The 72,089-nt window shown below is 36.6% G+C and overlaps 4 protein-coding genes across 5 annotated transcripts in view; 3 read left to right on the top strand and 1 right to left on the bottom strand.

The window, feature by feature from the left end:
- The first annotated feature begins 17,496 nt into the window (after window positions 1-17,496).
- On the top strand, window positions 17,497-51,818 carry LOC127162007 (myelin-oligodendrocyte glycoprotein). 2 transcript variants are annotated; one of them, XM_051104780.1, is made up of 14 exons: window positions 17,497-17,602; window positions 17,717-17,792; window positions 26,056-26,406; window positions 37,972-38,244; window positions 38,801-38,908; window positions 41,496-41,537; window positions 41,663-41,704; window positions 42,499-42,540; window positions 42,724-42,768; window positions 42,999-43,031; window positions 43,238-43,279; window positions 43,483-43,524; window positions 43,765-43,794; window positions 50,818-51,818. In XM_051104780.1, exons 1-14 carry the CDS (start codon window positions 17,519-17,521, stop codon window positions 50,853-50,855), a joined length of 1,248 nt encoding a protein of 415 aa, XP_050960737.1. In that variant the 5' UTR covers window positions 17,497-17,518; the 3' UTR covers window positions 50,856-51,818. The 2 variants fall into 2 exon arrangements, with proteins under 2 accessions (XP_050960737.1, XP_050960738.1); XM_051104781.1 differs by lacking the exon at window positions 37,972-38,244.
- A 7,033-nt stretch (window positions 51,819-58,851) lies between these two features.
- LOC127162010 (butyrophilin-like protein 3) lies at window positions 58,852-64,204 on the top strand. The gene is made up of 9 exons (XM_051104785.1): window positions 58,852-59,042; window positions 60,721-60,725; window positions 60,826-61,179; window positions 61,332-61,601; window positions 61,828-61,935; window positions 62,350-62,391; window positions 63,143-63,181; window positions 63,396-63,422; window positions 63,558-64,204. The coding sequence occupies exons 1-9, from the start codon at window positions 58,852-58,854 to the stop codon at window positions 63,650-63,652; spliced, it is 1,131 nt and encodes a 376-aa protein (XP_050960742.1). The 3' UTR covers window positions 63,653-64,204.
- Window positions 64,205-65,643: 1,439 nt separating this feature from the next.
- pde6ga (phosphodiesterase 6G, cGMP-specific, rod, gamma, paralog a) lies at window positions 65,644-68,447 on the top strand. Its single transcript, XM_051104788.1, has 4 exons — window positions 65,644-65,696; window positions 67,345-67,539; window positions 67,625-67,665; window positions 67,770-68,447. The coding sequence occupies exons 2-4, from the start codon at window positions 67,397-67,399 to the stop codon at window positions 67,844-67,846; spliced, it is 261 nt and encodes an 86-aa protein (XP_050960745.1). The 5' UTR covers window positions 65,644-65,696; window positions 67,345-67,396; the 3' UTR covers window positions 67,847-68,447.
- A 220-nt stretch (window positions 68,448-68,667) lies between these two features.
- Window positions 68,668-72,089, bottom strand: part of LOC127162011 (tetraspanin-10) — a gene marked incomplete at its 5' end in the record, with an annotated part of 5,854 nt that continues 2,432 nt past the window's right edge. The window contains 2 exon segments of the mRNA XM_051104786.1: window positions 68,668-71,215; window positions 71,218-71,240. Of these exon segments, the coding sequence (XP_050960743.1) occupies window positions 70,911-71,215; window positions 71,218-71,240 (328 nt within the window).

Genomic DNA, 72,089 nt, shown 5'->3' on the forward strand with positions numbered 1-72,089 from the left:
GTTAGAGACTCCAAACTTGCTATGGTTAATGTTGGGACTGTCCTCTATCAGTGTGCAAAATTATACAACTTTCCCGCAAGCGGTTCTATAGGCTGCCATAGACTTGCGGCGGAAGAGGAAGAAGAAGAAGAAGAAGAAGAAGAAGCAGAATAATAATAACGCCAACGGATACAATAGGTGCCACCGCACCTCTGGTGCTTGGCCCCTAAATATAGCCCACATATTAATAACAGCCTAGATATTTTATGTAGCCTAATTTGCAAGCATTGGGGAATTGCTCTGTAAACACGGGGTATTTAAATTGTATTTGAATGCGCGTGCATGTTTTATTTTTGGTTTCGTTTTAACGATCGTGTGAAACTCTCAGCAGCGCTGTGTGTGCATTCTACAATACAAGAGATTACTTTAACAAAACCATTTGAAAGTGGGAGGACACAAACAGGATTTTGAAAAGTGCGTCTCGAGTGGAAATTATGCCCCTGCGTGAGTGCAACTCTGCCGCTGAGTTATCATTTGATGTAAATGTATGCCGCGTTGTACATATATGATAGATGTGAGATATGGCTGTATATTAGCACAGCTGTGATTAATATATTTAAAATAAAGTATCAGACAATAATAAATACATCGTAATACTATTACACGGCAAAATAAAAAATATATATACAGTACAGTAGAAATTACAGTAAAACTGTAAAATTGCAATACTAATATTTACATCTTGATTTTTACCATCAAGCTTTAATTTTAACAGTTTCCAGAGTGAAGTGTAGCACTGTTTATTGTGTTGTTTCATTAAAAGCAGCCAGCTCATAATCCTGTTTCTCTGTGTGACTTTTATTGTAAGCATTTTTTTAAAACCTCTAAACTGTGCATGACTTATTACTTTACATGCACTTATTAACATTGTATAAAGCAAATTGTAAAAGTTAATGACAGCAGTTCACAGTACTTTGCTTTGTTGTTTTTAGTGACTGGAAAAGCTGGACATCCTGACACCACTAGGAAGAGAAGAATCCAGTGGTCAAAAGCAGAAGTTGCTGCTGTGCTAAAACATTTCAAGCACCATATCGCCAAAGGACATTTGGCTTCTAAATCTGAGTGCCTTCAGTGCAAAAATGCTGAAGAGCCTGTCCTGAAAAACCGGTCTGTACAAAACATCAGGGATTTCGTGAGAAACCGAGGTGTTACACTCAAAAGGAGAAGTCTGACAGTTAGTTCGTCTGACAGTTAGTTAATCTGAAAGTTAGTTCATACTTGTAGTGCTGTTTGCAGCCTAGTTGTCAGAGATTGTTGCACCAGTTAAAACAGCTATACAGAAATAATTTACAAAAGAGTCGTAAAATCTTCATTATTAAAGGATTAGTTCACTTTCAGAACAAAAATTACAGATAATGTACTTATCCCCTTGTCATCCAAGATGTTCATGTCTTTCTTTCAACAGTCTTAAAGAAATCATGTTTTTTGAGGAAAACATTTCAGGATTTCTCTCCATATAGTGGACTTCTATGGTGCCCCTGAGTTTGAACTTCCAAAATGCAGTTTAAATGCTCTAAATGATCCCAGCTGAGGAAGAAGGGTCTTATCTAGCGAAATAAAATAGTTATTTTCTAAAAACGTTCTACAATTTATATTCTTTTTAATCTCTACACAGACTACACACAGAACTAGACAAGACGAGCATTTGAGGTTAAAAAGTATATATATTGTTTTTTTTTTTTTTTTTTTTAATAACCGATCATTTTGTTAGATAAGACCCTTCTTTCCTCGGCTGTGATTGTTTAGAGTCCTTTGAAGCTGCATTTTGGAAGTTCAAATTTGGGGGCACCATAGAAGTCCATTATATGGAGAGAAATCCTGAAATGTTTTCCTCAAAAAACATAATTTCTTTAAGACTGTATGAACTGATTTTTTATTAGGATATGGTACTGTACATTTTGTACAATTTTTAATGTTTTTTTTTTTTTTTTTTTTTTTTTTGTATTTGTAGTTATTTCTCCCCATAAAAGATGCATGTTTAAAAAATATGCATTTGAATTAAATTTAGTTACAATATATTCCTGTGTTGTTATCTGTTTAATGATTTATCGTGCCTTTATTTGGAATTTTCTTCAGAATGTGATTAACTACAGAAGGAAATTAACAGAATACAGGAAACAGAATTTTATTTTATTTTTTTATGTTATTTATTTATTTTTGCTTTTATACTGATTATTCTTGACTCCTATAAATAATAATTGTCACTTGCATATTATTTACACTGCAATTAGGTTTATTTTATGTTTTTCTTAATCCTAAATGTGACCCTGGACCACAAAACCAGTGTTAAGTCGCTGGGGTATTTTTGTAGCACAAAAATACATTGTTAGAAAATTATAATTATAATTATAATTATAGATTTTTCTTTTATGCTAAAAATCATTAAGAAATTAAGTAAAGATCATGTTCTGTGAAGATATTTTGTGAAATTCCTACTATAAATATATCAAAACTTAATTTTTGATTAGTAATATGCATTATTAAGAATTTCATTTGGACAACTTTAAAGGTTGATTTTCTAACTATTTTCTTAAGTTTTTTTGCACCTTCAGATTCCATATATTCAAATACTCGTATCTCGGTCAAATATAGTCATATCCTTACGAACCATACATTAATGGAAAGCTTATTTATTCAGCTTTCAGATGATCTCAATCTGATCTCATTTTAAAAAACTGACCATTATGACTGGTTTTGTGGTCCAGGGTCACAAATGTTTTTGTTGTGATCAGTGTATGACAGGGTGTTTTGACTAGTGCAAGTGGCATTAAACCAGGCTTGATACATCCAAGTTATGGACTATTAATAAAACTTTTGTTCCTTTTTTTAGAGGTTGATAAACACTCATAACTGTCCAGTGATTTATGAATATTATACTGATTTATGAATATTATATCTCCTTTTGTACAATTATATAGGTTTAATTATGATACCTTGGTTCACACTTTGAGGTGAAGGGTCTCACAGGTCCTTACAGTCACAGTAAAGACACAGATTACCCCGAATTTAAAATTCTTTCGTCATTCATTTTCAAGTTGTTCTGATTTTTTTTTTCTTCTGTTGAAAACAAACAAACAAATAAATAAACAAAAAAATAAACATTCTTCCAAATATTTTCTTTTGTTTTCAGCCAGGGCCATTTCTGACCATTTTGGTGCTCTAGGCCACTGGTTCTTAATTCCATTCCTGAGGTACCACTGATCTGTGCATTTTGTATGTCTCCCTTATTTAACAGCTCGTTAGGAGGGTGCTCCATGAACTGAACTGACAGTGTCAGAAAAGAGAGACAGTCAAAATGTGCCCCAAGACTGGAATTGAGAACAACTGAGGCAAGATAGTTATCATACTCCACTCCACTGTAAAATATTAGTGTGTATCTTTCTTTCTTTTGTTATATTATTTCAGATTGTTTTATATATTATATTATATTATATTATATTGTCTAACTATATAGCATTTAATTAAATGTAAACTCTTGGAGATTCTTTTTGGGCCACTTATTTGTTGCAGGATCAAACATATTTATGACTCTTGATCAGGCTGCCTCTGACATGATACTTGCAATAGCCAGTAAGAGTGAGTGAGCTACCGGATGTTGCGTGTTTCTATAGCTGAAACGTTCTTTCTATGTTGTTTTCACTGTACAATAGAACATGCACAACAAAAACAAGCTTACAACATAGATTGTCCTCCATGTGTTTTTCTTATCTAGTCACATTTGAACTTGTGAGTCTCTGTGAGATGTCGTTTCACTGTGAAATCGTGTAGCACCCTCACCACCTGATGAGGGGAGATGTAAATAGTTAAGAAAACGCAAGACACAGAGCTGCTGCTTCACGATCTGAGTCTCTGTATTTTCTTGTGTGCATGAACATTAAAAGCATGGCAACACATTTTATCAAGTTTTTTTCCATTTCAGCATAACCAGAACATGAGTGACATGAGAATATTATAACTGCATGAAATACATTTTTAACAGGCATGTGCATTGTACCTTCCCTTAAAATGTCCTTTCAAACATATCAACTGTACAGCTGTTCCAACACTTAATGCACCTTTTAACACATTTTAAATATGTTTTTAGTGTTTTTAAAGATTTCAGAAAACTTATAACAATAATATTTATAACAATATACACTTTTTACATTCGTTTTAGTGTACTCACATAATGTAAACACAACTTAATGGACTGTTACAATCGATTTTATGCACACATTCTAGTTTATTTACTCTTCAGGATGTCATCTGCATTTTTTAAATACAAGAAGGTATATGAAACTCTATTTAATTAACTCTTTAACTTTTAGAACACACATCTGTAACTGATATACTGTGTCTGTCACACCACAAATATATATTATATTGGTATTTCACTCGAATACATTAGATCGTAGTCACAAAGGATGAGAACACGCTGTCTCCATCATTAGCATGGAATGTGTGATCAGCACACGCAGTGCAGAGGCTGAACTCGATACAAACGGTTAAACATCCAAAAACAATGACACTTTCACCCTTTAAAGGACAACATTTGCATCTCTGGTAACTTTAACAGATTACGAATGCATTCTTTTTACATTTACTCGGATTTCATACCTGATGAGGGGAGATGTAAATAGTTAAGAAAACGCAAGATACGGAGCTGCTGCTTCACGATCAGAGTCTCTATATTTTCTGAGCAGCGCGCCCCCTCCCCAAACAGGTGAACACCTCCCAAGGGAAACCAATCAAGAAATCAGTGTATCACTCAAGGCTGAGCAGGGAACATTAATCGTCACAGATAAGACGCTATACTTTGCATTTGAAAAAAAAAATACATTTCACTTGTTTCCAGTTCACTGTTCCTCTGATATAATTTACTGACATTTTTCCCTTAATTTCCCACATTTATTTATTTATTTATGGAACCACCACAATCGCTCCTACAATCAACAAGTGTGTGGTCTCGCGGTCCAGTTGAATAGTGTTCAGAGAATTATAAGGTTAAAAATAGGTTGAAACTGTCTTCATGTCTGTGGTCTCCCATGGTTTTAAAATGGGTTAAGATTTGAGGATTGAGTGTCCCATGCTAAAGTCTATGGGAGTGTCGCAACTCTGTTTTTCAGAATCAGCAAAATCCAATAATGAATTAATGAATGAATGAATGATCGCATTTATATAGCGCTTTCATTGTGTATTGCTATATAGCCAAAGCACTTTACAATCATGTGGGGGGGATCTCTCCTCAACCACCACCAGTGCGCTCACCACACACCAGCTACAGGTGGAGAGGAGAGAGAGTGATAGAGCCAGTTCAGTGAATGGGGATTGTTAGGAGGCCATGAATGACAAAGGCCAGAGGTGGGAATCTGGCCAGGACACCGAGGATACACCCCTACTCTTTAGGAGATGTGCCATGGGATTTTTAATGACCACAAAGAGTCAGGACCTTGGTTTAACGTCTCATCCGAATAACGGTGCTCAACCTCTTATTCATATGTATTGATTTTGTTTGATATTAGTACACAAACCAATTTTATTACATTATATGCAAAATATGATGAGACCATTGCAACTGACCCACCTTTACAAGTACTCAGTCATGCACCATCTGTGAGCCAGTGGCTTCGCTTCTCCTCTCCTTCTCTCCTCCTTTCAAGCACCAGGTCAAGGCTTGGCTACATCTTTCAACTATACAGGGGTTGGTGGCTACAGTCGGTCATCAGATGGGCACCTTCCTTGGTGTTTCACAGATTTAAGGCCATGACATCTCTGGAGGGTTCGACAGCAGATCCAGCATCCTGAATCTACCCCTGCTGACCACCACCCAGCTCTATGTTGTTGTTCATCCTTCAACAGGTTGGCTCTGCCACCGCACCTTCTTCCTTGCCTGTTTTACCCCATCCACCAACTGAGACAAGATCTTATCATGACGCCACCGAAATTTCCCGTCTGCCAAACTTGACTGGCATGCTGAGATGACATGGTCAAGGTTGGCTTGCTTTCCACATAATGTGCAGCTGATGCTATCCGCCATCCCCCAAATATGGAGGTTTGATGGAGTAGGCAGGACACTGTAGACAGAACACATCAAGAATTTTATCCGACGTCCTTCCATGGTCCAAATATCCTGCCATATCAGAGCCCTTTCTTGTACGCCCTCCCACCTTGTCCAGCTGCCCTGTTTTTTTCAAGGCTACAGCCTTGACATGCTGTGTTTCCTCCTCTGACTTGCGGACCTCCCTCTGTACCATGCTGCGGTGTTCCTTTGGGTCGGCTTTGCTCCACCTCATTCTGGTGAAGCAACCCAGTCCAAGCCTGCCCTGAGCTACTGTCCCAAAGATGTCAGCATGCTGCAGTCGATCCCCAGCCTACATCAGTGCTCTGCCGGCTGACCATTTACAACCTGTCCTGACCACAATGCCTGCCTGGCATACTCTTTCGCCATTACTATCTTGCAGCATCATGGCCTGGTGTGTCTTTGTCACTTTATACTCTTCGAGCATAGATGTCACTGGCAGCTGCAGCTTACTGCCTGTGCTGTACAGGCCGATGGAGCAGAAGCTTCTTGGGACCACCAGCCACCTCCTTAAATAGGTGTTAATCTTCCTCTCCAATCCCTCAACAGTCGATACAGGTACCTCATACACAAGCAGAGGCCAGAGCAGTCTAGGAACTTCCCCATGTTGGTAACCCCAGGCCTTATATTTTCCAAGTAGGCCACTCTTCTCTAAGGATCCAGGTGTCTGCTCCCTCACACTCTGCTTATCATTAAAATCTGCCCTACACCACTTCCCCAAGCTCTTCACTGGTCTCTCTTAAACCACTGGGATGATGGTATCTTTGCTTCTAAAGCAGCACTGGTCCTGAATACGCCCATACGCTTTTGTTAAATCCAGCCACAGAACTGCCAAGTCGCCACTGTTCTTCTTCGCATCTTCGATGGACTTAGTGATTATGCTGGTATGCTTAAGACAGCCCGCTACCCCTAGAACTCCCCCCCCTTTTGGACGGACATGTCTATGTTCCCGTTGTCCATCATAAAGGAGGTCAGCCTCTTCACCAGAATCCCAAGAAAAAATCTTGCCTTTGACATTGAGGACTGATATGGTACGGAATTGCTTGATCCCTGTAGAATTTTCTTCCTTAGGGATAAAGCATCCCTCAGCAACCAGCCAACTGTCCGCAAGGAAGTCCTTCTTCCATGCCACTCTCAGTAGTTTCCATAGTCACCTCCTGATCCATTAAATATATTTTGAATAAAACATGTCTTGGGTTTTTTTAAACTTTGCAGTTACTATATTTTGCATTTGAATGTGTGCACCAGTCTTCTATCTGAGTAAAAGAATCTGGGGTCAGTGATTTATTTTGAAATTGTATAGGTTTGTAGTATATGGACATATGGTATTAGTTTTACTTTTGCAGCTCTTGAAAGAGTCTTAAAATTGACTTTATAACTATGCAGATCCCCTGTATGCAACAGACATGCTTCTTTTCATTTTACTGCGCAGTATGAAGTAGTGGGATTTTTGCTGTAGCTTGTGAAGATGTGATTCTGCTCTGTCCAGACAAACTCCACATTATCGCTGTGGACATGAGAGTGAAGTGGTCTAGACTAGATCAGAAAGACTCACTAGTGCATCTCTGTGAGAATCATGAAGAAAGATCAGATTCAGTCCTACAGAATCATCAAGAACCACAGAAAGGAAATGCATCACTCAAACTTTCAACAGCCCAAATATTTGATGAAGGACTTTATAAGTGTTTTATTCAGTCCAAATCCTGGAATGATAACACCACTGTTAATGACAAAGTTGAAGGTGAGTAAACCAGTGAAAGCTAACATTTAAGTTTAGTCATGATGCATTTGATTAAGATGTGGAAAGAAGCCCTATAGAGTAAGATGACCTCTTACCTTTAATTTTATCTCGACCACAGATGGTGGCAAAAATCAATTCAGCATATATTTTTTTTCACCGTCTTGCCTCGTTTGTTTTTTATTATATTGTTTCATTCACTCACTGAATTTTGTTGATGTTGGTCTGTAGGACATCCTCCACTGATCACTGCAGATGAGTTTGATCATTCAGGAGGGCTTCATTTACAGTGTGAATCTGAAGTTTGGTATCCTGAACCTGATCTTGAGTGGCTGGACAGTGAAAGAGTCTGACTGAGTTCAGAAACTACAGAGACACACAGAAACACAAATGGATTCAGTGTGAAACACACCATCACTGTACATCACAGTGACAAGATTCACTGCAGAGTCAAACTGAGACATCACGTGCTGGAGACACTGATTTTCACCACAAGTAAGAACTGACACTTGTTGTTTGTTTGTCGTTATTATGTTTTCATTGTGTTGCAGTAAGAAGATTTAATGATCATTAGCTTAATTAATTACATTATGGGTAACACTTTACAATATATGGGTGCACTAATATGCATTAAATAATGCTTAATTAATTCACAGATAATCATGAGTTTATGTTGAAGAACTAAACCATTTATTAATTATTACTGCATCAACAACAAATGAACATTCTATACCAGTGGTTCTCAACCGGTGGGGCGCGCGGACACTCTTGCGGGGGGGGCGCGAGTAGGCTACAGGATGGGAGCAAAAAAAACAGAAAAAAAAAAAAAAATGCAAATTCGTGATCTTTGTTTGGATTCATCGGATCTATTTTCGCTGCTAAAATAGACCAAAACAGTCATTATTTCATCAAAAATATAAGTGACTTAATATTATTAACTTGTTTGTTGAACTGTCATATGAAATCAGTGTCACATTTTCAATCGTGAGGTGAAATTAAGTGATGGTCAATTGTCAGCTCTCTTGGTCGTCAGGTCGTGTGATGTATGTTGCTGAACTGTATTCAAATGTTATAAATATAAAAACACCACATTTTGAAATTTAACTGCAGTATGTCAATTTAGTTTATTTGTGTGTGCTGCGCTCATAGACTTTAGAAAACGGCGCTCATTTGTTTGATCAGTGATGCGCGGGTTGATCCAAAATGAGCGGGTGCTTGCGGTCACCCGCGGTTACCCGCAGTTACGAGTCATCCAAAAATATTTTTAATGATATTCGGGTCGCGGCGGTCGGGTCGTTTGAAATAAAGATTCCAATTAAACCTTTGTAATTTATAGGAAATATTCAAGCAATAATATATAAATTATCTCATGTATATCCTTGTTTAAAACCAGGGATTAAAAACGAATTCCAAGTAAAAACGGTATTTTTCTTTACATTTCCAGAGAGCGAAACGAACGAAATTAAACATTACTTAATAAATTCAAGGCATAATTTCCTTATTCATTTGATACAACTATTATAGCTATACAACTAATATATAAAAAATAATATTATTTTGTCATATTCGTGATTCCTGAATTTATATATGAAAACTTCGTTTTGAAGTGTATTCGTTAAGTTTGTATAAGAAAATTCTTTAGCCTATTGAGTTGATTTAATATTCTTGATAATTTTTAGAAGAAGTTAAAAGTTAAGAAAAAAGGAATTAGCTTGTAATCTATATATTTAGGGCTATAGGCTAATATTTTTCTTAACTTTTATTACACTGTAGATCGAAATAAAATAATTCTTGATCATATTTAACATCGGAGAATCACTGATATAATTTAGAGTACTTCGAAAACGAAACTATTTAAATCTGTATAAAGGAAAGACAAAATAAATCACAAGAACAATCTGTATTTTTTATTTTTCTTGTAATCAAGAACATTTCTTTTGACAAAATATCCTAATTAATACCGAATGATTTTTGACAGTGAACGCATCTCCACCGCGGGGTTGGGGGGGGCAACTGCAATGAACCAGCTTTGGGGGGCCCAGCTTGCAAAAGGTTGAGAACCCCTGTTCTATACGATTCATACATTAAGTAATCAATAAATTGTTATTAATTAAATGTGTCACAATATATTAATTCCCTAATAACATATTATATTGACTAAAGGTGTAAATTCATATGTTAATTATCAAAATGGTCAAAGCTATGTACTTTCACTTTCAGTTGTCTGCTTTAATTAATCATTAGCTAACGATTTGCAAAGGTGTCATTATGTTATGACTTTACTTGTTGAGGCACAGGACTATTAACTAATTGTTAAGCAATATGTCATTGTGGTTAAGGATTTTGAATTAGTTAGTCTTTCATAGGGAGGCTTGAGGGCCTGATAGCCTAATACTGCTGCAGAACAGTACTCCAGGGAACCGAGTACTCAGCATGATGGACCCCTAAAGTGGGGGTAGTACTGAACATGCTTAATACAGCGCCATCTGTTTAAAATAAAGTTCAACATAAACATTTACTATTTAAATACCAATAAAGTGGGGGTATATGGGTCATTCCTGAGATTCAGTACTTTTTATTATTTAATTGTGTAATGGACAAAGTGGGATTGGGTTAAAAAGGATTTTACACAGAACGTGCTCCATTTTCTTTATAATTGCTTTCCTTTCCCACTGAACTATAGAGTCGACAGTCCAACAAAGATATCTATACCACAATTAGTTCTAACAATACGCAACCACTTTATATCGACATACAAAAAGGAGTTCAAAACCGCCGAGGTGTATTGTTGCTGCAAATTTAAACTGGACAAAGCGTTGATGCGCTATCGCACCCAAGGGACCATCTGACAGTTCCACCAACTAGGTTAAAACCTCCAATGTATTTTAATTAAAACAACTTTTAACGTTTAAAATAAGACACTGTCAAAATTGTAAAGCTTGTATTGCTCATAGTGATGTACTACCAGTGATATTTTGCCAATACCTCCCCCTTCATATATGTGACCCTGGACCACAAAACCAGTCTTAAGTCGCTGGGGTATATTTGTAGCAATAGCCAAAAATACATTGTATGGGTCAAAATTATTGATTTTTCTTTTATGCCAAAAATCATTAGGAAATTAAGTAAAGATCATGTTCAATGAAGATATTTTGTAAAATTCTGTAAATATATGAAAACTTAATTTTTGATTAGTAATATACCTTGTTAAGAACTTTATTTGGACAAATTTAAAGACAATTTTCTCAACATTTAGATTTTTTTGTATACTCAGATTCCGGATTTTCAAATAGTTGTATCTCGACCAAATATTGTCCTATCCTAACCCTTATTTTTTCAGCTTTCAGATGATGTATAAATCTCAATTTTGAAAAACTGACTGGTTTTGTGATCCTGGGTCACATACGTACAGAACATAATTATTTACATATAAAACATCCCTGGTAAGTTTTTTTTTTTTTTTTTTTTTTTTTTTTTTTTTTTTTATCTAGTATGTTGCTAGAGACAACGCTCATTTACTACAGGTTAGATTTTGCCAATATCTCTCTTACGGTATGTATAGAACACAAATATCTTTTTTAAAAACTACACTAATTCACCAAAAGTGTTTTTTTTTTTTTTTTCCTTTTTGTAGTACATTGGTAGTTACACAACTGACTTCATGTGACATTTTGAAAATTTTGACAAAAAAAAAAAAAAAAAAAAAAAAAATCTGTAATACCCCAAAAGGGGTTGTTCCAGTTCCAAAGTTTGTCTTATAAAATATTGATGTACTTCACCTATAGTAAATCAGTCTAGTCACTAGCAATGTATTTCAACCTACAGTTGGCCTACATTTATTAATAACCTACAGTTATTCCTTAAGAATAATTATTTTAATTATTTACTACAGTTTAAACTGTAGTAAGTCCGTTTTGCCACTAGTAACATACAACATTTGGAACACGAAAAAACCCATTTTGGTGAATTACTGTATTTTGTAGGGAAAGTATTGTCTAAGACAAGTTATTGGCAGTATACATTTGTCACGGGCGTCGTGTGCGGGAATGAGGAGGAGGAACGAGGAGATCCGGAACATACACTTTTATTTAAATAATCCACAAATGGAACAGGAACGAACAGGAACAGCAGGGAATCCACACGCACGAAAAGACATTAAGACAATACAAGAACTGACCAAGACACGGTGTACACAACCAAACTTATATACACAGACTTAGGGATGGGAATTGTTAAGGTTTTAACGGTATTACTACTTCTATTCTATTGATACCACTTATCGATTCGGTACTTTAATGGTACTCTTATCGGTACTTTTTGTTGTGTTTTTTAATTAAAAAAACGAAACAAATTGAGAACAGAAATAACACTGCATTTTTTTTTAAATGTAAAATAATTATCTATAGCTTAGCAAACACCAATGTTTCAGCAAATATCTATTACACAAACAAAACCAATGATTGTAAAACAAATAAATAAACATAATTTTCTTGTAAATTAATATACAATGATTTAAAGGAACATAGTTGGAGCATGCAGGAAGGCTGCAAAAGAACTAGCAGCTTTTAACCATTCTTCTGGAGAAAAATCAACATACTGGCCTTTTCTGGCAGAAGTCGGGACCTCTCTTGGCTTATTGTGCTCCCTACAGTTAAAAATACCCTCTCACTAGGGGTGGAGAAGGCTTGAGCTCACAGGTAACTTGTTGCAATGTTTGTGAGGAGTGGCAGTTCATCTCTCTTCTCCCACCACCACATCACTGGATCTTCAGCCATTGGAATGGGAGGCAAGCTTTTGTAGCGTTCAACCTCTAAGTCAACCTGATCACTGAGGGTGAGGGACAGGTTTTTCTTTTTTTCTCTTTCCTCAACTCCCTGTCCTCCTCTGAGAATAGCTCCTCTAAGGCACTCCTTTTTATGTGCAATGGAACAATGGTCTCCTCCATTTTCTCATCTTCTCCTTCTGATTCCTCCTTTTCCTGGTGCTCTGTGTCTGTCATCTCAACTGAGAGCCCTGTTGTTGGTCTCACATTGGACTCAATGGCTTTCCTCCTCAGCCTGTCCCAAGTTTCATCACTTACTGACCTCCCTTTGAATCTGGGGTCCATTGCTGTAGCCTCATGCAGGAAGGCTTGGATGTCATCATTTTGATAGCGCTGGGAGAGGTTCTCCCACACCTTCTCTTTGATCGATGCTACAAACATTGTATCTTCATCCTTCATAGTAAAATGCTCTTCTAGTTTTTGAAGGATGGGTATGATCTGTCCACAGGTGGCATTTTTCTCACATGACACACACAGTGTGGATGTATAGAGGACTCTGATGAGCTGGACAAACTCCTCAAACATGCTTTTTTGTTTCAAAGACTTATCTATTTTTTCATCCACAGGAGAACTTCCACTTAAGATTACCCAAATGTAACAGATCATTTCAAATAATAAGGCTGTGACCACTACAGGTGCTGGTCATATAGTTAGAATATCTTCAAAAAGTTGATTTATTTCACTAATTCCATTCAAGAAGTGAAACTTGTATAAATGTATACATTCATTCCACACAGACTGATATATTTCAAGTGTTTATTTCTTTTCATTTTGATGATTATAACTGACAACTAATGAAAACCCCAAATTCAGTATCTCAGAAAATTAGAATATTACTTAAGACCAATACAAAGAAAGGATTTTTAGAAATCTTGGCCAACTGAAAAGTATGAACATGAAAAGTATGAGTATGTACAGCACTCAATACTTAGTTGGGGCTCCATATGCCTGAATTACTGCAGCAATGCGGCGTGGCATGGAGTCGATCAGTCTGTGGCACTGCTCAGGTGTTATGAGAGCCCAGGTTGCTCTGATAGTGGCCTTCAGCTCTTCTGCATTGTTGGGTCTGGCATATCGCATCTTCCTCTTCACAATACCCCATAGATTTTCTATGCGGTTAAGGTCAGGCGAGTTTGCTGGCCAATTAAGAACAGGAATACCATGGTCCTTAAACCAGGTACTGGTAGCTTTGGCACTGTGTCCTGTTGGAAAATGAAATCTGCATCTCCATAAAGTTGGTCAGCAGCAGGACTCATGAAGTGCTCTAAAATGTCCAGGTATACAGCTGCGTTGACCTTGGACCTCAGAAAACACAGTGGACCAACACCAGCAGATGACATGGCACCCCAAACCATCACTGACTGTGGAAACTTTACACACTGAAAAAAGTTTTTCAAGCAGTTCCTCATCCAATTAATAATTTGTCTTTCAATTCAGTTTACAATTTTTTGTTTTATTTTTCAAATAATATATTTTTAGTTCAAAACATTGTTAAATATAAATATTTTTAATTGAGAGCTTAACTAAAACATTTTTGTTTTGACGAATGTAAAATATCAAGGTTAAGTTAATTAACTTAAATTAAAATTATTAATTCATCTCGTGACCACGCCTCACACACACTGGTGCTATGAATCGGTTACCGACGCCATTTCTGCCACTGTGAGAGTTCAAGGAGCTTTGGATGAGAAGGTGGAAATTTTGTTTTAGATAGTTCTGTGGACGTTCTTTTCCGCTATTTACATTGTATCGTTCTTTCTTTCCCACGAAAAAAACTGTTTGTGTTCGGCAAAAAATTGTTGTTTGTTTAAATGATGGGACATTCTCCGTTAGCTAGTTGGTTTTCTCACTGGCCTGCAGCGGACAGACCCGCGCTTGAACACCGGACCAGCGAGTAAACGTGACGTTTTTTTTCGCCTATTCCTTTTTTTCACACGAAGTTGTTTGTGAGGAATGTAAACTGGTTTTACTCATACCGCAGCCGCGATTTCAGCGGAGGAGAGACAATGGTGGAGCTAATATGGTGAGTGCAATACTTTACAACGTTTATTTGAGACATGGCTATTGTTTGAAAGAGTACGTTTAAGTTAATTAACGATATAAATACAAAAACGGATGAATATACTTCTGTTCTATCTAGGCTGAGAGCCTTCTTGATGACTGTCTTTGTTTTGGAGGGAACAAGAAATAGAAGAGATGCTCTGGAAGTGTAAGTATGATCCACATAACTGTTATAAGAGAGCACAGCTGTGTTAAACATTATACCCCCGTTTTCACAGACAAGACTTAAGGCTAGTCTCAGACTAAAATGCATGTTCAAGTGGTCTTAACTGAAAATATATTTACTGACACATCTTAAAATATGGCAGCGCCATTGTCTTGTCTCAAGATGCACACCAGTAAAGTTTTTAAGGCCTTTTTATAAAAGTTATTTAAATATCCTAATTTAACTAAGGCATAGTCCTGACTTAAGCTAAGCCCTGTCTGTGAAACATGCATTAAACAACACAAATATATTGCTGTTTGCCATGGTGTATCGATTTGATCTATGATCGACATAAGGGCTGACATTATTTTTACTTACTAAATCTGGATCAATTTAATGAGATTGCGTGAACTTAAATTGTCGTTTATGAAACGCTTTAGTCCTGATCGATTTGTTAGGTTATTTCAAGTCAGGTTTTGGACTTTTATCCCTGCTTTTCTTAGCGTCTTTTATGAAACAGCCCCCTGTTCTGACTCTGAGGATGATCACTTTATTGACTAGCACACTGCACAATTAAATGCAAACCATTAAGTCAGATGCCCTTATAAAGACTAACTTGCTCTTTTACGAACTTTTGCTCTTCACAGAAAAGTTGTCAATGACAAGCCTGACATCACCCAGATGATAATTCAAAGGCCAGCTCTTTTTACAGTAAACCAGGTATGTAGGTGCATTCATCCCATGTTGCAATCTCCATAATTACAAGATTCTAACTTGGGAAAAGCGTTCATGTCTTTGTAGAACTCATAATTATTCATAATGTCTTTGTCAATCTGTTTCCTCCTCTTTTAGGATGCAGCTGACAAGACAGACTCCAGTACGAATCCTCAGCGTTGATCAAGAAAGTCCACAGCTCAAAACCCATCTAGAGTGGAAATCATCTTGGAAGAAAATTTTGTAATGGATGGACTGACCGATCTCAGGCCTTCTGTGTCCATTGTTTTCAGACTGATTTATGCCCTGCACCTGGACTAAGTGTATGAAAAGCACTTTATATTTTATTCAGCAGGTAATGCTCAACCTCAGAAAAGGTGAGTTAGCACCTAAAATTCAGTACTGCCAAAATTGTGAACTGAGAGTAGAATAAAACCATAAAAAGTTTGTTAAACTAATGTTTTCATGTTTTATGTGGAAATGTTTCAGAAAAACATTGTGTTTTTAAATTAACATTTGGAATTGAATTAAAATAAAAACAGAATATCGTATATCGCTTTGTTTTATTTTTCTTAATTTTATAGTTTAACAAATTGGAATAGTAAAACAACTGATGTAGATGTAGTAAAAATGCTTTCATTCAACTAATTAAAAATTTTTAGGGTAATGGTTCACATCTATATTTTATAATTTTAGCCAATGAAAAATAAATAACTTGCCCTAAACAATATTTTCTATGTCCATGAAAACTGTTTTTTTAAAACTTGACGCAAAGTATATTTTTCTTGTTGAACAAAGTAAATTAATTTAAATTCTTTTTTTTGTTTAGATCAAAATAATATTGTTTAGAACAAGTTATTTATTTTTCATTGGCTAAAATTATAAAATATAGATGTGAACCATTACCCTAAAATTTTTTATTTATGTGAATGAAAATATTTTTACAGTGCACTGGACCTCAAGCAACGTGGATTCTGTGCCTCTCCTCTCTTCCTCCAGACTCTGGGACCCTGATTTCCAAAGGAAATGCAAAAATTTACTTTCATCAGAGAACATAACTTTGGACCACTCAGCAGCAGTCCAGTCCTTTTTGCCTTTAGCCCAGACGAGACGCTTCTGACGCTGTCTGTTGTTCAAGAGTGGTTTGACACAAGGAATGCGACAGCTGAAACCCATGTCTTGCATACGTCTGTGTGTAGTGGTTCTTGAAGCACTGACCCCAGCTGCAGTCCACTCTTTGTGAATCTCCCCCCACATTTTTGAGTGGGTTTTGTTTCACAATTCTCTTTCAGGGTGTGGTTATCCCTATTGCTTGTACACTTTTTTTCTACCACATCTTTTCCTTCTCTTCGCCTCTCTATTAATGTGCTTGGACACAGAGCTCTGTGAACAGCCAGACTCTTTTGCAATGACCTTTTGTGTCTTGCCCTCCTTGTGCAAGGTGTCAGTGGTCATCCTTTGGACAACTGTCAAATCAGCAGTCTTCCCCATGATTGTGCAGCCTTCAGAACTAGACTGAGAGACCTTTTAAAGGCCTTTGCAGGTGTTTTGAGTTAATTAGCTGATTAGAGTGTGGCACCAGGTGTCTTCAATACTGAACCTTTTCACAATATTCTAATTTTCTGAGATACTGAATTTGGGGTTTTCATTAGTTGTCAGTTATAATCATCAAAATTAAAAGAAATAATCACTTGAAATATATCAGTCTGTGTGGAATGAATGTATGCATTATACAAGTTTCACTTCTTGAATGGAATTAGTGAAATAAATCAACTTTTGAAGATATTCTAATTCTATGACCAGCACCTGTACAACAAAAGTTGCTCCTCCCTGTTCTTAAACTCTAAGGAGGGTGTAACACTAGTGTGATTGGAGAAACTGTGTAATCACCTGATGTTCACTGATATGATAGACTAAACCGAAACCAGAAATGATCTCCATATGATCTCCAATTTTTTCGTGCTCTTGGGAGCAGTAAATGTTAAGTTTAAGGTCATGGAAGACTTGAGAAACACACCTGAAAAAGTAAGTCTACATAGATCATGGTTACACAGATTTTCTAAATGTATGTTTTCTGTGTAATGTAAAGAAAACACATGCATGTTAACTCTTTTTTTTTTTTTTTTTTTTTCTTTTCAGCATCCATGTCCTTCAAAGATGAAGTTAATTTGTTTGACCCTCCTGATTATTAGTGGAATTACTTACTCAAGATCAGGTAATTATTTGTACTGAAGTTTGTGTTCATGTGTAAAAGAAAGAGGAAGAGAGAGGTATAATAAGTAACTTATATAAGGGACAATGTACATTCAGCAGGTCATAGTCCAACTGAGGATTCATTATTCAGAAATATTTTAACACTGAATGCCAAGATTGACTGATCAGAATAAAATATTAAAAAAAAAAAAAAAACGTAATAATTAATCAAATCCATATCAGGGTAAACAGGTAGTGTTTTATGAGTAGTTGTGTAGATGTGTAGTTTAATAGAGTGAATGAATCCTCAGCTAAACAGATGCAGAGCTGAGGATTGTGTGGGGAAACATCAGATGCTGCTTTACATGGAAACGTTTTTAGGAAAAATGTGTGTATTGTGTGTAAAAAATGTGTGTAAAAATGTCTTGTATTGTTTCTGGTGCAGGATTATCACATCAGATATTTCTTATAATGAAGATGAGAATTCTTAAGTGTACTGAAACTGTACTAAATCTGTAGAACATACAAACTGTCTGCTGCTTCAAATTTACAGGGAGAGTTCATTATTCCTTAAAATTTCTTTTCATATCATTTCAAAGCTGTATTTCTCTCTGGAACATATAAGGAGATGTTAGACAGAATGTTTACTCTATTTTTTCTATTTTGCATGAAATGGAAGCATATAGTGACAAGGTCCTGACTAAAGCCAAAAAATACCATAAAAGTATCAGAAGATAGCTTTTTGTAAGGAACAGACCAAAATTCAGTTGTCAGTATAATTTCACTATTGCCCTAAAGTCATATATGATGTGTTGTAAGAACTTTACATTTGTGAATCAGTGATGAGTGGTATTACTGACATTAAACCTGACATAACACTCACTGAGGCATCAAGTTATGGACCATTTTTATCATTTTTTTGTCCTTATGGAAGGTGACAGGCCTTTGTGAATGTCCAGCAATGTATAAACATTATGCTACATATCTCTTTTAGTAGCATGACAGTCATATAAGTTTGGAACAGCACGAGGGTGCACTGCCTTCAGCGAACAGTGTTGTGCCCACAGGTAGAGGCTTCTTGGCAGCTTGTAAAGACGGCATGACTTGAGTCCCCCTTGATGGTTTATGAAGGCTACTATAGTTAAGTTGTCCGAACAGACCAGGATGATGCAGCCATGGGTAGTTCTGAGACTGAGAGCTGCATGTGCAGCAGGCCCAGTGTTATTATTAAAGAGGCAGCTGCCATTAGGCCTAGTTGTGTCTGAAATGTCTTGAGGGAAAGTAAGTTCCTGACCTTGAACAACGGCATAAGCTTTTGAATTTTCAGAGAGTGTATCATAAACCAGAGGTGGGGGCAAGTCACACATGTTCAAGTCTCAAGCAAGACTCAAGTCCCTACCATCAAGTCTCAAGCAAGTCCAAGTCACAGAGCAAAAAATCAAGCAAGTCAAGTCGAGTTGAGTCCTGCTAAAGATCAAGTCAAGTCACAGTACCAAACAGGAACAAGTATATTTTACTTTTGCTACAACCCTGTTTGTTTATCCTCAGAAATGAACTTTATCAATTATACATTTGAAATAACAGTAGTTTAAATATAACATTTTCAATACAGATATATGAAATGAAGATGCTACTTTTAATTATGAAATTTAAAACAATAAAATCACAAATTCGTTCAAATCCTCTGATTCGTTCAGTATACGTTTTCAGTGTGTTCAGAGATGCATAATAGTTTTGCTGTGGTTTTATAACTGCTGGCAGCCGTGCTGAGATCCTGGAAATATTACTTAAAATTATTTGTTATAAATCAGGCCGAATTACATTTTTTAAAGTGGTCATCAGATGCTAAGTTCACTTTTACATGTTGTTTGAGCATTAATGTGTGTTGGCAGTGTATGTACAAATCTACCCTATAATGATAAAAATCCATGTATTGGTTTTTTAATTAATCTGTAAAAATAATATCCCCTTTTTCAAATCAAGCCGTTCTCAGATGCCTGTCGTTGTGGCGTCACACCCACAGAGGCCGCTCCCATGATAGTTGATTGACATGAGCATTTTACCTCAGATCAGCTGTAACAGTCCGTCCTCTTTGTTTCGATGCCAGAGCAGGAATGTAAGTTAGACAAGAATATCTCCGATTGAGCGATTGAGGTGTTGTGTTGCTGGATGTAATAATGAACACAGTGGTCGTCATTTACTCCCGACATCTGAGCTGCTGAAGATGCAGTAGATTTGTTTGTGAAGGGAATGCGCCTCCCGATCTACATATATCAGTCTATGTTTGTGCAAATCATTCATGATCCAGCTTCACTTACAGCAGAAGTGAGCATAATGTTTTTTTATGAATCTTTGCGTTCGTCTTTTCTAATAATGTGCTAGTTAGCAAGTTTAGCGGCTAAACGCAGCTAAAGTAAACAGAATCGTCACTCCACAGAGAGAAGAGAGGGGCGGGCGAGCTGAGCTCATTTGCATTTAAAGCAGCCTCGACCAGAATGAGATGATTTTTGCAGAGCTGATTTTGGAAAGGTAAAAGGGTGTTGTTTTCCACAACCATTGAGAATTTTTAACCAAAGTATATTATAGACTTTTCATTAAGACCCTTAATTATATTAACTTGTGGAAAATGGGCATCCGATGACCCCTTTAAACCCTGGTGTGCTGACAATTACATTAATATCAACCTTACAAACTACAAATGAATTAGCAAGAAACAGAAAAACACACTGCTCTTTGAAAATTGCATTTGTTTTTCCAGGTAATATAATTTTGCACAATACTTTACATTTATTTTTATCATGTATTTATTTATTTATTTATTTATTTATTGTAATGTTTTATTTACTATTTTTTATTAGGGAAGCACCCATTTTGATTGGCCGATTGACCAAATTTCTATGGAGTGAATGTATAATATATATCAAACAAATTCCGGAGTTTTGCAAATAAACACAATCTGCTTTGCAAAGAAAAACTCAACTTTCAAACAAACACACAGTGATTTTCAAATACAAAACTCTGAGAGAAAATGCAGAGGTATGGACAAATATATGTATTGTGTGTTACAACTGTTTCATGAGAAAGCTTAATTTTCTCACAAATGCGTGCAGGCAAATTTTCCCACAAATGCAATTGAGCAACTTCCTTTCCCAAAAACAACAGATAACGCTGTCAGTCAATTTGCATTAGTCTCCTGAGACCCGAAACACCCGTTTAACTTTTCAGGAAATACAGCGGACCAACATGAGTGGGGAACTGAGTTTCTGTCTTACTATATCTAAAATTAACCATTGAGATGTTTTCACAAAGCGACCTTACACTGTAAAAAACAATTTGTTGAGTCAAAAAAAATTTGTAACCTGGCTGCCTTAAATTTTTAAGTTCAGTAAACTCAAAAATAGTTTATTCAACTAGAAATGTTAAATTGTACTAAGTGACAACTTAGATATTTGAGTTGAATCAACTTAAAATTTTAAGGCAGCTGGGTTACTTACCCATCCGTTAAGTTCAGCAAACACAAATATCTAAGTTGTTACTTAGTACAACTTAACATTTTAAGTTGACTAAACTTATTTTAGTTGACTGAACTTAAAACATTAAGGCAGCAGGGTAACAAATTACTTTAAGCTGACTCAACAAATTGTGCTTTTTATTTTTTACAGTGTATACTTGTAATGCCAAGCCAGCAGAGGGAGCCATCACCCGAATACTGACTGCGCGCTCCCTCTGCTGCTTCTACACTCACTTCCTGTTTGGGACTACTTAAGCTGTGACCATGTGCTCTCTCATCGCGAAGTATTGCCAGTTTACCTGCCTTACCAAGCGTTTCCTGATTATTCTGATTTGTTTGCACGTGTATGATTCTGCCTCGTTCTCTGACTACCGATTTCTTGGATTTCCCCGTTTGGATTGTTTGACTGTGTGGACTGATATTTAGGTTTGACTTTATTGCCTGGTTTTCTCACTACAATTTACGGATTACCCTTGGACTGTCGAAAGAGTGGACTGCTTTCTGGTTATCGATCCTTTGCCTGGTTACACGTGTATGTTTGCTGTTGTTTGCAATAAACTTCCGCATATGGATTCTAACGCCGCCTCAGCATCTCCGTTACAATACTACAATGTCAGTGAAATTCACAATTTCTGTGAAGGTGTTAACATGATTGATTAGTTCAAAAATCAGTAGTGACATGGCTAAACATTTAACTATGCAGGCTTTCCCTATAAAAACTGATCCATTCTCCATACTTCTTATCCTTTGTCGGATCGCGGGATATATACATATGTTAATACAATTGTTCAACATTCAAAACAACGCAGGAGTATAATAATAATATGTCCAAATATATTGTAATACTAAAATGCAAATGTATTATGGATAGCGACAACTGTGTACCAACAATAAAAGCGTTTTGAATTTTATTGTTACATTAGGTCAAGATTTATTGTCATTCTGCTATATATGTTGAGACATAGCCTAAAGTGGAGAGAAATATATTATAAAGTATAAGTATAAAACTACACATAGACAAACTAGCAGGCTAATCTATTAGCCTTTATACAAATAATCTACTATAATCAAACTAGTTTAAGTTCAGGTGAGCTTTTTTGTGATTCAGCAATGTATTGTTAGCCTGACAATAGCCTGTTTGGAAAAATCCACCTAAAAATATGTAGCTTCTTATATATATCCGAGCAACATTTTAACTGATGAAGGCTACTGTCAGGAATTATATTAGTGGCTCTTGAAAAAAAAATGTGAACATTCGTCATCTGAGTCACTCCGAGAAGAGTCCTTGCTATCCAGTGTGTGTCTTCACACGTGTAGACATTTTAGTATTACAATATATTGTGACATGATATATTGTTATTATACTCCTGTGTTGTTTTGAATGTTGAACAATTGTATAAACATATGTATATATTCTATATCTGTAACGTGGGGTTGTTTTGGTGTTTTGTTCATGTTCTTGTTTTTGTCTTTTATTTTGTAGTTTGATGTCATGCTGTTTGTGTCTTGCTTCCCTTGCCCTCATGTACTCCTGCTATTGGTTCCCTTGTTCAATGTGTCATGTTCTCATTGGTTGTTCTAGTCTGTTTGCCCATTGGTTTGTTCATGTCATGTGACCTTCTATGTTTGGTGTATATATAGCCCTCATGTTGACATTGTCTCTTGTCGTGTATTAACGTAATATTGTTCCTGCTGTTGGTGAGTCATTGTTTATGTTCATGCTGTTTCCATTCATGCAAAGTCTGTTTCAGTGAAGTCATCATTTGGATTTATGTTTGTTTTGATATCACATTTTGGATTACAATAAAGCTGCACTTGGGTTCTTTTCTTTCAACTCATCTCCAGTGGATCATTTACCGTTACAATATCCCGCGGTCCAACAGAGGATTTGGAGAATGGATCAGTTTTTATAGGGAAAAACATCCTAGTTACGTATTTAGCCATGTCTCTTTTTTTTTTTTTTTTTTTTTTGAAATCAATCATATTAACAACTTTTCCTTATTGGGAATTTCACTGACATTGCAGTATAGGGTCTCAGGAGACTAGTGTACATGGACCGACAGAGCCATGTGCTGTTTTTTGGAAAAGGAAGTTGCTCAATTGCATTTGTGAGAAAATCTGCCTGCACGCATTTGTGAGAAAATCAAGGCAAGTTTCCCCATAAAAAGGCAACACAGTTGTAACACACAATACATATATAGTCCATACCACTGCATTTTCTCTCAGAGTTTTGTATTTGTGAATCACTTTGCGTTTGTTTGAAAGTTGCATTTTTTTTTTTTCTTTACAAAGCAGATTGTTTATTTGCAAAATGCTGTTTGATGAATATTGGCACAGAATTCACTCCATATAATTCTGATACTTTATTTTTTCTTTAAGGACATTTCTATGTTTATTTATTCTATAGCAGGCCAGTTTGGTCTTAAAATGTGTAGCCATTAGATTAGAGGCAACCACTCCATTTTAATTACAATCCAAACAAAGATGCTAAACATACGAGTATGAGTTGTTGTTGTTGTTGTTTATTTTGTTTTGTTTTTTTTTTTATTTAAATTACATTGTATAAGTTTATGCTTTAGAGCAAAAAAATCCAGATTTTAACTTTTTGAACCTGATTTTAACTTTTTGAAATCATTCTATAACACCTGCACAAAACACACAGACTGAATGACAATGCAAATTCATTCTCTGCCATTAGTTGGTGCTTAGGTTTCCTTGGTTACTGCTGTAAACAAAACAGCACTGCATTTATAGTCTGTCCACAAGTTTTCTACACCCCATGAGGCCTTGCGTCAAAAGTAGGAGCGTCTTCCATTCTGAAGTAAACAAGTGGGACGTAACACTCATTCATTCAACAGTTGAAAGTAGTGATGGGCAAATGAAGCCTCTTAAAGCACATTTTCCTCAAAAAATTCAGAAAAAGATTCAAAACTTTGAGTGTGTCAAAAACAGCGCGATCTGGTGGTTAGTAAAAAAAATAAAGCAGCCAAAAACCTGTGAAAGAAAAAATTGTGGAACAAGCTTTCACCACACATGCTACAGATCGACTCATGTTATGTGCATAAATATAAGTCTAACTGTGTGTGTGTGTGTGTGTGTGTTTGTTTGTTGAACTTCTGTCTCTGATAAATTCATTTACCCATTACACTGTGACATTAAATGCTAGAACGAATATGATGTAATAGAAGAATAATTAAGTGCATATGGCAAATATTTAATTTTCCTGATATAATTTGTATTTTTCATATTACTTGTATGACTGGGTATTTAAAAATATAAATAAGTAAGATCTTGGGGTGAATCATGCACGGGACTGGAGAGAAAGTGAGGCTTCATTTGTCACTGGTTTCGTGATTTCTGTTAACAACAGAAGCCTCACTAGTTAACAGTCATTTAAGATTTAGCGATCCAAACTTGCTAACGATGTGGGAGAGCAGCTTCAAACAGCACATGTTGTCCCTGAGCACAGTAACGACATCTCTCATAAATGTTTGCAACTTTACAATGTAAACAATGATTCGAAAAACACTTTACACTTTCACTTTATAATACCATTGGTACTACTACTGCCACCTCACCAAAAATTGTACCCATGTTCTTTTTTCCAGTAGCGCCCCTCTGAAACAGGTGGATGCTGTTCTCTTTGCTTCAGTATTTAGCATGTGCCTGTGTTAACTTCCTGTTTACAGAATATTTCCACACAAGTTGCATTTTAAAATGGCTGCAGAGTAGTTTGTTTGCAAGTCTGGAATAGAAATCAGCTAAAATAAAACTAAAAAACAGAATAGAAAGACAGTATACTGGTTAGCTACCCCTTTAAATGCAAATCTCAAAAGTAGTCTGTGATGGGGGGCTATCTGGATATAAAAGTATGCATCTTTAGATACATTGATAAAAACCAATCCCCTGTGCAAATTTGTGAGAGGATTTGTTGTCAGAGTTAACATCCTAAATGGCCATCCCATCAGGCCTGGTTCAGTTTTCTTAAATCGAGGATGGGCCTAAAGCCACCATCCTTCTTTGGAACAAGGAAGTAGCGGCTATAAAACGGTGACTCACTATGGGCTGACCACAAAACAAGGAGGTCTGCAAGTGATTTGTAATGAATAGCCTTGTTTGATTGTTTCCAAGACCCATTATGACACACCTGGAATGGTGGCTTCAAGTGGTGAGGGGTTGGAGTGCTTCAAGAGGTAGGAAGGCGAGAAACTGATGTTCATGCTGTTACAAAGAAGAGAAGTGTTCTTCTCGGAAGGGTGTTTGTTATGTTTTGATTACCTAAAACACTGTTAAACTGCGTGGATGCACACATTTAGTGGAGCAAACCCAGCACCCAGAACTGAATAAGGGGTTGGAAGGCAAACACAAGACACTTCAAGATTAGCCAGATAGCACTGGGGAGAACCACCACTGTCAGCTGAGACCGCCATCAGTATCATAATTTACTGCTGAGGCACTTCTGCAGTGAGCAGGAATGAATCTTCTTTGTCTTTGTGTTCTCTTTCTTCTGTGGAGTCAGCAAGGAGATGATCTTCACACTGCAGGAGAAAGATTTTGATGGAATGGCATTCAACACTGATTTATATATGCAGATGGCCCAGTCTATTTGGGTACACTGAAATGCTATTTGTCTGTGCAGGTGGACAGATGTAATTCAATCAGGCTTCAGCATTTCTGTGAAAATAAGTTTCCCCAATGCTTTAATAACTGACACAATGCCAGTGAACTGTATCAAAACCTTGATTTTGCACCTGCTTTTTTTCTCTTATAACAGAACAGTATGATGTGGTGGGACCTGTAGATCCTGTTCTTGCTGTACCTGGTGAAGATGTGATTCTGCCCTGTTCAGTCAAACCCAACACCAGTGTTGTGGACATGAGAGTGGAGTGGTTTAGACAAGATCTGAAAGACTCATTAGTGCATCTCTATGAGGATCATGAAGACAGAAACACAGATCAGATTGAGTCCTACAGAGGGAGAACAAAACTGAATCATCAAGAACTACAGAGAGGAAATGCATCCCTCAAACTCTCATCACTCCGAATCTCTGATGAAGGAAGTTATAAGTGTTTTATTCAGTCCAAATCCTGGTATGATGAAGCCACTGTTGATGTCTATGTTGAAGGTGAGAAAAAAAACATTTAAGACATGAGTTTAGACATCAAGCTTTGGTGTAGTGAAGACTGGGATGATTGTAACATGGGGTCAGTTGTAATGGGGTCTATAAGGTCATAGAAATACCGGGCCCTATCATACCTGGCACAGTGCAAGTGTTTTTTGCTAGTTTCAGCCTGACACAGTTATCATTTTCATGTCCTGCGCCAGGCAGTTTAAATAGCAAATGCATTTGCATCCATTTGTGCACCCATGGGTGTACTGGTCTGAAAACAAACCGTATTGTTGGCGTATTGCTATTTTGAGGCAACTGAAATAGACTGTGCCAATGACCAACTAAAACCTGGTCTAAAAAACTGCATTTTTTTTGTTGTTGTTGTTGTTATTTAAAGAGCGTGTTAGTAATATGCGCCTATAGTCAGGTGCACAATGCACATACACTCTGCTTATTAAACACATGGAAGTGCAACACAAACATACCAAATATTACAAATTAAAGGATTACAATGTAAAAGATTATTATTAATCTTAGTTAATAATATTAGTAATAATCTACTAGATCAGATTAATAATCTTAGTTTTTTGGGGGGTGGGATGAGATGCGGCCCACAAATGACCCCCTAACCCCCGACCCCCTCCCCTCCCCCTTAAAGCCCCATTAAGCGGCAAAGCGACACTATCCCATACATTTCCATGGAGAGCTGGCAATTTCCGGCGACAAGCATGACATCGAGCTACAGCGACCGTTGGCGATTGGATGGGGTGTGTCCAGTGACGTAACAAAGTTCAGAATTCCACAACTTTATGCAAATGAAGAGCAACTTTTGGGAGCGACAGCCAATAGGAAAGAAGACTGTAAAGCTCATGTGATCGTTCTCCTCTCTCACCCATAGATAAACATACTCAATGAAAAAACGTAGGCTCTGCTTCACATTCGTTTTTTGTTTGTATGTACAGATTTAATTTATATTTATACTACATTATATTTAGCCTTTTGCCTCCAAAATATTTGTATTTAGCAGCAAGAAACCTGTAGTGAGAACGCCCACTAGCAACATCGTTGCCAGCCACTGGCAATATGCGGCGACAGAAGTCGCTGCTAGTGTGAACGCAGCATTAGGCACAGACCCTGCTCTCTGGAGAAGCATTCAGTCTTTGTTCTTGCAAATTGTAAATAGGAAAGGAAAGGACAGGAAAGGATGTGATGTGTGGCCAAGTATGGTAACCCATACTCTGAATTTGTGCTCTGCATTTAACCCATCCAAGTGAACACACACAGTAGTGAGAAGTGATCAAACATGCACACACACACTGTGAACACACACCCGGAGCAGTGGGCAGCCATACTGCTATCGCTGCGGCGCCCGGGAGCAGTTGGGGGATCGGTGCCTTGCTCAAGGGACTCACCTCAGTCGTGGTATTGAGGGTGGAGAGAGCGCTGGTTATTCACTCCCACCACCTTCAATCCCTGTCGATCCCGCAACCTTTCAGTTACAAGCCAGACTCCCTAACCGTTAGGCCATGGCTGCCCCCCCATGTAAACAGCAAGCGCGACTGGCTCTTAAAGGGAATGGGAGATGAGACTCTGATTGGTTGCACCTGCGCAGTGCACTTTAGACCATTCACTTAGATCAGAATTAGCTTTATTCGCCAAGTGTGCGCAAACACACGAGGAATTTGTTGTGGTTTTTTAAGGTGCTCCTGGTACATACATACATACATACAACATTTAAATAAAATAAAAACTTAAAAATAAATAATAATGTATGAATCTGTAACAGATGATTTATATACAGATTTGTGCATTATTTTCTCTATATACAGCTATATAAATAAGAGATGTGCATGAGTATTTACATAACAATACTACAGAAAGAGACAATAATTAGAAATGGAGAAAGAAAAACAGAAATGAATTGTAGAACCCAGGTAATGATTCATGTTTATCTGTTTAAGCTGGAGATGGTATTTGGGGTAAAGCTGTTTTTATGTCTAGATGTTTTAGTGCTCTGGGATCTGTAGCGTCTGCCTGAGGGGAGAAGTGCAAACAGGTTGTGTCCGGGGTGAGAAAGGTCTTGCATGATGTTTCCTGCCTGTTTCTTCACTCTGGAGATGTATAAGTCCTGAAGGTTGGGCAGGTGCACACCAATGATTCTTTCTGCTGTCCTAACAGTCCGTTGCAGTCTTCTTATATCTGATATACTGGCTGCCCCAAACCAGACAGTTATAGAAGAGCACAGAACTCAATGACAGCAGAGTAAAACTGTGTCATCAGTGCCTGTGGTAGATTGAATCTTTTCATTTGACAAAGAATGTACAACCTCTGCTGGGCTTTTTTCACAATTGAGTCAATGTGAATGTCTCAATTCAGGTCCTGGGAGATGTTTCCAGATTCGTCGCCATCCCGGATGAGACCGATGACTGTAGTGTCATCTGCAAACTTCAGAAGTTTGACAGAAGGGTCTTTAGAGGTGCAGTCATTTGTGTAGAGAGAGAGGAGCAGTGGGGAGAAAACGCAGCCCTGGGGAGCTCCAGTGCTGATGGTGCGGGTGCTGGATGTGAGTTTTCCCAGCCTCACTAGCTGCTGCCTATCTGTCAGGAAGCTGGTGATCCACTGACAGATGGAGGTGGGTACAGAGAGCTGTGACAGTTTATTGTGAAAGATATCTGGAATGATGGTGTTGAAAGCAGAGCTGAAGTCCACAAACAAGATCCTTGCATAGGTCCCTGGTTTGTCCAGATGTTGAAGGATGTAGTCCAATCCCATATTGACTGCATCATCCACAGACCTGTTTGCTCGGAAAGCAAACTGCAGGGGGTCCAGCAAGGGTCCAGTAATGTCCTTCAAGTTGGCCAACACCAGTCTGTCAAATGACTTCATGACCACAGATGTTAAAGCAACAGGTCTGTAGTCATTAAGTCCTGTGGTTTTTGGTTTCTTGGGTACAGGGATGATGGTAGAACATTTGAAGCAGGATGGGACTATACACAGCTCCAGGGATCTGTTGAAGATCAATGTGAAGATAGATGATAGCTGAACAGCACAGGTTTTGAGGCAGGCTGGAGAGACACCGTCTGGGCCTTTGGCTTTCCTTATCTTCTGCTTCCTGAAGACTTTGCAAACATCACCTTCACAGATCTTAAGGGCAGGTTGAGAAACAGTAGGGGGGATGGAGGGGCAGGGTGTTGATGGCTGTGTTATGGGACAGTCGGGGTGGACCAGTCTTTTGTTTTTCAAACCTGCAGTAAAACTCATTCAGGTCATCAGCCAGTTGTTGATTGGCCTCAGTGCTGGGGGATGGGCTTTGTAGCTGGTGATGGCTTTCAGGCTGTTCCACACTGATTTAGAATCATTTCTTGAAAGCTGTTTTTTTAGCTTTCCTGAGTAGTTTAACTTTGCCACTCTTATCTCCCTATTCAGTGAGTATTTGGCCTGTTTGTACAAGGCTTTGTCCCCACTCCTGTAGGCGTACTCTTTGGCCTGGTGAAGCTGTTTGAGTTTTGCACTGAACCAAGGTTTGTCATTGTTAAATGTTAAATAAGTACTGGTGGGTACACACATGTCCTCACAGAAACTGATGTAGGATGTCACAGTGTCAGTGAGCTCATCCAGATCAATAGCTGCAGCCTCAAAAACACTCAGTAAGTTCAAAGCAGGCTTGTAAATCCCGCTCTGCTTCAACAGTCCATCTCTTTACAGTTCTTACTACAGGCTTAGCACATTTAAGTTTCTGCCTGTAGGCTGGTAGAAGATGAACTAAACAGTGATCAGAGAGTCCCAGCGCTGCATGGGGGACAGAGTGATATGCATCCTTTAAAACAGTGTAGCAATGGTCCAGTATATTGCTGTCTCTGGTGGGGCATGTGATGTGCTGTCTATATTTAGGCAGTTTGCGGGTGAGATGAGCTTTATTCAAATCACCGAGCACGATAATGAAACAGTCCCGGTAACGTTGCTCTGTGTGTGTGATCTGATCGGCCAACAGTTCTAGCGCCGCGCTTGCACGCACATCAGGAGGAATGTACACACTCACCAGAATAAACGAGGAAAACTCCCACTGCGAATAAAAAGGCTTACAGTTAATAAAGATAGCTTCCAAGTTTGGGCAGCACATCTTATTTAAAACCGTCACGTCTGTACACCAGCCTTCATTGATATAAAAACATAATCCACCGCCTCTCGTTTTCCCCGATGACTCGGTGACGCGGTTGACACCACTTTGTTGACACAACTATGAAAGTGACTAACAAGCACACACTCTGGGTCTCATTCACTAATAACTGCGTTGATTATTTATATTTACATGCACAGGAGAACTTGTCACAAAACATTTGTGCATACATATGAATTTATTCCTGACTTCATTCTAATACTGAATCTTAGGTTTTCTAAACAAGTGACCATGTGCACAAGGTTAGTAATTTGCATAAATCACGACCAAACCCATACGGAAGTCACATAGATTGAAATATATGAGTAATAAATATATTTCCATGTATTTAAATGTATTAAAACTAAATAGAAGAACCTTATACTTAGACCTTATACTTATATGTAAGTATATTTTTAAATATATGTCAAAAACATATTTAAATATTTGATTTTGGCCCCTTTTTAATATTTTTCACATATATTACATATATGTAAACATTTTTATTATAAATATTTACATATATTTCTTTGCTTTATATGTAAATGAGCTCAAATATTAGTGTATGTAAATATATTTTTATTATAAATATTTACCTCCTTTATTTAATATTTATCTCCTTTATGTTTACATATATATTTCCTTTATATGTAAATACTGTATGTAAATATATTAATTTGAAATGTATGTTAAAATATTAATTTCTGTATCTGTAAATATATTATACTTCTGTATATGTACATCCGTTTTAAACATATGTGACCCTGGACCAAAAAAACAGAAGTAAATTAACCTTAACATGTTTTTCCCATTCTATTAAAAACTTAAAAATGTCAATCTTGTGGACATTATATAAATTTGCTTGCAACTGAGAAATACATTCAGAAGAGAAAAACATTTTACACAAAAATATTTATGATTTTATTAATATTTACAGAAAATACTACTACAAAGTGAAAATGGTCAAAATTAACAGCACATGAATACATTACTCAATCTTACAACAAATATAGAGTGGTGCAGGGATGACATCTGAACCTGGAAGATTAATTATCACTGCTTCCTTCAAGATTTTCTTATGGGGTTTTATTTTATTAATTTATGAATAAAATAAAGCCTGTGCTAAAAATAGCTTGATAGTACTTTGTTCTATAACCATCTACACACAACCATATCAAAAATGGAAATTAAGAGGCAGTTATTTTACTTGTTTAAACTGTATTTTTAATAAATATTTGATATCTAGGCAGTTTGGGGTGCGAGTGTGTGTAGTTTAAGTTGTAGAACTAAAGATTCATGTATCAAGTTGTTTACCACAGGATTAATTTTACTCAAATTAACAACCTCACTATAAAACCACATAGGTAAAAACATTTACAGGCCTATACCTTTTTTTTTCTTGTTCTGAAACTTCAGTTGTGCTAACTTAGAATTAATGGCCTGGCCCAACTGTCCTGAAAGTTTACTTTAAATGGTGTTTTTTGACAGCATCTGCAACAAAACAAGAAAGATGAAAAACATTTGGATTAGTAGACAGTCTACTCAACAACCACTTTCAAGGCCCAGAAAGATAGTAAAGACATAGTTAAAGTAGTCCATGTGACTCCAGGGGTTTTACCTCAATATTTTGAAGTCATGTTCTAACTAAGGAGTTCTAACTCCTTTTCCCCAGCACAAGCCAAATTTGCGCACAGGCAAATTTTGATCTACAGGCAAAATTAATGCAAACATAATCTGTTATGTTTTAAAAGAATGTTTGGTTAACTGTTGGGAAAAAACATCTTATGTGTAACATTATTTGATCCGTGCATTACAGTAGGTCTTAATATATACTATCAGCCATCTGTCACATTAATATTAAACAATCACTGACTGCTCTTGACTAAACTGTTTTTGTAGTTTCTACATTTGATTTTCTTACCTGAATGCTTCTAGGGCTGCTACTAACGATTATTTTTATTTCAACTAATCTAGCAATCATTTTTTCGATTAGTCAACTAATCTATTGTTTTTTTGTTTTTGTTTTTTTGTTTTTTTTTATTAACCTATTTACTTTCTGATCAGTTGATGGATTCTATAGTTAAATAACAGTAACTTTTGCTATTAATCTTTTACAATTTGATTCAAACATTTTCATAATTAATACTTCACAAAAATAAATAATAGTAAGAAAGAAAGAAAATAATAACGAAAAAATAATAATATGAAGAAAATAGAGAAAGAAATAATAGCAACAATAATTAATAAACAAAAGAAAGAAAATAAGAAAAAATAGCTAAAAATGATTACAATAAATGTAATAATGTAATATATGACTTTTAAGTTGACAACGTTTTTTGGTGGAAATAAAGCATATCATACTCTGAATATAAACAAAACAACCTATAAGAACCGTTTTGAATTTGTTGAACACAGTAGCATAAAAAGGAAAACAGCTATTCAAACTGGGAATATTATTTTTAGAAAGCCGTCAAAGAACTTGTCCAATGAAGTTACAAAGTAACTTCGGTCCAATGTGAGTTATGTACTTTCACAAAAATCTCTGAAACTTGTAAATTTTGCAAAATTGATCTCTTACTTGCATCTTTTTTGCATTTTGTTGTTTATGAACATAAGAGAGAATTTGCTTGAGTTTTGATCCAGAAGTCAGTCAGTGAGCATGTAAACCTATATGTCACCGGCTTTTGCACAGTGATGAGGCAAAGTGCCTCTAATCGGACACACCACTCCTATCTCTACAGAAACGTAGTCTGTGTGATCCGGATCAATATAGCTAGGCTGTGTCAAAAAACTCCCATCTCATCTTCTCCAGAATGCAGAATGCAGAATGCAGAACACTGCAGAGTGTTTACAAAGTGAACATACAAAGAAGATCAAACACCCTTTACAAAAAAAGGTAAAACAGCATTGTAGGATGATTTTGAAGTTGAAGACAAAAACGAGATGGGAGTTTTTCGACACACCCTAACTGTATAGACCTGGATTACACAGACTACGCATGTGCATCGCAGGTACATTTATTTTCTAAAAAATAACTCAGTAACCCATCAATCTTAAAAGAATGAAGCTCTCTTATGTCTCTGACTTTTTAACATCTACATTCAGGGTTTCTGCAGGATTTTCAAATCTTATTTAATGCTTTTTAATGCCCTTTTTAATGCCATTTCTTACATTTTTAATGCCATAAGCAACAAATAACTAACACGCATGTGTATGAATGCGTGTATGAATGCGTGTATATTATAATGCATTTCTTCATGCGGTCTTACAATGAGTCAACAATGAACATATATTCCTCTGCTGAACATAATTAGAAATGGATCAGGAGACAGCTTAAAATGTCAGCGTTTATTTGTAGATTTCAAAACTTCAAATATCATCAAGTCTGAACAGAAAAAAATTCTGAAACTTCGAACTCTTAGAGGCTAAAACTGTATGGAAAATTAAGGTTGAATGAATTGTGTACAGTGTGCAGTCCACAGCTCCCAACACAAACAAGGTGCCGACCTCCATGTAGTTCAGCATGTTCTTGCTGGAGATTGTTGAGGAACTTTAAGTTTACATTTGGACCATCCATACTAATGGAAAGGAGATGCTTCAGGTCTAATAGGTGCACACATTTCTGCAAACAGAAATAAATAAATGAGTTAACATCAAAAAGAAAAGCTAAAAGGGTGTAAATATTCAGCTACAGCTCTGTATAGTTCAAAAATTAGACCGTTTTATTGTTAATAACACCAGACCGAGCTACCGCGACTGAGAGTGGCTCGACAGTGTTCACTAATAGGAAGATATTTCAATTATTTACTAACAAACTAGTGTTTTCTGAGTCCTTGTCGCAAAGATGAATTCCCTGACTTGCCATCTCCACACAGACGTGCCTTTAGAGACAAGCCATCTTTACAGATTAAGATTATAATGAAAGAGCTTTTGTTTTTTATTTATTATTATTATTATTATTATTTTTATTTCATTAAGTGGTAATTTAACCCTTTGAGCGGTACGGTCCCACATATGGGATTTAGAACGTTCGGTGACTATAGCTATATTTATCATGTATTTCACGTTCGGTGAAATACATGATAAATATAGCTATATAAAGCTTTAAATTACCACTTAACGAAAAAAAGCTTTCTACATAATTCTGTGGTGTTAGCCTCAAAGTTGGTTTGAGTTCTGCAAAAAAAAGGACATCAGTGGTTTACATAAAATGTGAACAAGTCATCATACTGCTGTTGCATCAAAATGTAAACAGGCAGGAGACAACAGAAACATTTAAAAAAAAAACAAAAAAAAAATAACTCACATTAATCCTGAAAGAATTAAGCTCTCCGGCTTTCAATATCTACAAAAAAGCAAACATTCTTTTACTAATAGTCAAAAAAAGTGATATTATATGGAATTATGAACTATACTTGCCTTTATATCGTCTTTCCGTCTCTTCTGAAGAAGCCGAGCCGATCGCCTCCTCTCACACTCGTCTCTTCTGTGCCGTTAACTCCCGCCGCGGGCACAATGAAGACTCAAAGCTCAACACGTCTGAAATATTACATGCAAAACATTATTTTTAACAATTAAAACTTCATCAGCCTCAAAATTCTAGGGGAAGTCTTCATTACACGACGCCGTTTCTTTAGGAAACCACTTTTAGTTTAATCCCGAAAAAAAGTGTTTACGAATTAACATGTAAATCTGTTAATAACACTCAATTAACACCTAAATCTTCTGTAAATATGACATGAAACTCACAGACGTTGTATTAAAGGTATCTCTTCCGTTCAGTAGAAGAGGCCATTAAGACCATTTCTGAGGCGAAAACCGTGTCAACGTATTTTCCAGTAAAAACTTTAAAAACTTTTTCGACTTTTTCCACGTTCCATGAAATCTCAAAATACTCCCGGACACACATAAAGAATGATGACTTTACATTTTTAATCTTTACTTAACGAAAATCGTCCTTCACTTGCTTTCATCTGCAGACGCTGAGAAAATGGCGGCTTCTCACACTGGTAACGTCCGGTGGACACGACGTGCGTACTCTCTCTCGGGTCCGCGTCCCGACCAGCAGTCTCAACCCAGCATTTTTTAGAGTATATATATATATACAGTGTTGGGAAGGTTACTTTGGAAATGTAATAAGTTACAGATTACAAGTTACTTGATTTAAAATGTAATAAGTAGTGTAACTTTTCAGTTACTTTATTAAAGTAATGTAACTTATTACTTTTAATTACTTTGTGATTACTTTTCTAAATTTCTAATATTTTCAACTGTTAATCATTTTGAAACATTTAATCCAGGCAGATTAAGATTATAATAAGTAAGGGATACATCTTTATTTCGCGATAACAACTGGCTGAATGTACATTATCTCACTTATTACACAGCTGCTTAACAGATTATTTAGATGTTTCGTGTAGATAATTAGAGTTGAAATATATGAACACAAGGCTTCCATGGAGAAATCAGTTACTAGCAAACGGCAAATTCAGACTAGACATTTTAGGGATACAGTGCAGTCATACCACTTTTTTTACACAACATTTCACCACATAAATAATTAAGTAGTAGTACTAGTTTGTTAGTTATCTTATAATCCATTACAGTGTACAAAAAAAAAAAAAAAAAAAATGGAAGCAGCTGCGTTTGTATGAAACAATAGAGCAAGCCCACGATACCAGGATGACAGAATTAAGAAATTGTCCACATAATATTGAATTAAGGTTTAATATTTTATTAGCTAACCAAATACAAAGCTTCCGCCAAGAACAATTATCAAGCATATAGCACTGACTTAAGTTGTCCTGAAAGAGTCTGAGCTGTGTAATAATTGAATTTAAAGCACAGCCACCAAAAATTCTGACTTTTTTTTTATTATTACTTTTTTTTACTTATATTTTTGGGCTTTTTATGCCTTTTATTGTGATAGGACAGTAGAGAGATGAAAGGAAAGAGCTGTGAGGAGAGAGGGGAGCGGGATCGGCAAAGGACCTCGAGACGGGAATCGAACTCTATGTCATAACAAGATCATAACATAAATAACGTCATAACAAGAAATAGTTTAATAGCTATGATACTGGGTTTGAAATCAAATGTTTGCATAGTTATGACAGAAAACACTAGCATCTAACAATGCTTTGGAAAAAACAATCTTAAAAAATAAAGTTTATGCATAAACCCAAATAGGAAATAAAACAGTTATCGAATAAGCATGTGTCCTACTCTGTGTCCTAAACTCCTGAAGAATTGGTGTCTCATTTTAGAGCAGTCAATGCCATTTAAAAGAAGTCAATTAAATCTGTAAGTCAGGGTGGGTGTGTGAAAAAATTCAGATGTAATCCCCTTTGTAATCACTGGCATTTTTCAAAAGTAACTGTAATTTAATTACACATTTTTTCTCAGTAACTGTAACTAATTACAATTACATTTATTTTGTAATTAAATTACGTAATTCCGTTACATGTAACTAGTTACTCCCCAACACTGTATATATATATATATATATAATATATATATAGTGGGGCCACACCCTTTTTGCTTCTGGTGCCCATGCATATGTGACCAATTTCATATCATGTATAATATTTTATAGGCTTAAATGACATGAAACATGAAATATATTGTCACATATATGTACATGTATTTATACATGCAACATGAAGATACATTTTTTTTTAGTTAGGAATTTTATGCATTTGGAAAATATATTTTTTAAATATATTTTAATATATTCAACAATGTTTCACATGTATGTGAATATATTGCACTTCCATATGGGAACCATCTCCATATAAGGGCTTTCTACTTTTTTTGTATACGTGTGGTTTCAGTACACTACCTTTTACATTTAGAATGCATTTTCTTTACGAAAGATACCGATGAATCATGATTTGTTTGTAAAAATGTTTGTATGCAAATTTTACTCACAAATTTGTTTGAATGCAGGCTTAGTGAATGAGACCCACTGACTTAAGTTTTCTATTCTTAGCCTATGTTTGTCTTTGTTCAATAATTTTTCAAACCTTTTTGCTGTTTTAGAATAAAAAGTTTTATTTTTTTCTGTTCTGAATTAAAAATCTTAAGATGTAATAGAGTTGTAAGGGATAAGGGATGGTATAAGAATTTTTTTTTGAACAAGTTAATTTGATTATCAAAATAAATGCATAAAATTGAAAATAATGTCCGTGTTTTCTATACAATAACAATAACTTTTACACTATAGGAATGAACTGTTGATTTCAAAACCATTTTAATTTTTAGCAGACAAATATGACATTATATCAAATTTTAAGATAAATAGTGCCAAAAATTTCCATAAGTTATTCCTTTATCATTTTGTTTGATGCTCTCGTCAAACTAACAGAAAAAGAAAAAAAAAATAGCGTTAGGCACTAAGTGAATGTTTTTCATCTTGGTCTCTGCAGTTGTAGGACATCCTCCAGTGGTCACTGTAGATGGGTTTGATAAATCAGAAAGGCTTCATCTACAGTGTGAATCTGAAGGTTGGTATCCTGAACCTGTTCTTGAGTGGCTGAACAGTGAAGGAGTCAAACTGAGTTCAGAAACTACAGAGACACACAGAAATGCAGACAGATTCAGTGTGAAACACACCATCACTGTACAACACAGTGGCAGCAAGATTCACTGCAGAGTCAAACTGAGACATCACGTGCTGGAGACACAGATTGTGACCTCAAGTACGTGCTGACACATTTGTTGAGCAATTGTTATTACATTTTTATGGTTATTTGATGCTGTAGAACAGATCAAATAAAGTGAAACTTAGCAGATTTTTAACCCGCTTTGTGTTGTTAGAACGTTGTATAAGAAAATGAACAAGGTTTAATTTTTCTCCTATGTGTACCGATAAATCCAAGTATATTTGTTAGTAAAACTCCACCTGATGATGCAAATGCATCATTTTGTCATTTCAATGATGCAAAACGTGTCATTTTGTGGCGGAGTTTTGCTGAGAAATAAACATATATCTCGGTACATGTAACTTGGAGAAACATTAGAGCAATACAAGTGGGTTAAAAATCCGCAAAGTTACACTTTAATTCTGAATTTGCAGAATTACATAGTGCATTACATTATGTAAATCAAAAAGCATCAGCAGTATTAATTTTAACTGCAAGTGTATGTAGTATACAAATGTATCTTGTTTGCATTATTAATTATTTTTAATCAAACAGTAATAAATGTTTGACTGGACACAATGTGCTTAATGTAAGTCACTGTTTTGTTTTGCAGATAAAAGTTTTAATCCATGGAGGACATCAGTCATCTTGAGTTCAATTGCTGTTGCGCTCATCGTAATTGCTGGAATGCTGATAGCTGCATTTGTTCATAAAAACAGAGGTAAAATTCTTGTTAGTTTTTTATTTCATATATTTGATTTAAAGGGGTCATGAACAGAGAAACCAAAATTCCCCTGATCTTTTGACATGTCTCCAAAAGTTTGGAAACACCCCAAAGTGTGGTTTTGGACAACATCAGCATAAATCCTTATAATTTTTTGGTGCAAAGTAAGTTGACATTATCATTGAAGACCAGCAATAATATTTTTCATTTTGATTACATAATAATATACAGTGGGTACAGAAAGTATTCAGACCCCCTTAAATTTTTCACTCTTTGTTATATTGCAGCCATTTGCTAAAATCATTTTCATTTTTTTTCCTCATTAATATACACACAGCACCCCATTTTGACAGAAAAACACAACTATTGTTGACATTTTTGCAGATTTATTAAAAAAGAAAAACTGAAATATCACGTGAATATCAAGTATTCAGACCCTTATGTGACACTCATATATTTAACTCAGGTGTTGTCCATTTCTTCTGATCATCCTTGAGATGGTTCTACACCTTCATTTGAGTCCAGCTGTGTTTGATTATACTGACTGGACTTGATTAGGAAAGCCACACACCTGTCTATATAAGACCTTACAGCTCACAGTGCATGTCAGAGCAAATGAGAATCATGAGGTCAAAGGAACTGCCTGAAGAGCTCAGAGACAGAACTGTGGCAAGACATAGATCTGGCCAAGGTTACAAAAAAAACTGTGCTGCACTTAAGGTTCCTAAGAGCACAGTGGCCTCCATAATCCTTAAACGGAAGACGATTGGGACGACCAGAACCCTTCCTAGAGCTGGCCGTCCGGCCAAACTGAGCTATCGGGGGGGAGAAGAGCCTTGTGAGAGAGGTAAAGAAGAACCCAAAGATCACTGTGGCTGAGCTCCAGAGATGCAGTCGGGAGATGGGAGAAAGTTGTAGAAAGTCAACCATCACTGCAGCCCTCCACCAGTCGGGGCTTTATGGCAGAGCGGCCCGACGGAAGCCTCTCCTCAGTGCAAGACACATGAAAGCCCGCATGGAGTTTGCTAAAAAACACCTGAAGGACTCCAAGATGGTGAGAAATAAGATTCTCTGGTCTGATGAGACCAAGATAGAACTTAGATTTGGCCTTAATTCTAAGCGGTATGTGTGGAGAAAACCAGGCACTGCTCATCACCTGTCCAATACAGTCCCAACAGTGAAGCATGGTGGTGGCAGCATCATGCTGTGGGGGTGTTTTTCAGCTGCAGGGACAGGACGACTGGTTGCAATCGAGGGAAAGATGAATGCGGCCAAGTACAGGGATATCCTGGATGAAAACCTTCTCCAGAGTGCTCAGGACCTCAGACTGGGCCGAAGGTTTACCTTCCAACAAGACGATGACCCTAAGCACACACCTAAAAATGGCTGTCCACCAATGTTTACCATCCAACCTGACAGAACTGGAGAGGATCTGCAAGGAGGAATGGCAGAGGATCCCCAAATCCAGGTGTGAAAAACTTGTTGCATCTTTCCCAAAAAGACTCATGGCTGTATTAGATCAAAAGGGGGCTTCTACTAAATACTGAGTAAAGGGTCTGAATTCTTAGGACCATGTGATATTTCAGTTTTTCTTTTTTAATAAATCTGCAAAAATGTCAACAATTCTGTGTTTTTCTGTCAATATGGGGTGCTGTGTGTACATTAATGAGGAAAAAAATGAACTTAAATGATTTTAGCAAATGGCTGCAATATAACAAAGAGTGAGGGGGTCTGAATACTTTCCATACCCACTGTATACATGTCAAAGTCAGACATGCCCCTTTGTCAGCTGTGATGCCTGGTTACTGGTTTAAACTTGGCCCAGGTTTTTAAAAGATTTTTGGGACAGCACACCTTAATAGCTTCAACAATTGATTGCCAATTAAGTTTAGAATGCAATGAATTTAGGCCCAGATTATGCAGAGCTGTAATAGCTGCTAATGGTGGATATTTTGATGAATCAAATATTTAAGTTTATTTTTTTCTATGTATAAACTGTTTATGTAATAAAATATGTTTTCGTAGTTTGTGTTATTCCTTATCAGTGCAAAATTATCACAAATTAAAAAGGATTAATCCCAATATAGGGCAGTGCATAAGAGGTCATTGTTGTACTATAAAAACATCCTGTAAGAACTAAAAACTTTCTTGTTAGTCTAAAAACAGGTTATATTTAAGGCAGTCTGCCAAAACGACCACGTCAGTAAGAACTCGTTATTACACAGGAAAATCCCCAGAGTAAAATCAACTCTATTCAGAGAACATTTGGTCCCTCTCTAAATAGAGTTAAATTAACACTGAAGCAGAGTTAAAGTTAATTAGATAATTAAGTGATCAATTAAAAGGTGATTGAGCATTAGTGATGAACACCTTGTTAACAAGCAGAATCATCATGACATGTATGCTCTCAAACACAGTAAGGTTGATTGAATAAAAAAGGCACAAAAGTAACTCCATACATTTCATCCACAAAATAGTTAATCAACAGACACTGTGTATTCATATACTTTTGTCATATGAGGGAAAGTGTATATCTTAGGTCCCCTTGGTCACCTTCTCTTGCCTTTGTTCTCAATTTATTCAGAACATGATGAACTACAGAATGAGAAAAGGAGAAATGAACAAGGTGAAATTGTCTTTTAAAGTTATTTTTTCATTTTAATGTAAAGTTCGTTTTCATCCACAAAATATCTACTTAACAAACACTGTATCAAAATCAGATTTTTTTTTTTTTTTTTTTTTTTTTTTCAGAATATGATGCACTGCAGGGTGAGAACTCGGCAATACAAGAAGGTGAATTTATCTATATTATATTATTAGTTCACTATCAATTTATAAAGTTTTTATTTTTATTATTTTTTTAAATTTGTAGTTATTATTCCACCCCTATGATAGATGCTTAATAAAATGTACACTAAGTATTCAGTTGCCATATATACACTACCATTCAAACGTTTGGGGTCAGTAAGACTTGTAATAGTCTTTAAAGTAGTCTCTTATGCTCATCAAGGCTGCATTTATTTGACTAAAAATATAGAAAAAAACAGTAATATTGCAAAATGTTTTTACAATATAAAATAATGTTTTTTATTTTAACATACTTTAAAATAGAATTTATTCCTGTGATGAAAAGCTGAATTTTTATCAGCTGTTACTCCAGTCTTAAGTGTCACATGATCCTTCAGAAATCATTCTAATATGCGGATTTATTATTAGAATGATCAATGTTGGATAATATCAACAGTTGTGCTGCCAAAATTTTCGAACTGTGATTTTTTTTTTTTTTTTTTTTTTTTTTTCAGGATTCTTTCATGAATAACAAGTTTTAAAAGTACAGTGTTTATTCAAAATATAAATATTTTATAACAATGTAAATTATTTATTATGAACTTTTAATAAACTTTTAATTATTAACTTAATACATCCTTGGTGAATAAAAGTATTAATTTCTTAAAAAAAAAAAAAAAAGAAACAATAAAAATGTACTGACCCCAAACTTTTGAACGGTAGTGTACTTGTGCATGATGTTCTATTTCATAATCTATTTACATTTTTTTAATTTTGCTTTTATTCTGAATTTTCTTCAGAATGCAGTCAACTAAAGAAAGGGATTATCCAAATACAAGAAGGTGAATTCATCTTAATTAGCTTATTATTTCACTATTCATTTAAACAATTTTTTTTATTTGTACTTATAAAAATAGATGCATGTTCATAACATACACATTTAAATTATTATTTCAGTTACCATATAAACCTGTGTGCGATTTAGTGTTGTTTTTTCTCTTGCCTTTATTCTACATTTTCTTCAGAATGCAAAGAACTTTTACAGAATGAGAACAGGAGTGTAAAACAAGGTGCCTTTTTCTTTTAAGTTATAATTTCTTTGTCTGTTTTCATCCACAAAATATATACGCAGACGCTGTATTCATATGATTTTGTGTATATCTTGTTCTGTAAGTAAGCCATTTTGTTTTTGTTTATTTAAATAGAATTTCTGTTTTATTTGTTGTTGTTGCTCAGTCAGATGTAATTGTGGCCTATATATTTAATGTTTTCTCATGCCTTTATTTTGAATTTTCTTCAGAACTATGGATGGAAATTAGCAAAATACAGGAAGGTGAATTTATCTTTATTATGTTACTTATTTCAACAATAACTAATAAAAAGTGTTTATTATTATTTTTATATGAATAATTATCAGTTCTGTCCTGTAATAGATGCATGTTTATAAAATTATTCAGTTAAAATTGTTTTTTTTAAATATTCATTTAACATATTGTGTGATGTTATCTGTTTAATGTTTTCTCTTGTCTTTTTCTTCAGAACATAATAAACTACAGAAAGAGAAGAGGAATATACAAAAAGGTGAATTTATCTTTATTAGGTTATTTCACTATACATTTAAATGTTTTTGTCATTTTTTTCTTTTCTTTTTTTATTTGTAATTATTACTCCACCCCATGATGGAGGCATGTTTCTAAAATTATTCTGTTAAAATTATTTCTAAAAATATTCAGTTAAGATATTGTGTGATGTTGTCTGTTTATTTCTCTTGTCTTTTTCTTCAGAATGTGATCAATTAAAGAATGAGAAGTGGGATTTACAAAAAGGTGAATTTATCTTTATTAGGTTATTATTTCACTATCAATTGAAATGTTTTTGTTTGTTTGTTTTTTGTTTTTTTGTTTTTTTTTTGTTTTGTTTTTTTTGTTTTGTTTTTTTGTAGTTATTACTCTACTTCATGATGCATGTTTATAAAATGATTCCATTAAAATTATTCAAAAATATTCAGTATTCAACATATTGTGTGATGTTATCTGTTTAATGTTTTCTCTTGTCTTTTTCTTCAGAACACATTAGGAAGAGGAATGCACAAAAAGGTGAATTTATCTTTATTAGGTTATTATTTTACTATCATTTTTTAATCTTTTTTTTTATTATTATTTGTAGTTATTATTCCACCCCTATGATAGTTCAACGTGATATCAGGATAATTCGTATCTATTTTACATAAGCACGGCTACAGGCACTGAAACGTATAATACTGACATATTTACAGTATCTAAACATACAGATGCTTAGGTATTTTCAGCATTTAAATGTATAAATACTGACATATTGAGGACACCTAAATGAATCCATATAAATATTGAAATTGCTGCATTAATTTTATTATTATTGTTGTTTTTAGATGTCATATCAACAGCCTTATGTTTTCAATTGCATTATTAAATTGTTCACTCGTTTACTTAATATGAAATGATAACATTTCGTTCTGTTCTGTGTAATTTATGCGGTCAGCTCGTTTCCAAGAATAGGCCTACATAGTGATAAACCCTTAAAATGAATAAAATTTCTACGATCGTTTAACCTTTACTTGTCATATAATGTTTACTTTTTTTTTGCCATGGGCCACAAAAGTCATTTTTTCCACTAATTCCCTCCTGAGGAACATGATGCCAGTGTCCGCAGTCGGTAGCTACCAGTTCCCAGCTGTTTATCGTGTTTGCAGACATCCTTGAAGCGTAGAATTGGGCAACCCTTTGGACAATGTCCTATGGCCAATTCACCGTACAGGAAGTCCTTGGGGACGCATCCATCATCCATATGGTGCACATGCCCAAGCCAATGCAGTCAGCGCTGACAGAGCATAAGACGAATGATGAGGGAGCCTGCTTTCTCCAGCACTTTAGTGTTGGTGACCTTGTCCTGCCATATGATGCTTAATATCTGGCGAAGACAGTGAAGGTGGAAGCTCCCCAGGTGGTTTTCCTGTCTGATGTATGTGGACCAGGTCTCACTGCCATACTATAAGGTACTGAGGACAAATGCCTGGTGCTGCTTGAGCTTAGTGTTCACCGTCAGCAGGTTATTGCCCCACACTCTCTTGTTCAGCTTTGCCATGACAGCGGCGGCTGTGGTGATGCATTTGGAGATCTCAGCATCAAGTTTGGAGATCTCAGATCGATGGTGGTGCAAGAACACCCTGGCCTATGACATTTTTTTTTCATGCTGATAGTCAGACCGAACTCCCTGCAGGCATGAGCGAACCGGTCCATCAGACTTTGAAGTTGTTCTTCGGTGTGCAAGGTCAGAGCGGCATCATCCCCGAACAGCATCTCCCTAATGAGCACTGTGCGAACCTTGGTCTTGGCCTTCAGGCAGGACAGGTTAAACAACTTCCCATCACTTCTGGTGTGCAGGTAAACACCTTCTTCCGAGTCTCTGAAGGCAAAGTTCAGCAGCAACGAGAAGAAGATGCAGAACAATATTGGCGCAAGGATACAGCCTTGTTTTACACCGCTTCTGATGGTAAAAGTTTCAGATGACGTGCCAGCTTAGTGCCCTTCATGTCATCGTGGAAGGAGGCGGTGACGCTGAGCAACTGGAACTGAAGCTAGAACAGGCCTCTTCTGCTTACTAAGTCAAACGACTTAGTAAGGTCTATTAAAGCGATATAAAGTATTCCACTTTTCTTACATTGCTCTCTGCATTTCTCCTGGAGCTGACGCACTGAGAAAATCATGTCCACAGTGGATCTCTCTGTCACACTGAGACTCTGGATATATGCAGTTGGCGAGAACCTGTAGCAAGGACCACTTGTGTGAAGACTTTGCCCATGGTGCTTAGAAGAGAGACTGTAATTATTACAGTCATTTCGGTCGCGATTGTTCTTGTACAGCGTGACGATCTTGGAATTGCGTATGTACTGAGGGGACCTTACCTTCTCTCCAACACTGACACAGGAGTTTGTGAAGTGGCTCAAGCAGGGCTGGCTTTCCACACTTGATTATTTTAGGAGGTATTCCATCTTCACCTAGAGGTTTGCTATATGATAAGGCATCGATGGCTTTAAGTTCCTCCAGGGTGGGCTCTGCATCCAACTCCTTTAATACAGGCAGGTCCTCAATTGCATCAAGTGCTTCCTGGGAGACAGAATTTTTTCTAGAGTCTCTATGTTGAGGTAATGTTCAAGCCATCTCGCAAGCTGCTTGTCCTGGTCTGTGATGGTCTCTCCTGTCTTGAATTTCAGGGGCGTGCTCTTCTTTACCGGTTTTCCTGTTGCTTGTTGATTCTCTTGTACATGTGTCTGATGTTGCCGGTGTCTGAGGCTTGTTGGATGTTGCCAGACAGCTGAAGCCAACAGTTGTTTAGGCAGCGGCATGCTATTTGCTGGACCTTGCATCGTGCATCCTTCAATGCTTGCATATTACTTGTTCATGTTCATACTCGGTCAGTGTGCTGCATTTGCCATTGATGACAGGCTCATTTCAGAGATGTTAGCCTCATACCAGACAGTGTTTTTGCACTCCTTCTTGCCATAGGTCAGCATGGCTGTGCTGTCGATGGTACTGCAGACAGAGTTTCATCTGTCCTCAGTATTCTGTTCCTGGCAGAGTCAGGGTCAAGGTATCTTCAAGTGTAATAATGAACTCACTGTTCTCGTCTGGGTAGGCAGTCTTGCTGGCATTAATGCAAGGCTGACCCTTTTGCTTGGAGTGGTAGAGCTTTCTTGGTTTCAACTTTATTCTGGAGGTGATCAGTGAGTGACCAGTATCACAGTCAGCATTGTCATAGACTCTGGTATTGCAGACACTGTTCAGAGAGTCGTGTCTGGTGATAACCAGGTCCAGCTGATGCCTCATGGTCTGCGCCCACCCTTGCATTAAAGTCACCCAGAATATAGACATATACATTTATATTCGCTATAAAATGGGTAGGTTTGGGGATAGGTTAAGGGGTTTAAAAACTTCAGTTGTTTATTGATAAAATTATAAAAATGTAATTTGCTATAAAATGGGTAGGTTTAAGTTTGGAGGTAGGTTAAGGGGGCTTAAAATCTGAATCGCTTATTGATAAAATGATAAAAATGCATATTCACTATAAAATGGGTTTAGGTTTGGGGGTAGGTTAAGGGGTCCAAAAATCCAAATAACTAATAAAATAATAAAAAGGCATATTCACTATAAAATAGGTAGGTTTAGGTTTGTGGGTGGATTAAGGGGTCTAAAACTCTAAATCACTTATTGATACAATGATAAAAAGGCATTGAGATATACATACAGATATCTTAAAAAAATATAAAAAATACATCAATATTTTACTTTATTAGCTAAAAATAGCAATTTGCATGTTTTCAACGTTGAAATGTGTCTAAATTGTACAATTTAGTATCAATAAAAACATACAAAAATGTACGTTTTGTGCTTGTTAATGTTCCGTATTAATACCTATGTATAAACAATGAGACCAGGCTGGATAGTTGCATGTTTACATAATGTATGATTGAAATATTCAGTTGCCATATACACCAGGAATGACATTATCACCACCTTCCTAATACTGTGTTGGAACCCCTTTTGCTGCCAAAACAACCCTGACCTGTCGAGGCATGGACTCCATTAGATCCCTGAAGGTGTGCTGTGGTATCTGGCACCAAGATATTAGCAGCAGATCCTTTAAGTCCTGATTCACGTGATGTTAAAGAAGACATGATTCATCAGACCAGGCCACCTTCTTCCATTGCTCCGTGGTCCAGTTCTGATGGTCACATGCCCACTGTTGGTGCTTTCGGTGGTAGACGGGCCAGCATGGGCACCCTGGTTGGTCTGCAGCTATGTAGCCCCATACGCAACAAACTGTGATGCACTGTGTATTCTGACACTTTTCCATCAGAACCAGCATTAACTTCTTGAGCAATTTGATCTACAGTATCTCGCCTGTTGGATCAGACTACACGGCCAGCTTTTGCTCCCTTTTGTACATCAGTGAGCCTTGGCCACCCATGACCCTGTCGCTGGTTCACCACTGTTCCTTCCTTGGACCTCTTTTGATAGATACTGACCGCTGCAGACCAGGGACGCCCCACGACCCAGTCTTCTAGCCATCACAATTTGGCCCTTGTAAGACTCACTCAAATCCTTATGCTTTCCATTATCCTGCTTCTAACACCTCAACCAAAGGACAAAATGTTCACTTGCTGCCTAATATATCCCACATACTAACAGGTGCTATGATGAATATATAATCAGTGTTATTCAAAATTTAAAAAAATAAAAATATTTGCTTTACCTGTCAGTGGTCATAATGTTATGTCTGACCAAGCTGTCAGCTAATGATTTCAACTCAGTTATTTTGCATAATTTGGGCTTTAAGTAATCCTCAAGTAGCTACTTTGCATAATTTGGGCTAATGGTTTGCACTAAAAAAACACTGAGGGATTCTTATTTGAAATCATGGATAAACAACAGTGAACAACACAAAGGCCTGCCTGATCAAAACTAGCAATGCATGATCAAACAGTTATTTGTCTATGCCAATCACCCGCCAAAACTTCATACCTTCTGCAAAATATGTTTTATTTAGCTAAAATTTAATGTGGTCGCATTTGTGCGAGTGCATGGTCTGCACTGCTCCAAAGCTTCTGGTCTATAAGCGTGCGTTGCGGCAGGAGTCAGAATTCACTGATCACATAAAGAGAGGCACATTCAGTGCGATCGCTTCAGATGTAGAGCCTGGCTTATGCCACTAGCCGCGAAGTGAGTGCGAAGGTGACGCACAAAAATGCTGAGGAAACGATGGCTGATGGAGGAATTTGGTTTTCAAACTAAAGTAAAAAAAAAAACAGTGAGGGTGACCATGTTGGTATTCTTGTGAAAAAATAAACATGCAAGCATTGTCACCAACAAAGTTTGACTTTTCTTTTTGTTTTCATTTTGAAAGGCTGTCATTTACCTCACGTTACGTTACGTTATGGAGGCTTTCATTTAATTTTATTTGATTCCTCAGTGTTTGCTGAGGAACGTTCTGTAATTTATTAGTCGGTATAGGCTAATACAGCATGTGGTGTATGCCATGCTTCGTCTTATTCGTTTTGTTGCCTCTTTTATTGTTGTCATGCTTTTAATAAAGAATAGGCTACCAATGAATCCATATTTTGTTTTAGTCTTAAAAAGTGAAAGAGAATACGGACAATAATCTTTTCTTGTAAAACGTGACAAGATCGCAAATTCAAAAAGCCTCTGAAGCCCGACTTATACAAAATTCAAACCAAAAATAATACTACTGATGAAAAAAAAAAAACGTACGGGTTGAGAGTTAACCACTTTCGTTACCATATAACTATAAACTATGATTAAAGTTAATCAGCATGCCTTGATTAAAGTTGTAGCCCAATCAGTGGCGGTTCTACACTGAATTGCTCCCCGGGCGAGACTCCCTCCCGGCGCCCCCACCCTCACACACACAATAAAAAAACAAGACAAAACTCCACATTTTGTACACACCACACGTTTTATTGTAGTAATACTACATGTCATCCCGTAACAGACCATTTTTTCCAAAATAAATAAATAAATAAATAAACTGCTTGTAACTTGAATAAATATACTGTGTACAAACAAATATTAAGAAAAAAATATTTTAAATTATTAAGAATAATATACAAATAAAATATAGAATAAATATAGAATAAATCACACTAAAGAAAATTTAATTATTTATTTCACTGCAGAACAGAAAACACAAACTGAAACTAAAATCTGACATAAACAATAGAACCCTGCCCAAAAATAATAGAAAATGTAATGGATTTAATGGTTATAATGGGAATTGTATTGGTTTTAATAATAAGTATAACAGTGTCTGCTGGTATATGATGGATTCTATTGGTGGGTGGGATGGTAAATCCTATTGGAAAAGTGTCCAAAACACACTACAATAAGGAATTTTGTAATAGTTTCACTGGAAAACATTAATGGTTCATAATGCTATTTAATAGAAACCATTAGAATTTCTGTGATGGTTTGTATATTAAGCTTTTATTGTGTTTTTTTTTTTTTTTTTTTTTTTTTTTAGCAAGGTAAGCATAGCAAGCATCATAAGCAAGAAGGCTAACAAACCTAAGAGTTAACGTTATACCACTAATTAACATAATGACATGAATACCTTAATCATACAGAGAGAACATTGTTGCATACCCTTATCTTTTGCCCGTTTCTCCTCATCTTCTTTTCTTTTTTTCCTAAATTGGGGACCTGACAGCTTTGGCCTTTTTCTCTCCATCGCTGTTTACTTTGTAATCGACAATCAACAGATTTCCCATCCCCCAACGCTGTCACTCACGACCAGAAGTCAAGACTAAACCAATTCACCTCCACATCATAATCGTTTTTTATTACCTATTTTTATTAGCAATTTCACACAATTAAATAAAAAGAGTGCAACTTATTGGTCTGTGTTTATATAAATTTTTTTTTTCAAAGTAATATTTTGAATGAAATGTGCGTTATTTGTAATAAAGTCAGGTGTCACTGACATAGTTTTGCCCACCTCCTTGTCCGCTTCATTTGGGAGAGGTGAACTGTACTCTGCGCCCTCTCCTCTCCTCTCCTCTCAGCAGCAGGGGCGGCACAGGTATCATAGACAATAGAAAACCGCTTAGCGGCACAGATGGTTTTTTTTTCCTCCAAGTTCGTGTGCCGCCCCCCACGTGTCATGAAAAAATGCCGCCCCGGGCGGCTGCCCCGTTCGCCCATGCCTAAAACCGCCACTGAGCCCAATTTATGTGCTCCTGCGGCCAACTAAGAAAGTTAGTCGCAAATGAGCTACCCGTGGAAAGAATGAGTCTAGAGCCCTGGTCAGCCTGGGACTGATTGTGAAGCAGTGGCAGCAATAATTAAGGAGTGGCAGCAGGGACAGTGAGGGGGACGAATCGGGTCACTATGAATCTGAGGGGGTCATGTCCCTCCCGTCCCTAGTGCTATCTGCACGCCTGGTTTGAAGTCTTCTTGGTTTCACTGGTCTTAAAGTGGTGATTAACATTATCAATCTCATTATTGATCTTAAGATGAATTCGGTTATGGAACCTATATAACTTCCTACTTTCTTTCTGTTTTTTACAGAGATTGACGAAGGAAACATATTCTGTTCTTTACAATGAGGTGCAAGTGAAGAAGTGAACTGGTTGTTATTAAGGTCATTATCAGATGTTCCACCCTTCATGATAAAGATAAATACTGGACTGTGGGTCTGAGTAATTGGGTGTATTGGGCTTATGTTTCTCCATTTATTTTTCTTAATAGTGGAGCCTTAGAGGGTCTTTGTGTATTATGAGGAGGTCCTAGTCTCCTTTTATGATGTTGAGTCCATGTCTCATACCTACTCCTACACTGGTCAGACGTTTGATGAGAATCTTATTTGTTTGGGTCTTGCTTAGCTTAAAATCTCCACTCATTTTTAATCTTTTAGAAATTATTTTTTTAGGGAAGCCTAAAAAAAATAACTAATGGTATTCTTACTGTAAGTATTTGATGTAAGATCTGTCATTTCTGTGTTAGTTGTAGCCAGATTTCTGACTGTTGACAAATTCCAATCCACATTTAGACAGGAAGGTTTTTTTTCTGCCCATTTAAAAAGAAAGAGACCATCTGGCTTACATATAGAGCAGTTTATCCTTTTGACATTTAGGGGTGTGTGAAGCTGAAATTTAAGATACTACAATAATAGACCAATCAACAAAGTGGAAACTCATTCAAAGTGCTTGTGCAGATATTGTTACATGATGTGTGTGACTGTTCTGTTTTAATGAAATTGTCTGATCTTATCTAGTCTCTATTATACAGCATCACCTGTTTGTATAATACTTTATCTTCAGACCATATTTAAGGAACATTATATACAAGACAACTTTAATTTTAACACTTACTTTTACAACTCTAGATGTAATCCATCATGAATAACATCTTTATTTTCAATTTGTAATTTCTTTTTTAGTCTCATTTTAGTGTTTCATTGTGTTTAAAGTTCACCCTAAAATGACGTAACTTGTACCTTTCACCCTCATGTTGTTCCAAATCCATGTGACTTTCTTTACTCTATGGGAAATAAAAGATGTTAGGCAGAATGACAGCCTCAGTCACCATTAACTTTTATTGAATGGAAATTTTTTTTTCATTTATGATGTTTTCATATTTACACATATTTTCACATTTACTTATCTTTTTATTCATTTATATTATTTGTTTTTTAATTATAGCCTTATGTTGCATAAATAATAATATTTCAGTAACAAAGTTTCTGTCACGCTTCAGACAGGAACAGACAAACTTCTCAGGTTAGGTATGTAACCCCGGTTCCCCGAAGGGAACGTGACGCTGCGTCGAAACGCTATGGGAACGCCTTCAGCGTGACCGCGCTCTGAATCACGTGTGCAATCAAACCAATGGAAGAGCGAGACGTCATAGGCGGGTGACATCACTGACCAGGAAGCATAAAAGCACGTGCGCCAGAACGAGCGACTGCTTCCAGGAGAGAAGCAGCGCTCGCAGGGACGCAGGAGGATGGCCACGAGACGCGGCGTCTCGTTCCCTTCGGGGAACTGGGGTTACATACGTAACCTGAGACGTTCCCCTTCAGGAACTCGAGCCGCGTCGAAACGCTATGGGAATGAGATGCCCACGCCGCCAGACCCCAGTCCCTGCCTAGGAAGAGATAGGACGAAGGACAGAGGAACCAGGAGAGACTCGCAAGTCGAGGTCATAAAACCTTACAAAGGTCAGGGGGCGTGGACCAACCCGCAGCGTTACAAATATCTTGCATGGGCACACCAGCAAGAAAGGCTTGAATAGAACCCCCTGCCTGTGAGAGGAGATCTCTCCTGACGGGAATCTCCCAGGGAGAGCCGTCGAGGAGAGAAATCAGGTCCGAGAACCACACTCGGCCCGGCCAGAACAGGGCTACTAGTAGAAGGGACACCCCGTCCTGGCGCACTCTCTCTAGAACTCCCGGGAGCAGAGCGATCGGGGGAAAAGCGTACAGACGAAGCCTCGGCCACATCTGTACCATGGCATCCAGCCCCAGGGGAGCTGGATGAACTAGAGAGTACCAGAGGGGACATTGCGTGTTTCTCCCTCGTGGCAAAAAGATCCACCTGGGCTGGACCAAACACTCTCCAGATCTGCTTCACCACCTCGGGGTGTAGCATCCATTCCCCGGGCCTCGGCCCCTGTCTCGACAGGATGTCTGCTCCCAAATTGAGACGCCCAGGTACATAAACTGCTCTCAGCGAGAGGAGTTTGTCCTGGGACCACACAAGGATCTGGTGCGCCAGCTTGTACAAGGGGCGCGAACGCACACCTCCCTGGTGGTTGATGTAAGAGACCACCGACGTGTTGTCGGTGCGGACCAACACATGGCGGTCTCTCAGGTCCGGGAGGAAGTGTTTCAGAGCTAGAAACACGGCCAGCATCTCCAGGCAATTTATGTGCCACGTGAGTTGGTGACCGCTCCACAGACCGCGTGGCCATTCATGACCGCTCCCCAACCGGTGAGGGATGCGTCCGTCGCTAGCGTTACGCGGCGACAAGGAGCTCCCAGCACCGGGCCCTGAGACAAGAACCAGGGTTTCCTCCACATGTCCAAGGCACGTAGGCATCGCCGCATGACCCTGATCATGCGGAGCGGGTTTCCCCTCGGGGAGAACCCCCTGGTCTTGAGCCACCACTGTAGGAGTCTCATGTACAGCAGGCCAAAAGGTATCACGTTGGACGCCGCTGCCATCAGACCCAACAGTTGCTGGAACTGCTTTACAGTGAGTGACCGGCCTTGTTTCACTCTCTTGACTGCAGTGAGGATCGACTCGATCCGAGCAGGAGACAACCGTGCCTGCATCATGGTCGAATCCCACACCACGCCCAGATAAGTGGTCCTCTGTAATGGAGAAAGCACACTTTTCTTGGCATTTAGTCTCAACCCCAGCTCTTTCATGTGAGCGAGAACGAGTATGCGGATGCCCTGGAGTCGCAGAGGACCCAGAGCTGCATCCACACACTTCGTAAAAGTGCGGGGGGAGAGTGCTAGGCCGAACGGAAGAACCCGATATTGGTAAGCTTCGCCCCTGAAAGCAAACCTCAGGAACTTCCTGTGTTGAGGAAGGATGGAGACGTGGAAGTATGCGTCTTTTAGATCTATCGTGACAAACCAGTCCTCGGACCTGATCTGAGACACGACTTGTTTGATGGTAAGCATCTTGAACTTCAGTCGCATGACTGAGCGGTTCAGGAGATGCAGATCTAAAATGGGACGCAGGCCTCCATCCTTCTTCGGAACAATGAAGTACTGGCTGTAGAACCCGGACTCTCTTTCGTGAGGAGGGACCATCTCGATGGCCTCCTTCCTCAGGAGAGTGGCTACTTCTTGTTCCATTACCAGACCCTGCTCGGGGCCCACCAGCATTGACAGCGTCGCCGAACAGACCAGAAGGCGAGAGCGGGGCGTCCAACAGGAAGACCCTGTCCTTCTCTTTTATGTCGGACAGGGTCAACCAGAGATGTCTCTCCACGACCACAAGGGCTGCCATAGACCGCCCAATGGCACGGGCGGTCTCCATAACCGTAGTTATAAGAGGCCGGGATGAACAAGCGGGACGAGAAGGGTGAATTCCATGATCTCGACACCTCAATGTGGAGATCAGGAAAAAAGGGAAGGCTCCGGTGCGCTGGAGGTGGCCGAGACCGCGGAAATCTCTCATGCAGTTTGCTTTTCTGCGGCTCGACTAGAGGCTCGGCGGGCCAACTGATGTTAAGCTTGGCCACAGCCCGAGTCGCCACCACCAACAGCTCCTCGTACTGGGGAAACTGAGGTACTGCGACCTCATCGACGCTCACCACATCAATCTCCTCGGAGGAAGATATGGGAAGCGTCGGGCAGCGGATCTGGTGGGTGAGGCAGGAGATAGGGGGTCACCCGTCTCCATACCCTCCACCAGATCCAGTTGCGAACCCCACGAGTGCAGCCGCCGCTCCGCCTCGGCGGAAGCGGGACCAGACCGGCGGGGAACGCTGGTGAAGTCTCCCTCCTCGAAGAGAGCCTTCCGGTAGCAGAGCGTGCTCCGCTCCCAGGCAAGCCACGCATAGAGCGTGTGTATCCCCGCTCGTGATGTAACGTGAGCAGGGAGGAACACACGCTCTAAAACCTGGCTTGCCAACGTTCTTGGTTTTCTCAGTCTTTTTGGACATGCTGTACTCAAAAAGAAAGCGGGGCAAACTAGCAACCAAACGAGTACAGAACAGACACACACAGAGCGCTGCTGAAAGACAGAAGCTGTCGCTCGTTCTGGTGCACGTGCTTTTATGCTTCCTGGTCAGTGACGTCACCCGCCTATGACATCTCGCTCTTCCATTGGTTTGATTGCACACGTGATTCAGAGCGCGGTCACGCTGAAGGCGTTCCCATAGCGTTTCGACGCGGCTCGAGTTCCTGAAGGGGAACAACAACGTAGTGAAACGAACAGTCTTTAATAATCCACAAGGAACACAGGAAACACAGGGAGGTAACGTTAACGTCCGACAAGCATGATTGTGAACACACACATTAAATAGACAGACTGATTAACACACACAGGTGCAGACAATGAGGGAGAAACCAAAACACACAGAGCTGCAGGGGGAAATGATGGTAGAAACCAACTAAAGAGTTCAGGGGTGTGACAGTTTCTTTAGTTTGTGCTCTTCTCTGTAACTGCCAGATTAACTGTATCATCTCCACAGACTTGATAAGGATCTTCAAGTCCATGAGACAAAGCACATCTCCATCTCCAGCACATTCCCTTTGCTTGTTATAACAGCATTTGCTGAATTTGTTTTCTAGTCAGAAAAACGTGAGGAATATTATTCTTTATAAGACTGTTTCTATGAATATTGTGCTTGCATAGGTATAATACTGCAGTCATAATTATCATAAAAGTGGTCCATATGACACTACTCCATGTCTGCTGAAGCCATGTGATATTATGATGAACAGATTAAAGTTATTCAGTGATGGCATTTCTTCCGTCAGAGCTCGCACATTTATGAAAGTGTAATGTATGATGTGATGACTGTACATTACAGTGCTCTAACATCTTTTTAAGGATGATTTAAACTTGTTTCTTGCATTTAAAAAAATTATTAACATTATGTTATGTTTACTGATGAAACTAAATGTCCTCATTACTGAGAGAATACACTTTTGTATTAGTTTCTGAAACAATAGCTAAAAAACATTTACAATCTTAATGAATACAGAAAAAAGACTGTGTTCCAAGTGTGATTGTGCTTTGTACATAGTAAATAGCATCTTATAACATCCTACAAACTGATTGTAAAATGTTAAATCACTGCCTCCACCAATGGCAGGTATAATAGTCAAAGTCTGAAGACACGTCTACACACAGAGAATGGTTTCAGCAGCCCATGTATCAGCTGTTATGATGGAAGGAACTCAACGGTAGAGGAAACTGAATGTGTATGTATGTGTAACCTTGTTTTTATGCGTGATATAGTGTGTTGAGTATTTCTATTTTACTTTGTCTTGAAAAAGTGTGAATATAACGGTTGGTATCCTGAACCTGATCTTAAGTGGCTACTAAGAGTCAGTTTGAGTTCAGAAACTACAGAGACACACAGAATCACAGAGAGATCCAGTGTGAATCATGACTTTATATGACAGGCAATATTCACTGCAGAGTCAGAGTGAGACATCACATGCTAGAGAAACAGATTAGGTGAATAAGAAATACTCTTAAATGTAATAAAAATTCATATAGTATATGTGACCCATGGACCACAAAACCAGTCATAAGTTGCATATTTTGTAAATTTCCTACCGTAAATATATCAAAACATAATTTTTTTATTAGTAATATGCATTGTTAAGAACTTCATTTGGACAATTTTAAAGGCTATTTTCTCAGTATTTTGATTTTTTTGCACCCTCAGATTCCAGATTTTCAAATAGTTTAATTTCGAACAAATATTAACAAACCACACATCAATGGAAAGCTTATTTATTCAGATGATGTATAAATCTCAATTTCAAAAAATTGACCCTTATGGTTGGTTTTGTGGTCCAGGATCACATATTTATAGTACAACTGTACTCCTAACATACTTGAAGTGCTTTAAAAATATACTGAATTGGATTTTAAAATATTTTTAAAAAGTATACTAGTAGTACTTTGGTGATAATTATATGCTGAGCTTTTAAGAAGTATGCTAAAACACAAGCATACTTTTTGTGACATTTTAGTATCTTTACAGAAACATACTTATTTTACTCTTACTTAAAGAATATTTCATGTTTATTATTTTGTGTAATAACTTGTGAAATGATACAACTTTTAGTGGGTTTAAAATATATGTACCTTATTTACAATCGTTTGTAGAAATGTTGTAATATATTTGAAATATTTTCACAAGTAACATATCTTGAAAAACATTTTTAATATTGTAATATACTTTATAAAGCAAATTCATTAGACCATTCAGTGTTATATGTTTATTTTTACCATTTCTTAAAGCATCTGTTGTATGTGGCTTTTATTTTGTGACTCTAGGTAAGATTTCTATTTAATTCCTGTTAGACTATTTATCAGTGGCAGTCGAAAGCATAATAGCATTTTTTTTTGCGGAATAGATACATTCAAGAATCACAGAGCCAAGCTTTAAAATCGACTTTGCAGGTAATGGTTTTACTTTATTTTATTTTTTAATAACAGGTTAGCTCTTGCCTCATGCAAACAAATTAATACAGTAGGTGCTTTAAAAGTTTAGATATCTAGCAAACTGTAGGTATTTAGTTGCTTAAAGTTGCTTAAAGTATAGGTACCCCGTTAGACATTTTTGTAATTTCTACAGTTATTTACTGTATATCACCCTGTATAATACTTCAAATGCCCTTTACTGTCAGTAACTGTAATTCGTTTTGCATCATGGGAATTTTCTGTCACGTCAAACACCACATATAAAGACTTACTGTATTTCTAAAATTGCACCGCAATTCCACCGCAAGCTCACATGAGCCTAGCTTTACAGAAAATCGCTGATCAGATCGCAGACACGGAGCAAAAACACCCGGACTCTGTTTCAATCATTCTTGGGGATTTTAACAAAGCAAATCTCTCCCGTGAACTGCCTAAATACAGTCAGCATGTTATATGTCCCACCAGAGACAGTAATATATTGGATCACTGGTACACCACAATAAGGAATGCATATCACTCTGTCCCACGGGCAACTTTGGGACTGTCTGATCACTGTTTGGTTCATCTTATACCGACCTACAGGCAGAAACTGAAAACAGCTAAACCCGTATTAAAGACTAAGGAAATGGACTAATCAAACACAGCGGGTTTTACAAGCCTGTTTCGAATGGACTGATTGGAGTGTTTTTGAAGCTGCTGCAAACGATCTGGACGAACTCACAGAGACTGTAACATTATATATCAGTTTCTGTGAGAATATATGCATTTCTACCAGGACTTATTTAACATTCAACAATGATAAGCAGTGGTATACAACAAAACTCAGACATCTTCATCAAGCCAAAGAGGATGCCTACAGAAAAGGGGATAGAGTCTTGTACAATCAGGCCAGGAACACACTGAATATGAGATTAGAGTGACTAAAAGGACCTATGCAAAAAAAGTTAGAAAATCAGTTCACTTCAAACAAACCAGCTTCAGTGTGGAAAGGTCTGAAAGGCATCACAAATTACAAGACGCCATCCCCCAGCACTGGGGCAAACCAACGACTTGCTGAAGACCTAAATGGGTTTTATTGTAGATTCGAAACCCCCCACATCCGTTCTGACCATCTCTTTTCACAACCACTAACACCTCCAGCAACCCCCCTCCTGCTCTTCAGATCAGTGAAGACGAGGTGCGCCAGGTCTTCAGAAGACCTGCTCTTCTCCCTCTACACCAGTGACTGCATCTCCAAAGACCCCTCTGTCAAGCTTCTGAAGTTTGCAGACGACACCACGCTCATCAGCCTCATTCAGGATGGTGAAGAGTCTGCTTACAGACAGGAGGTTAAAGAGTTGAGCTCAACACGCTCAAAACAGTGGAGGTGATTATAGACTTCAGGAGAAACCCCCCTACACTCACCCCACTTAGCATCATGAACGTCACTCTGGCTACAGTGGAGACATTCAAGTTCCTGGGATCTGTGATCTCCCAGGACTTGAAGTGGGTCAATCATATCAACTCCATTGTAAAAAATTCCCAACAAAGGTTGTACTTCCTTCGCCAGCTAAGAAAGTTCAACGTACCACAGGAGCTGCTAAAACAGTTCTACACAGCCATCATCGAGTCTGTTCTCTGCACATTGTCTGGTTTGGCTCAGCTACAAAATCAGACATCAGAAGATTACAGAGAATAGTTTGGACTGCCGAGAGGATTATTGGTGCTCCCCTGCCCACCCTTCAAGAACTGTATTCATCCAGAGTGAGGAAAAGAGCTCAGAAAATCGCTCTGGATCCCTCACATCCAAGTCATCATCTCTTTAAACTTTTACCATCTGGCCGGTGCTACAGAGCCCCAAAAACCAGGACAACCAGGCACAAGAACAGTTTTTTCAGGCAATTCTCCTTATGAACAGGTAAATGTTCCCCCCATTGTGCAATAAAAATGTGCAAAACCTTTTATTTATTAGTTACCACCCCCATCCTAGCACATCCCTGCATCTCTTACTCTTTCTATTCTATTCTATTCTATTCTATTCTGTCATCTATAGCAATTGTACATACCACTTATTTACTTCTCAATTTATCTTTCTAATTTTTGTCTATTTATATTTACGTATGTGTATTATCTTATGTTTATTGTCTGTATGTTGTTGTCTCTGTGTACTGGAAGCTAATGACACTAAAAAAATTCCTAGTATGCATAAGCATATTTGGCAATAAAAGCTCTTTCTGATTCTGATTCTGATATAAAGCTAAGTTTGAAACACCTCAATAAGGTGTGCTTGCTCTCTAAAAGGGCGAAGATGTGTTTACCCCACTTAACCAGTTAGTTAAACTAGTTAGAACCTGCAAACTGGTTTAAATCACACCCTTCCATAAATGCTATTTATAAACACTAGTCAAAGCCTGAAGACATTGATTTCAGCAGCCCAGGTTAAGTGGTAATGATGGGAGGGACTATGTTATCACAGTTGTTTAATGACATGATAAAGTAAAATCAGTCGAGGAATGAGCTCTGTGTGATCTATCATATCATTTATTCACACTCCTGAGAACAGTGTTGAGTTAAAGGTAAGAATTAGGAATATAGAAATATAGATATTAAATATAAAAATTTAGATATAAAAAAAATAAAGATTTACTGAATTTAGATTTTCAGGGTTTTATTTTAAAATAAAACATATGCATGTTAACACACCATTTTGTATGTTTTCTGGCATATTTTCTCTTCTTTTAGCATAGATGTCCTTCAGAGATGAAGTTAATTTGTTTGACCCTCCTGATTATTACTGGAGCTACATATTCAAGATCAGGTAATTATTTAAAAGCCTGAATTGTGTGTTCATGTGTAAAAGAAAGAGGGAAGGAGATTTAATAAGTAACTTATGTAAAGGACAATGTACAATGAGCTGGTCATTGTCCAACTGTAGAGATTAATTTTGCAATAATGACTAGTTCATTGTACATTACTCAGATACTTAACATATAAATAAACTAATGTGCATGAAATATTGATCAGTCGTAATTGTTTGATTGTTGTGTAGAAACTGCACATGCATGTACAAAACAACTCATGCATGTACAAAACTGGGCTTTTTGAATGAAAAATCAATATTACAATAAGCCGTGTGACAAATAATCATATCTATAAAAGTGTGAACAGCAGTGATGTTAGTAAAAACTTTAACCTAATGAAGTGAAAGAATCCTCAGCTGAATGAATACAGAGTTGATGTGTGGAAGGAGAACAGATGCTGCTTTAACATGCTTTTTTGGAAACTGTGTGTCTTGTGTTGTTTCTAGAGCAGGTTTGTTACATGAGACAAAAGACTGAGAAAGAGGATAATAATTTTTAAATGTATTAAATTATGACATGCAGTTTAGTTCTGCTTTCTTTCTCTTTTACAGAGCAGTATAAGGCAGTTGGACCTGCAGATTCTGTATTTGCTGTAGCTGGTGAAGATGTGATTCTGCCCTGTTCAGTCAAACCCAACATCAGTGTTGTGGACATGAGAGTGGAGTGGTCTAGACCAGATCTGAAACATTCACAACTAGTGCATCTCTATGAGGATCATAAAGACAGAAACACAAATCAGATTGAGTCCTACAGAGGAAGAACAAAACTGATCCATCAAGAACTACAGACAGGAAACACATCACTCAAACTCTCATCAGTCCAAGTCTCTGATGAAGGACTTTATAAATGTTTTATTAAGTCCAAATCCTGGAATGATGAAGCCACTTTTAATGTTAAAGTTGAAGGTAAGTAATTGGTGGATGTTGTCATTTGCTCACTAAAATGCTGGGTTAAAAAAGACCAGCAAATCAAAAACAGGTTTTTAGGCAAAATAATAATAATGAAATAAAAATAAAAAAAAAATTACTCAATGCATGTTCTTCTTATTGATCTGTAGTTGTAGGACATCCTCCAGTAATCACTGTAGATGGGTTTGATGATTCAGGAGGGCTTCATCTACAGTGTGAATCTGAAGGTTGGTATCCTGAACCTGATCTTGAGTGGCTGAACAGTGAAGGAGTCAGTTTGAGTCCAGAAACTACAGAGAAACACAGAACCACAGACAGATTCAGTGTGAAACACACTGTTATTGTACATCAGAGTGGCAAGATTCACTGCAGAGTCAAACTAAGACATCACATGCTGGAGACACCGATTAGCACCACAAGTAAGTATGGACACTTCTGTTGTGCAATTTATATTTTTATGGATATTTGATACAGTTGAATAGTAGGACTGATTATCAATTCAGTGCATCATTTACCAGTAATTGCTGTATATGTTCTAATAAAAAAAATATATAATTGTTTACATTATTAATCATTTTTAATCAAACAGAAATAAATGTTTCACTGGACTGTGTTCTCAGTGTGTGTCGCTGTTTTGTTTTACAGATAATATGTTTAATCTTTGGAGGACATCAGCCATCCTGTTTTCACTTGTAGTTGTTCTCAGTGGTTTTTCTGCAATACTGATAGCTGTGTTCATTCATGAATACAAGGGTAAAATTTTTGTATTTAAGCTTGAGTCACATGTTTCACTTTTTATTTCAAGTCTCTTTTTTCAGAGTTGTGAAATAATACAATAATTGTAATCTATTTTTCTGAAATTTCTTCAGAATGCAGTGAATCAATTACCTCTATATAACTGCAACTTTTTGTCTCACAATTCAGATTTTTTCCTCAAAATTCATTTTTTTCCCTCCTCAAAGTTGCAAGTTTATATCTCGTAATCCTGTCAGGAAAAGTCAAGAGTTGCAAAAAAAAAGTCAGAAGTGTGAAATAAAAATGTCACAGTTACTTTTATTAATTTTATTTTATCTCCTAGTGGAAACAAGTGTCCATAATGATGTTATGTATTTAATTTTGTTTTGTCTTTATTCTGATTTTTTTTTTTTTTTTTTTTTTTTCCCCCAGTAAACAATCAACTACAGACTGAGAACAGGAGAATAAAACATGGTCAGTTTTGCATCGAGTGGTTCTTTACTTCCATGCCATGTTTTAAAATCATCAGCACACATAGCTGTGGATTATCCCATACTTAATTAATTATGAACTCTGTTTTCATCTGTAAAACAATGAACACACTGTATTTGTGACCCTGGACCACAAAACCAGTCTGAAGTAGCATGTTTTGTAGCAGTAGCCAAAAATACATTGTGTGGGTCAAAATGAACAATTTTTCTTTTATGCCAAGAATCATTAGGATTCATAGTAAACATAATGTTCCATGAAGATATTTTGTAAATTTCCTACTGTAAATATATCAAAACTTTATTTTTGATTAGTAATATGCATTTCTAAGAACTTAATTTGGACAACTTTAAAGGTGATTTTCTCAATATTTAGATGACAAATTTTCAAATAGTTGAATCTCTGTCAAATATGTCCTATCCTAACAAACCATACATCAATGGGAAGCTTATGTATTCAAGGTAATGTATAAATCTCAATTGCAAAAAAAAAACTAACCCTTATGACTGGTTTTTAGTCCAGGGTCACATTTATTTATAAATAAAATGAGATTTATTTGATTTTATAGCAGTTTAGAAACATAATAAATGCATGTTTACATTGTATGCATGTGTATTTAAATTATTAATTTAATTACCAGATGTTACATGTGATGTTAATACATTTGAACACTGATTATCAAAAATTATATTTCAATGTTCTTTCATCTTGTCTTTATTTTGACTTTTTTTTTTAGAACATGATGAACTTTTAAAGAGTCAGAAGATGCCAAAAGGTGAATTTGTTTTTTATGACCTTATTAAGTGATTAATAACATTTAAATAAAATTCATTGCTAAACAATGCATATATAAATTCTTATATGAATAAAATTCAAATGTAAACTGATCTTGGTTTTTGCTGTTTCAAGTGGTGAACAATATTAAAAACTGTTGATGAATTCTAATCTGTTTTGGGCCCTATATAACAATACTTTCTTTCTGTTTTTAGTGATCACGCATCTAGAAACAGACACGGGTCAGTAAAAAGTTTTTATATCTATATACCATAAGAGTTTGGTAGAATACAAACTGTCACTGGACAAATGCAATCATATGGTTCAGGTCTGTCTCAGTGTTCAATATTTGTTCAATATGTTCAATATTTTAACAGTGAATGCAACTCAGGATGCTGATTCGTCTAATAATTCATGTCTCATTGTGCCTGAACATGGGCAAGAAGTGATACATGACAAAACAGAACCATAAGAAGATAAAGATGAAATTATCTTTAAATGGACGTCTGACCCATATGGAAAGCAGTACTGAATTTTGACTGAGGTTAGGGCTGTGTAAATCTCTAACTGATGATAATGCAAAAATAGGCTGCAATGCAACAATGACAGCTTTTTCTAATCTTATCACAGTTAACACAGAGTAAATATGTACATTATTCAGTGTAGGTGATTCAATTATTCAATTAACTGAATTTGTGCAATAAATATCTGCAAGGCAATGCTTACAATGCAAGTTTATGCAATGTTTTAAATAACACCCAAATGTGATGCTAAATAAACAAAGTTTCTATTCTGTTCTTTTTAAACTCAAATGAAGTTCTATTTCTATTCTTGCCAGATGGTGGCGCTAGCTACTTACTATTTAATTGGTAAAATTTGAACGCTTGAATCCTGTATATTTGGGGTGGAGTCAAAGAAGACTCCTTGCTTGCTGTCTGTATGTACAATGAAGAAAACAGATTGTAATGAAACTAATATCTTCTGTAGTCCATTTTAAATAAACCATCAAATATATGTGTCCTTTAGCCTCTGACTTTTCCTTAAAAAAATAAATTAATTAATTAAAAAAAAAAGGAAAAAATAGATTTTATTAATATATTTTCAAGCCCCACCTGCATGTGTCAGCAAACAGACAATCTGAGCTTCAACTGGTCACATTAACCCCATTATTATTAACACTACTAATCAATTTTGTTTTTGTGCATTGTTGATGTATGTAACTTGCTCATAAAATAAAAGAATAAACTAGACTTACTTTATCTGTAAATGTCTAATGGTGTGCTGAGTGGTTGCTAGATGGTTACTTACTGCTGCAAGTCAAAAGTCTTGTGGTGGAATTTCATGCTAAATTATTTTTCTGTTTTTAAATTTGTTTTTTTTTATTATTATTGCTCAAGTGCAAGCGATAGCAAATAATGCCTGCCTTATACCACTAATTGCAATATATCTTTACATAGAATTTAAAATTGCAGCTTATGAAATGTATTGTCTGGTATGTGTTTTTGTAATTATTAAACAGTCTTTTATGGACTTATTGCTTTGCAGTGAAACCAGCACCTGTCTCTATGAGATGTACAGTCTAGAAATATGCTTTAAAAATTTCCTATTTTAGTCATCATTTTAACTGTGTGAATTGACTGATACGTTAATTGAGTTAGTGGCAGGGTGACTGTCTGGATGAAGGGGCATGCTAATCTATTCTCTGAATGAATAGAGATGTGGAGATTATCTGACAGACTGCTGATCACACTGAACAGGGGACTCGCAGCACACACGGGACGTCTGAATGGATGATTCAGAAAAACTGTTGCATAAGGAGAACATGGAGATCAGGATCATCACACTGGACGTGTCGTGTGTGTGTGTGTGAATACGTGAGCTGCTGAAGGTTATGTGTGCATAAATATGACTAACAGGCCTTTTGCTTTATCCATGTTAGTTAAACCCAGGCACTTTTAAAGTCATGCCATAGTTTGAAAGATAATTTGTGCAAAATTATATATATATATATTTTAATTTTTAAATGCCATATGTAAAGTAAAAATATTAATATATAAAAATATAATATAATAAAATACAATAAATATACAAATATTATAAAAAATAATTGCAAATAAAAATGAATATAAAATTGTAAAACAAAGATATTTTCAGTAGTCTTAGTCTTATAAAACTGTGAATACATTAAAATTATAAAAAAATGAAGCAAAATCAAAAACACAAATACAAATTTTTAATCCAAATGGACCAAACCTCATATGTCTAATTTAATATTGCATGAACTATGGAAAACAAGCAGGATTAATCTTACACATGTATCTGGATGTTGCCTCCTGTTATTTTAGGGGGCTGATGACAGCTAGATTATTTTGGAAAGAGGAAGGACCATCATGTGCAGGTTTAATCATCTTATGATGCTCAGAACTATATAAGAGCTGATAGAAGAGTGTGTGTTGACAGACAGCCACATCCTGAAAACCTCAACACACTCAAAGACACAGACAAAAGATCAGCAGGTGAGTAAACCTGTTTAGAAAGAACAGGAAGGAACATACAGGAAGGAAATGGTTTGTAATATTTTTTGTTAGGCTTAAATTTCCTGGTATAGTGAATGGTTATACTGATATAGTATGAATTATATATTTTTTTGCATATATAGGCATATTTCTAGGGTGTCTCAATGCAAAGCAAAAAAAAAAAAAAAAAAAAAAAAAAAAAAAAAAAAAAAAAGAAGAAGAATAAATAAATCTATCGATTTATCGGTTAAACCAAATAATTCATTGTATGTATTTGCTGTAAGTCATGAAATCGAAAATTTTCTCGAAAACCTCTCGAAAATTCCCAGTTTCTCTGGATTTATGATTTTCAGTTATGTGTTTGAGTAAAACTTAGAGTTTGAGTAAAAATTTTGTTGTTTTATTCTGTAAACTACTGATGACATTTCTTCCTAATTTTAAATAAAAATGTTTCTATTTAAAGCATTTTTTTTCTTCATAAAATGACAAATAACAAAAAAAGATGCTGTATTATATTATATTATATTATATTATATTATATTATAAATTTTTAGAAAATAACAATGTTTTAACTTCAGAAGAGTTAAGAAACCAATATTTGGTGGAATAACTCTGATTTTCAATAACAACAAATGAAAACATTTGTTGTTTTTGACCAACAGTCATTTTGTAAAACACATAAAATTTAAATAAATATTTGAATAAATGTTATCAGACCTTTGCAGATTAAAACAAATATTTATATTTTTGTTTTGTTTATATATATATATTTTTTTTTTTTTTTTACTATAGTAGGTAATGATAAAACAATGGATATATTGTTATGTGTGTACATTTATATTCATTCTAAGTTTTATAAGAATCACAAGTCTATTTTACAGATATAACAGTAACAAAACAGTGAAACAATATCGCTGAAATTACTTTCAGATTGATTTTTTACTAGCTGATGAATGATAAAAACATTAACAGCTAATTACAATTTACTCCATTTTGAAGGAGCATGCCTTTAATGTGATAAACTACACCTGTCTGAACTTGAGGAGAATTGACTTCATTCATCTACTAAAAATCACCAAAACAGTTGATTTAAAACATTAAGCAAAAATGAAGAATATTTAGTGAAGAGGGGGAAAATTCTGCAGCATTTAAGATGCAGGTAGTGTCTTGCTTTGATATGTTTTGTAACTAATGCACAACATTTAGATTTTTTAAAGTGTGTCTTAAGTGTCTGGATCTGTTCAGTTCACTGTCTCCACTGTTCTGAACACATTTACTATACACAGTAAACAAGCAATTAGCTCTTATGTTTGAGCTCATGAAAGGAAGAGTTTGATTTCATTCTGCTTATTGTGCACTGACCTTTATCTAATGAGATTAATTGAGTAACCCTCAGGACAGCAGATTACAGGGGGGCTTGATTATTGTAAGGGCGATTAAAGGGACCTCCTTCATTATCACATGTCTGGACACTGTATTTATTTTTTATTATAGACAGTCAATCATCTGGTGAAAACTAATAGGTTCACTTTATAATCTATTTTTAGTTGCATTTGGATTATCATAAAAAATGCAATGCAACTGGAATATATTGCATATCTAAAGATTAACAATAGATTAATAGTCTCATCCTCTCAATCTCTTACAGACCATTGTTATTTCAGTGAGCAGTACTTGCTGTTGGTTTCCATCTTGTGAATATGGATGTCTCCAAGCCTAAAGCGAGCAGCAAGATTGCCACACGGACCACGGTGCCCGGCAGTCCCCGAAAGGGCCAACCCAAGTTCAAACAGAGGTCAACACGGCAATTCAAGAGCAAGCCACCCAAAAAGGGTGTCATTGGGTACAAATACTTTCAGTGCATTTATTTATTTATCTTTTATGTATTTGCATGTTGTACCTGTGTTAATTAATGTTGTTATTCTCAGATTTGGTGAAGATATTCCTGGAATGGAGGGATTGGGAACTGGTATGTACAATTCATTTTTTAGTCAAAACAATATTATTATATAATAAATATTACATGCTCCTTATTATGTATTTAGGTCATTTAAGACATTTTTTCTCTCACAGATTTTAACGTGATCTGTCCATGGGAGGCGTACAGTCACCTGGAGTTACATGAGCTGGCCCAGTATGGCATTATATGAGGTCACTTTCTGTTCCCACATCCTGCTGAACAACATCCTGCACCTTAATATGTCTTTTAAATATTACTATTTATATACAGCAATATCTTTGGTAGATGTTAGGTTAATTACATATGGACAACAGCGTAAATAAATCGGCAATAAGGAACTGGATCTTAGTTAATCTACCTCTTCAAACTGAAATTTCTTGTAGAACTGGATTAATTTCACTCTGTCACTAATTTCAATGCTAATTTCAGATAACCTTTTCTTACTCTGTTTTTACCTTTATTATTGTATGTGCTATAGTATTGACATGCAATGGGCATTTTAGGTCTCACTTCTTGCTTTTATGCTTTTGCATCCAAATAACCCTGCAAACATCAGTGTACTAAAGGTAGCATGAGTTGTGGATACTTTTTTTTTTTTTTTAATTATTTACAATGGATGTTTATGTTTTTATTTTGTCAAGTTGCAAATGTTCAAAATGAGTTTGGGTTTCTCAGTGTCTGCCCATAGCGCGAGTGCTGGGAGCAGCTCTCTGTGAGAGCCTGGCCCAGTTTATTGGCCTTATATGCTGGAGAACCATACAAGAATGAGCCCGACTCATTCCTGGGTAGCACTGAAAGGGTTTGGACATAAAATAAAGTCTGATTATTTTCATACATTTCAACCGTCTGCGTGGTTTCTCAACCTCTGGTCACTAACTGAAACATTATGCAGTCTGTAAACTTTAAAGCAAGATGTGGTTTTCATGGGCCACTGCATTAGATAAAACAACATAAAAACAAGTCTTTTGCAATTCATTAACAGCTGTTTAAATGTTTATTTATTGAAAACATTCACACAGAACGTGTTTTTGCGTTTAAAAACATGAGATGAATGGTGCAATAAAAAAAAAACACAAGGTCTGCATAATTTGAACTTTTAACTTTCAGAATGCCGAAACACGTGCGAGACGCCGTGAAAAATGCGAGACACCAGCACAAATGTTTACATAAAGAACCAATATAAAACCATAAATGATTTTTGTGTACGGCTAATATGGATGTAAAATATAAATTCTTGGGCCAGTAACACGCTTTATGCAAATAAGCGAACGCAGACGGAAGCACTAAAGATGGATTATGTTTGCTGCAAGTCCCTCAGTCCGTCAAGAGGGCCACTGAGTTACATTCAAACTTTTGTGCCATTAAACCGATACTCAGGCAAGTTGCTTGTTTAAACATTATCGAAAGAATAGTTTAATAATAAACGTGTGAGTGAAGTTTTTAATGTTATATAGGCTAAGTATTTAATGCCAGGTTTTTATTTCTAAAATTTCTTTATCGTATCTCTTTTTGTATTTAAAGAAATGTTGTTTAGAACGCGAACAGAGGGTTTCCGCGTCATCAGTCGGTCATATTGGCGACACAAAACGTAAACAATGCCACTGAATCTAAGGAAACTCGCAGATTTTGCTGATTATTTCTGCTGAAAATGATCAATTATTGTCATGTTTTGTGCTGTACTAATCGGTCGGACTAGGAAAAACATTTTGAGTACTATAGACTCCCCAAAGTCATAACAAATCAAGGAACAAAAGGTGTTTGTTGTTGCCCAAACTGAACCAGGATTTCCAGGGCAAGAGTCTTGACAACATTTGTGTTTGTTCTTATCATTTTCGGTCAGCTAGGTGAAATGTAAGGCTAATATCTTAATTAACACTGCTCGTACGTGTCTTAATTATTAACTTTAGTTTGTCAAAATGCAATCAATGCTGTTCTTAACATCCGACTATCTCCAGAGTATGGGCGTGCATCCGGGTAACTGACCAAGCCGTAAGGCAAGTGCAAATTGGATTTTTTTAAAAATCTTATCTCTCTTTGTAACTAATTATGTTGTTCAGAATACAAGTTATTTATGTTTGACGCATGCATTGTGTCGCAATCTACTGCATGAGTTATGTGCATCTGCAGTTTTCTTTTAAACATTATCGAGGTTTTACCTTTTAGAGCCTTATAGTTATAGAATCATCGATTTGGAAAAATTATATTATGTCAACCAATACTTGAACACATTTTTATATTGTTATATATAACATAATTTTATGCTACGAGAATACTTTTTGTGCGCAAAGTAAACAAAAATGACTTTCAACAATTCCCTCTCTTCTTTTTTGTGTCGGTCGATGCACTGTCACAAGAGTACCACAACACATAGTGTGTTCTGACATAGAACGTCTTGGTTATGTATGTAACCCTCGTTCCCTAAAGGAAGAAACGAAGACATCACGTCGTCACCGCCGTAACTCGGAGTGACCGACTGATAGGGAACCCGGATGTGCTGCGCCTTGTTTGCAAGAAGAGAAATGCACGCCCATGCGTCGTGTTACTGTCGTGAGCACGCGTCGAAGACTTGCGCGGAAGATAAAAATTGTTGAATAGAGTTGTTATTATATAATTCTTTTAATAACGGTTGAACCGCTGATGCCACATGGACTATTTTAACAATGTCCTTACTGCTTTTCTGGCCCTTGAACATGGTGGTTGCTTTCGGATTTCATTTAAAAATATCTTAATTTGTGTTCCGAAGATGAACGAAGGTCTTACGGGTTTGTAACGACACGAGGGTGAGTAATTAATGACAGAGTTTTCATTATTCATTATTTCATTATTTAATTTCACTATTGATATGTTACCTTTTTCTAGCTAGATTTTTTGCAAACAGTTTCATCTAGGCTACATGACAGAAGTTGACCTGATAATGTTCACTATGTGTTGCATTATAAACTGCGCTTTCGAAACAACAAACAAAATCATGTTTGCTAGGTAGAACAGTCATGTTTGCAAGATTTATACTTTTGAATAGCTTGACGGACTAAGAATAGGCTAGATGTTTTATGAAAGCATATACAAACAATGAAAACCAAATAAATCCTTGTAATGCCTTTAAGATTTTGCATGCTATATAAAATTCCTAGACTGTTTGTCTGCAGATTAAACAACTTAACATCTCCAGATGTCAGATGCAGTGAATTCTGCATTTTTCTGGAATTATTATCCCCATGGTACAATATTCTGTTATTAAAAACATCTGAATCCATTTATTGCAGTGATTGTAAATATGCATCATGCTGAGCTCTGCTCCACTGTATCTTCTGCAGCAGATGGGTCGTTATGAATAGAGTGAGTATCTGGACGCCCAGCAGAATGATGACTACCGTAACAATCACTCCACTGTGTTGCTCAATCCAGCGCGAGATGCTGCCCAGACAGCCGCCCAGGAAGATCACGCTCTGGGCTGAGAACTCATCCAGCTGTTGTGCACCCACTCCACACTGGGTGTTCCACACTGTCCCATTCTCTAGGGGGTCTATACAGCACGAGGGGGGCACTCCGCACGCCTGGACCCTGGAGCAGAACAGTTGAAATACCTGTGCCAAAGAAATGGATATCAGTGAGACACACTCAGATGTGTTTGCAACATATGACATCATCCTTGCTTAGTTCCGGGTACTTCAAGTGTGAGATTTGTTATTGCAAAAGATTAAACATTATTGCAAAAACAAGTATATTTTATATTCTCTGAGGAATTAGTGAGTGATAATTTATTGATAGTGTTGGGGTGCATGCTTAGGCATTGCAACTTGGTTGCTAAGATCATCTGACTGGTGTTTAGAATGTTGTTGTGTGGTTTCTAGGTGTTTGTTTACTAGCTGAAGCCAAAACTGGTCATTTTAAAACTTGTTGTCATGCTAGGATGTTGCCATGTGTTTGCTAACAGCTGCTAAGACAGTGTTTTTAGTGCATTATATGCCATTGTTGTTTACTAGTCCAAGTCTCTCAGATATTCTGGTCTCTAGATGTAAGTCAGGGCTTTCCTTTAATGGAAGCCCATAGGATTTTGCAGTTGTTTGTCATCCAACAAGCTAAACCTGTGTATAATACAGAAATTCTCAAACTTTTTATCCACCGAACCCCATTTGTTTTGATAATAATAGTCAAAACAGTACTTAGTGCTAATATAATACTAATAGTTGTACAATAATAATAATAATTATTATTATTATCATTATTATTAATGGTAAATATAATAATAATAACCACTGCAGAAAAATATAATTATCTATATAATAATAATAGTAGTAATAGCAATAGTGATAATAATAATAATAATAATAATAGTAATAATAATAATAATAATAACTTCAGAAAATATAATAATAATTAAACAAGTTATCAATAATATGATTTTTTTAATCTAAATTTGTAAAATATAATAT

Source organism: Labeo rohita, unplaced genomic scaffold, assembly GCF_022985175.1.
Source record: "Labeo rohita strain BAU-BD-2019 unplaced genomic scaffold, IGBB_LRoh.1.0 scaffold_80, whole genome shotgun sequence".
Classification (NCBI taxonomy): domain Eukaryota; kingdom Metazoa; phylum Chordata; class Actinopteri; order Cypriniformes; family Cyprinidae; genus Labeo; species Labeo rohita.

What these genes read in the sequence shown, in the direction of transcription:
- LOC127162007 (XM_051104780.1), top strand. Translation starts at nt 17,519, where the DNA reads ATGATCTCCAATTTTTTCGTGCTCTTGGGAGCAGTAAATGTTAAGTTT. An exon ending in TGAGAAACACACCTGAAAAA is followed by an intron (nt 17,603 to 17,716) that starts GTAAGTCTACAT and finishes TTTTCTTTTCAG; the next exon opens with CATCCATGTCCTTCAAAGAT. An exon ending in GAAGAGGAATATACAAAAAG is followed by an intron (nt 43,280 to 43,482) that starts GTGAATTTATCT and finishes CTTTTTCTTCAG; the next exon opens with AATGTGATCAATTAAAGAAT.
- LOC127162010 (XM_051104785.1), top strand. Translation starts at nt 58,852, where the DNA reads ATGAACGTCACTCTGGCTACAGTGGAGACATTCAAGTTCCTGGGATCT. An exon ending in TTTTAATGTTAAAGTTGAAG is followed by an intron (nt 61,180 to 61,331) that starts GTAAGTAATTGG and finishes ATTGATCTGTAG; the next exon opens with TTGTAGGACATCCTCCAGTA. An exon ending in GCATCTAGAAACAGACACGG is followed by an intron (nt 63,423 to 63,557) that starts GTCAGTAAAAAG and finishes ATATTTTAACAG; the next exon opens with TGAATGCAACTCAGGATGCT.
- pde6ga (XM_051104788.1), top strand. Translation starts at nt 67,397, where the DNA reads ATGGATGTCTCCAAGCCTAAAGCGAGCAGCAAGATTGCCACACGGACC. An exon ending in CCCAAAAAGGGTGTCATTGG is followed by an intron (nt 67,540 to 67,624) that starts GTACAAATACTT and finishes TGTTATTCTCAG; the next exon opens with ATTTGGTGAAGATATTCCTG. An exon ending in AATGGAGGGATTGGGAACTG is followed by an intron (nt 67,666 to 67,769) that starts GTATGTACAATT and finishes TTTCTCTCACAG; the next exon opens with ATTTTAACGTGATCTGTCCA.